This window comes from Sphaeramia orbicularis, chromosome 2 (genome assembly GCF_902148855.1).
Source record: "Sphaeramia orbicularis chromosome 2, fSphaOr1.1, whole genome shotgun sequence".
NCBI classification, from domain to species: domain Eukaryota; kingdom Metazoa; phylum Chordata; class Actinopteri; order Kurtiformes; family Apogonidae; genus Sphaeramia; species Sphaeramia orbicularis.
The window spans coordinates 1,321,838-1,384,337 of NC_043958.1; the positions used below are offsets into that span (position 1 = coordinate 1,321,838).

Sequence of the window (62,500 nt, forward strand, 5' to 3'; positions counted from 1 at the left end):
TTTTTAAAACTATGACGTGATTCTTTTCGTTTTTTAACCGCAGAACTCTGAACTGATTCTGTTGAAATGAAAAAAAAAAAAAAAAATCAGGTGGAAAAGCAGAACGACGGTTTTCAGAAACCACATCCTCTGAACTTCACACCTCGGCTCCAGGTCAAGGTCAGTGATGAAGACGACGTGGGCTGGTTCTTCAGCGACGGTCACAACTCGGACCTGAACCATCTTCCATGTCTGGAAACAATACAAACATTATTTTTGGCACATGACAGGATGTGTGCATCGACTTCCTGGACAGAAACTGTCTAAAAAAATGCTGCTGGTTTGTGTGTTTTTGGTTTTTTTTTTGTTTTTTAACCAGATGCTGAATCAGAAATGAACCAAGATCTTTAAATAATAATAATAATAATAATAATAAATTAAATACATGCAAAAATGAAGACCATGCCACAGTTTTAAGGCTTAAACAAATGACAATAAACCACACACTGGAAAAAATGCCCCTCTAAAAAAAGTAAAACAAAAACAATAATAATACAAGATATTTTTACTTGAATTAAGCAAAAGAAAAATCTTGAATTAAACAGTGACTCACCAGTGAAACCCATGGAGTTGGATCAATGACAGTGGATAAATGAACACAAATTATTTATTTATTTAGAACACGCAAAGAACAAAATAAAACAAAATGAAGTAAATTAAGACAAAAACAAATAATTTATGAGAATCTATCTTCCAGTTCATACAAATCTGAATTCTGCAGAAGGAGGAGGAAGTCTAAACGTCTTTAATCCAACCCCTCAGTGCTTTTACACCTTTATCATTAACTTAATACAACAATCAAACAATACATTTGTCCTGATTTTAACATTCAACCACAACTAATGCATAATGCACTAAGTGAATTCTACACAACAGTCTGTTCATGGAAGTACAGTCGTACAAACAGACCGAGGTTATTATCGTTAACGAAAACTAACGAAATGACGAAAACTAGAATTGTAAAAACTTTTGTTAACTGAAATAATAAAAACTATAATTAAAGAAAAAAAAAACGATAACTGAAACTGTATTGTGTGTTTATAAAACTAACTGAAACGTAGAAAACTTATGGATAAATTCCCTCTGTTTTCGTCACCATATGACATGTTTTGGTCACTTGTGGTTTCCAGTCGTCTGCTGGTCCCCTCTGCCTGGAAACATACAGACTAAAGCAGCAGAGTCCTGTCTGGGATTTCTGTGGATACGACGACAGAAGAAGAGAGAAGAGACGACGAAACTAAAACTAAACTAACACAAGAAAACACTGGGAGACAGGACAGATCTGCCTCCTGTGTGTTTGTTTGTTTGTTTGCTTGTTTGTTTGTTTGTGTGCAAGATAACTCAAAAAGTTATGGATGGATTGGATGAAATTTTCAGAAAATGTTGATACTGGCACAAAAGAAAGAATGATTACATTTGGGTGGTGATGGGGGGGGGGGGGGCACTGAAATGAAGTATCTGAATTTTTTTTTTGCAGTGAAAGTAAGTAGGATGAGGAGCGTCATCCTCCTTTACATGATAATTTAGAAAATAAACTGAAATACCAAATTTTCCAAAGGAAATTTGATTAGATTTGATTGATTTGATGAGGTGTTTTTTTTCTTTTTTTTTTTTTTTTTTTTAAATTAAGTCTTTTTTCTGGCTTATATTTACCAACTAAATATTTCACTTTGATTAAAATGTTTGATGAGGTGAGTTAGAAAAAAAAGTGCCCCATTTTCACTTTATAAAAGCGTTCATGTCACAGCATATGACAGTTGAAGGCAAGACAGCAAATTAATGAAAAACAAACAAACAAACAAACAAACAAAACAAACAAAAACATATTTCAATACAAAATTTAAAAGAAAACATTCATATTTAGAAAGTTAAAAGTAAAAAAAAAAAAACAAAACGCAAAAAATAATTTTCAAGGATAATATTTATTTATTTATTTATTTATTTTGATGAAGTCTTTTTTCTGGCTTACATGTCAACCACACATAAATATTTCAGTTTGTGTTCTATTTTTTTTCCCTCATTATTATTATTATTATTATTATTATTATTATATTTATTTATTTATTTATTTATCTATCCTTTTTTTTTTTTTTAATTCATTTGTTGTATTTCTTCTCTGTCCTGTTCCGCTGTTGTGTGCAGTTCCATTTTCAGCCACTGGGAGGCGCCGTCCTTCCATAAACGGAGCTGGTTTTGGGTCAGATGAGGATTCGGGACCGGGTTTCCTCTGTGGGAGGTTTCACACACGGTTTGATGTAGTTTTTGTGTTAAATAATGAAATAATGAGCTGAAATCAATCAGAAAAAACACAAATTCAACTCAAAATAAAATAATAATTAAAAAATAATAATAATAATAAATAAATAACAAACAGAAATTGTAGAAAAACCAAACAAATATTTCCTTAAAAAATAAACAAAACAAAAGATACACAAATAAAAAACAAACAGATGCATCCGGATGAACTGAATATTTACAGCATGTTATTACACTGATATATGTCATCTATTTTGTATTAAAACTAAAATGTCAGATATTTTTCAAAGTCAATCAGGAAAAAAAAAACAAAATCCAACATGTGAACGTTCAAATCGTCTTTAGTTTTGTCCGTAAAAGTGAAAACATTCAGATGGAAATCAGCAGAAAGTCCAAGTGTTGAAGGTTGTTTGTGAAAAGCTGAGTTCCATCAAGTTCACGTCATTTAAACCTGATTCACAGGAACAAGAACGGTGGGATTTTCAAAATAAAAGCACCTGTTTTGAACACAACACTGGGCGCTTAACAAAGGTTTGGGAAAAGTCGGAAAATGAAACGAGAAAACTATAAAAATCACGACAATACGAAAACATCGTAAAAGACGGAACTGGACGAAAACATTGTGAAAAATGCAAAAAGATCAAAATGACGTGAAAATTGAGATTAAATGTCAAAAAAGTCGCAGCAAGATGAAAACATTGTAAAAGATGCAATGACATTAAAAGATTGTAAAACATGCAACGACGCCATAAAACAAAACATGAAAACAACATCAAAAGATGTAAATGTCGCAAAAGTCACAAGATGAAAACATCGTAAAAGATGCAACAAGACAAACTGACGTAAAAAGACGCGGACGATATAAAAGTAAGAACAATACTAAAACATCGTAAACACGTTATTTTATCTGAATTGTTTGCTTCTTTTGTTTTGTTAGTTTCACGTTACCATGAGTCGAGTCATTCAACAAAACATTTTTGTCACATCAGTGATTTTTCTGAAAACAAACAAAACGTGTCGCGATTATTAACGAAAACAAAATCACTCAATAAAAAATACGACCTGATAACGATATTCAAGTTTTTGTTTTTCTCCAACTTTATTGAAAATGTTTGAGTAACAATACAAAAATTTGAACAAACAAACAAACAAGACGTCAAAAAGGAAAAACATTTGAACAGATAAGTTGAAGAAAAATGCGTAGATTTAAAGACACAAACAGAAGATACAAAATAGTATAAAAAAGTAAATAAATAAATAAAAATAACAAATCTAACAAACAAACAAATAAATAAATGCAACAGAGAGTTCAGTCAATATTAAAGAACTGTTTATGAACAGCCACAGTGTCAGAGCTTTATTTTTTTAATAGATAATTCTAAAGATTTAATATATTTGTCAAATTCCAACAGGAAGATTTTAAAATGTGGGTGTTTGAGTATATTTACTTTTATGTAAATGAAATGTTCCAAATAAAATGAACACTTTTCCTTTTACATGTGTTTATTTTTCAGTTTTGGATCAGAAATGACAAGAGTGTTAATGATGATGAATTCCAGTTGGTTTGTTTATGATGATCTTCAGCTCAGTTCACTGAGGGGAATCTGATGACGACACGTGGATGCGTCACTGACACGTCTCGCTCGTGCGTCCGGACCACGCGCCGTTTTCTTGTGAAGGCGCGCGGCGGAAGCGGCTCTGTTTTCCGTGCGTCGGTTGACGCGGTGGCAGAAAGCGGCAGAACGGGAGGAGAAGCAGCCCAGAGACAGACGGACGGACGGACGGACGCACGGCGGCACCGGAAAGAAAGGAAAGACATGTGGAATAATGCACGAGCCATGCGCGCGACCCCCCCAGGACCGTGCGGAGTGGCGGAGGGATATTTAACGGCGGACGTTTTGTGATTTGTTCTTTTTCCTTCTCGGGGCTTTTCTCCGCCGCCGCCGCTTCCTGCCGGGACTCCGCGGACGGAAAACACGCACACTCACGCGCGGAGAGTTCATCCCCCGTGCGAGGCGCGTGGCAGAGCGCGCGCGCCCAGGGTGTGTGCGCGCGTGCGCGTCCGGTCCCGGTCCCGGAGTTTGGGACTCCTCGGTTGTGACCCCGTGCGCGTGCGAAGGAATAATCAGCGAAACACCTCCGTCCTCACGTGCTCCTGAGCGGGCGCGCGTGCGTGTGAGTGTGTTTCCGATTGTATGTGCGAGTGGGATGTGCGCGTGCACGTCCGTCCTGCGTTCGCGCGCGGCGAATCGATGAGGATGGATTTATTTAGTTTGACACGAGGACGGATCAGCCCGGACCCCGACGGTCACGTGATGGATATTAAATAAAACCACAGAAGAAGAAAAAAGGTGCGTTTGAAGCTTTTTTTAGTCAAACTGTTCGTGAATGTGTCGGATCTGAAATCGAACAAACTCTCATGTTTTACTTTTTAATTCTATTTGTCATAAAGTCGTGGACTGTTCGGACTTTGACTCCAGTTTTTCCACCTTCGTATACGAAACCTCGATAGTTTTTACCAGAAATGACAATTCCGGTTGTTTGACTTTAGTTTAAAATTATTCGTAAAAGGCACAACCAAAAACAAAATTGCACCACAAATGCGACCATAGAGTAGACTTAGTGTAAAAAATTGAAGAAATGAAGAAAATTGGATTTGACTGCTCAGAAGAGACGAAATGAGACTACTAAAGCCTCCAAAAGAGTTGTAGCCGCTCCAGTCCACTAGGCAGCGCTAGTGCATCTCTGAGCTAGTTTGAAAAACACTGATTAACAGTAAATAAGGAGAAAAATCAACAGTAAAGCTGCATTTTAACAGGTACTTTTTTTTAACATTTTATTCTAGTCCATCAGTTCTTTAATTTTTGAAATTTTTATTGTACGTTGAGATTTTGTAAATGAAAAGTGCTTTAGCAATTAAATATATTATCATTATTGTTATTATTACTACTATGTCGGGGCGAGGGTACATTTGTCCACTTTTATGAGGAAAACATAAAAACATCGTCAAAGATGCAACAGGATGCAAACTTAAAAGGCACGAAAAGATAAAAATCACTTAAATTTAGCAACTTTTATGTCACAACATTTGACAAAGAAAACCCAATTTCCTCTTCTTCTTTTAAACTTTTAAACGAGTTTATTTCATTAAATAAGAACAGAAAACATTCCAGTAAAAGGCTAACGAAGCTGCACCTGAAACTCTGAATCCAGTGTTAAAAGCCCTCCCCCTTACCCTTTGGTCCTCCCTTTTACCCTCCCCCTTGGCCCTTGCACTTGGCCCCTCCCCCTTGGCCCTTACACTTGGCCCTTGCACTTGGCCCCTCCCCCTTGGCCATTACACTTGGCCCTTGCACTTGGCCCCTCCCCCTTGGCCCTTACACTTGGCCCTTGCATTTGGCCCTCCCCCTTGGCCCTTACACTTGGCACTACCCCTTGCAACTCCGTTTCAAAGGCTCGGGTTTCAAACGTTCCCCTGTGAAATGGGACAACCCTTCCAGACCTGTTACGTCATCGATGCACTATAAACAGTTACAATAACTTTGTTTCCGAAAGAATTCCCCATGCCGCCAACAGCTGTAACCGTCTCTGTTCCATGGGCGTTGGTCGTCTTTTTGCGGCTATCCACAGAAATGCGATCTATAATAGTACATTGAAACGACATTAAACTGTTGATCAAATGACTAAGTCGTTTACGAAGAAAATGCGTCTAATATTTGAGGTTTATATCCGTGAACCTGGACATTTTAAGCACATTTTCTTCTTCTTCTTCTTCTTCTCACTCGAAACAGATTCAGACAAAAATCAACTTCAGCGTGATAAATTTATTTCTATTTTTCTGTTTTCTGTGCTTTTCTTTGACCTTTCGTTTTCATTTTTCTCTCTTTCAGGGTTTATCTTTGGATTGTTTTTCGATCTTTCCCTCTCTGACCTCTGACCCCTGACGGTTTGGATACTCCACTGTGGACGTCCCCCTGGTGGGCGGAGCCGACAGGTGTTTGATCCAGGTGAGGCGTGGTTTCATTCTCTTTTTCTTACGGTTTGACTTTGATAAGACGCCGGTAAAACCTCGTTAGGAAAAATTCTACTGTTTGTTTTTGAAAGATGACTCCGCCCCCTGACAAAGGTCAAAGTTCACAGATGAGGACCCATTTGCTCAAGGGCACTTTAGATGTTAATGTTGAGGTTCTTCATTGGTTCTCCATTGGCTCTCTACTGTTTTTTTTCTTTGGTTCTCCATTAGTTCTCTACTGGTTTTTTGGTTCTCCATTGGTTCCCTACTCTTTTTTTCTTTGGGTTCTCCATTGGTTCTCTACAGTTTTTTTCTCTTGGTTCTCCATTGGTTCTCTGCCGGTTTTCTGTTAGTTCACCACTGCTTTTCTTTTGGTTCTCCATTGGTTCTCTACTGTTTTATCTTTTGGTTCTCCACTGGTGCTCTGCTGTTTTTTTCTGTTGGTTCTCAGTTGGTTCTCCACTGCTTCTCTGTTGGTTCTCCATTGGTTCTCTACTGGTTTTCTGTTGGTTCTCCATTGGTTCTCTGCTGTTTTTTTCCTGTTGGTTCTGCATTGGTTCTCTACTGTTTTCTCCGTTGGTTCTCCATTGGTTCTCTTTTGTTTTTTCTGTTGGTTCTCCATTGGTTCTCTGCTATTTTCTGTTCGTTCTCCATTGGTTCTCTGTTGCTTTTCTTTAGGTTTCCCATTGGTTCGCTACTGTTTTATTTTCTTTTGGTTCTCCATTGGTTCTCTACTGGTTTTCTGTTGGTTCTCCATTGGTTCTCTGCTGTTTTTTTCTGTTGGTTCTCCATTGGTTCTCTTTTGTTTTATTCTGTTGGTTCTCTGTTCATTCTCTTTTGTTTTTTCTGTTGGTTCTCCGTTGGTTCTCTGCTATTCTCTGTTCGTTCTCCATTGGTTCTCTGCTGCTTTTCTTTTGGTTCTCCATTGCTTCTCTACTGCTTTTCTGTTGGTTCTCTATTGGTTCTGTTCTGCTTTTGTTTTGGTTCTCCACTGGTTCTCTGCTGCTTTTCTTTTGGTTCTTTGTTGGTTCTTTACTGTTGGGACTCCATTGGTTCTCTACTGTTTTTTTTCTGTTAGTTCTCCATTGGTTCTCTACTGTTTTTCTATTTGTTCTCCATTGATTCTCTACTAGTTTTTTCCTGTTGGTTCTCCACGGTTTTCTACTGGTTTTCTTTTGGTTCTCCATTGGTTCTCTACAGTTTTTTTTTTTGGTTCTCCATTACTTCTCTACTCTTTTTTTCTTTTGGTTCTCCATTGGTTCTCTACTGCTTCTCTGTTGGTTCTCTATTGGTTCTCTACAGTTTTTTTTGGTTCTCCATTGGTTCTCTACAGTTTTTTTTCTTTTGGTTCTCCGTTGGTTCTCTACAGTTTTTTTTCTTTTGGTTCTCCATTGCTTCACTACTGTTTTTCTTTTGGTTCTCTACTCTTTTTTCTTTGGTTCTCCATTGATTCTCTACTCTTTTTTTGTGGGTTCTCCATTGGTTCTCTACTGCTTTTTATTTGATTCTCCATTGGTTCTCTACTGCTTTTCTTTTGGTTCTCCATTGGTTCTCTACTGTTTTTCTTTTGGTTCTCTATAGGTTCTCTGCAGTTTTTTTTCTTTTGGTTCTCCATTGTTTCTTTACTGTTTTTTTCCTGTTGGTTCTCCATTGGTTCTCTACTGCTTTTCTTTTGGTTCTCCATTGGTTCTCTACTGGTGTTCTACAAGCTGAGAACCCTCTGTTCTCGCCCGGCTGTAAACACACCTCCATGTCCTGTATTGGACTGATCACCCCCACCTGGTCTTCACATGTTTTACCGCAATTTTAACGATGTTCTTCTTGTCGTGGTTCTGCTCTGCTTGTTGGTTCTCCGTTCTCCATCTTACCGTGTTTTTTTTTTTTCTGACGTTGAGCCTCGATAGTCAGTTAAAGGCAGGTAGTCGTGGATTTTTGTGTTCTCCAGTCATCTGTTCTTCGTTTGTTCTCCTCTTGTTCAGTTTCTCTTTGTTTTTTCGTGGTTCTCTTCCTTGGTTCTTTGTTCTCTATCACTTGTATTTTTGTTTCTGTTCTGTTCTTCGTGTTTTTTTTTTATGTAATAAAACTTGTCGGTTGATGTTTTGTTCCAGTCGTTGCTTTGGTTCTCCTACTGTTCTGTCTTCGGGTTCCTTTAATGTTCTCCCATGGTTCTGTTTTTTTTTTTTTATATATAGCTAATTTTTGTTCTTTGTTTATTTGTCGTTCTTGTTTAATTCCAGTTCCACTCCTTAATTTCCTGTTTGTTCTCTTCATTATCAGTTTCTTTATGTTCTCTTACGGTTCTTTTCCAGTTTGTTTCCATTTGTTCCAGTTCTCTTCGTCATCTCATTCCGTCGGTTCTTGCGCTCAGATTCCTCGTATGTTTTGCTTTAATTTCATGAGATGAAACTTTAATGATCCCTGCAGGAGGAAACGGAATGCGGCGCCGTTTTGAACCTGCATTTATCAGGGTTTTGTCCCAATGCCTGCTGGGAAATGTGGCTTTAACGAGGCGTCGCTGCCGATAACGAGGACGTTCATCGTCCATTAATCTCTCGAGTGTTTTCGCAGCGAATCCATCCGACGTTTACTCCATGAAATGCACAAAAAATGGTCGGAAAACGGGATTAACGTGATGTCCTCGAACGTGCCGTCTGGTTTAAATCACAGAGGTTTAGTCTGAGCAGAGCGAAGAAAACAACACAACCATTAAAATCATCCACAAAAACAAACAAAAAATACACAAAACTGAATAAAACTGAACAAAATAATCCACAGAAGAGAAAAAAAGAATAAAAATGAACAAAAATTATCCCAAAAAATCCAAAAATGATTCAAAGTCATGAAAGTATTGAACAAAATAGGAAAAAACTCTTCTTGTTTGTTTGTTTGTTTGTTTGTTTTCTGTTTTGTTTGTGTGTGTGTATGTGTGACTGTGTGTGTTTGTGTGGCTGTGTGTGTTTGTGTGACTGTGTGTGTGTGTGTGTTTTTGTTTTTGTCTGTGTGTGACTCTGTGTGTGTTTGTGTCTGTGTGTAACTGTGTGTCAGTTTGTGTGTGTTTGTTGTGTCTGTGTGGTTTGTGTGACTGTGTGCTTGTGTCACTGTTTGTGTGTCTGTGTGTTTGTTTCTTTGTGTCTGTATGTGTGTGTCAGTGTGTGTGTATGTGCATGTGTGTGTGTTTGTTTCTGTGTCTGTGTATTTGTATCTGTGTGACTGTTTGTGTGTGTACATGTGTTTGTGTGTGTTTCTTTGTGTGTGTGTGTGTGTCTGTATGTGTGCATGTGTTTGTGTGAGTGTTTGTCTTTATGTGTGCATGTGTTTGTGTGTGTGTTTGTTTGTGTGTGTTCATGTGTTTGTGTGTGTTTGTATGTGTTTGTGTGTGTGTTTGTATGTGTGTATGTGTTGTGTGTGTTTGTCTGTGTGTGTGTGCATGTGTGTGTGTGTTCATGTGTTTGTGTGTCTCTGTGTGTGTGTTTGTGTGTGTCCATCTTCGTATCATCAGTGCTGTTTCACTTCCTACAGGATTCTAACGCAGACTCTCAGATCAGTTTAAACAGATGAGGATGAACGTCGGAGTCACATCTGTACGATTAATGAACGAAAAAACAACAAATGGAAACAAAAATGACAGAACACGTCAAATAAACAACATGACAACAAGATTTAAACAGCATAAAACGCATAAACAAAAGGAAAATGACATAAAAGACACAACAAAATAAAAAAACCAAAAACACAAAATTTGCAACGAGAGGAAAACAACATAAAAACACAAAATTCGCAACAAGAAGAAAATAACATAAAAGACTCAAAATTCGTTAAAAAGAAAAACAAAATAAAAAACCCAAAATTCGCAACAAAAGGAAAACAACATAGAAGACTCAAAATTCGCAAAAAAAGGAAAACTACATAGAAAACCCAAAATTTGCAACAAGAGGAAAACAACATGAAAGTCCCAAAATTCGCAACAAGAGGAGAACATGAAAGACCCAAAATTTCCAATAAGAGGAAAATAACATATAAGACCCAAAATTCGCAACAAGAGGAAAACAACATAAAAAACAAAAAATTGCAACGAGAGGAAAACAACATAAAAAACCCAAAATTCGCAACATGAAGAAAACAACATAAAATCCCCCAAATTCGCAACAAGAGGAAAACAACATAAAAGACCCAAAATTCGCAACAAGAAAACATAATCAAAAAATTCGCAACAAGAGGAAACATATAAAAGACCCAAAATTCGCAACATGAGGAAAACAACATAAAATCCCCCAAATTCGCAACTAGAGGAAAACAACATAAAAACCCAAAATTAGCAACAAGAGGAAAACAACATGCAAAACAAAAAATTCGCAACGAGAGGAAAACAACATAAAAGACCCAAAATTCGCAACATGAGGAAAACAACATAAAATCCCCCAAATTTGCAACAAGAGGAAAACAACTTAAGACCCAAAATTCGCCACAAGAGAAACAACATAACACATAAAATTCACAACAAGAGGAAAACAACATAAAGGACTCAAATTCGCAAACAACATGAAAATGACATAAGGAATGTAACTGGATGAAATTCTGTTAAAGAACCAACGAGAAAAACAATATAAAATTCTTAAACAAAACAAAAATAACGTAAAAGACGAAACACGATAATGATTTAACCAGAAATGACTTGAAAACACAAGACATTATAATGATGTAAAAATGTGAATGTGACGTAAACACACAGATCTGTACCATGTTACGCAGATGACGCTGTTGTATTTGTCTACATATTTTTACGCAGATGACGCTGTTGTATTAATGAACATCATGTTAAGCAGATGATAATGTGTAGTTATTGACGTCATTTTACACAGATGACACTGTAGTATTTATCTATTTTTTACGCAGTTGACGCTGTTGTATTTATCTACATCACGTTACACAAATGAAGCTGCAGTATTTATCTACATTGTTTTACACAGATGACACTATTGTATTTATCTACATCGTTTTACGCAGATGACACTGTTGTATTTATCACTATCATTTTACACAGATGACACTGTTGTATTTATCCACATCATATTACGCAGATGATGCTGTTGTATTTATCTACATCATGTTACGCAGATGACACTGTTGTATTTATCTACATCATTTCTAATTTTTGTGATAATAAGTGTTTTTTTGTGGTTTTAAAAGATGCAACAAGACAAAACTAATTTTATAATGCGATAACATGAAAATAGCATCATGATATAGATAATGAAGATGACTATGTATTTAGCAAAAAACACATCTTAGGTGTCCAGGTGACTTCTGTTATGTGTCAAATGTTGAAATCTTTGTCTTTTCTTTTAATCTGGTTTCTTTATCTTTCTTTTTGTATTCGTGTCCTTATTTTTGCTTGTGAAAGGAGATTCCAACAGGTTCTGTAGGATTGTGTTAATTATTGTGTTTTGTTTGTTTTTGCAGACATGACGAGCTGAGAAGTATTAAATCTATCTGACGGAGAATCCGACGACTTCAGGCTCACAGCATGGTAAAAGAAATTACAATAAAAATTATTATATCTATAGTAGCACTCACTCCCAGCAAGAAAAATCAGAAATTAAATCATTTGTTCAATGAAAAGGAACAGGGAGAAAATGTTTATTACCCTGTTAGGTTTGTGTTGCTTAAAACAAGTCAGTTTTATTATATTTATCAAAATTTCCTTTGGTGTTTTACTAAAAAAATGCGAGCACTTGTAATTTAATTATATAAATGAAACAGGATTTAACTCTCTGGAGTTAATGAATATGCTATTTTTTATATGAAAATGTTTAAATGTTTTTTTTTATTTTTTTTATTTTATGTGTTTTTCTTACTTGCTGTTTTTAATGACCTTTTTCATGTTTCTTTTATAATGTTTTAAATGTGTTTCTTTTTGTTTCTTTTATTTCAATGTCCTGTGTGAAGCACCTTGAATTGCCTTGTTGCTGAAATGTGCTATACAAATAAACTTGCCTTGCCTTTAATTTAATTACCATTTGCTGCTAATACTACAGTATCATCTGCATATCATAGGATGTTAATTATATGATGCCATCAATGAGTTTGCACTATTTCTATGTTTCTAAATATGTAGAAATGGAAATTTACTCACATTTGAATTTACTCTGGAGATGATGGATATGCTGGTATGGTTTTATTTTGATTTTAGGAATATTTTTGTCATTTTTCATCAAAGAAAAGTGGTTTAAATTGTTTTACGGCATGACATCAATTTAAAAAAAGATGATAATGAATGGAAATATTGCAAATATTAGTAGCTTAGTAAATATAATATAATATAATTTAATGTAATATAATTAGTGGTCCTTACTCATTTACACACATCGAATGAATGTAAAGTAAATAAAGTAAAGTATGTAAAATTTGAGAAAATATCCTTTGATTTCAGAGTTAATTGATTAGTCACCAAGTATAAGTGTCTGATTCCCTTTGCTTACATTTTGTAGTTTTCTGGTGTCTTTACTCATGTACAACAGTATAAAGTTTATTTAAATTAATTGCCCTGATCATATGGTGGGTTTACATCCAGTGTGGCAGCTGGAAAATGAAATGACAAATGTTATCAATCTGCATCAAATAATGTCCATATTTAAGGAAAAAAAAAGTTGTTTTTACTTGTTTTCAGCAGAAATACCTATTCAACATGTTTAGTTTTAACTCTGGGTTTAACTCTGACCTGAGATGTTATTGAAGAGTCCATTGATTTAACTTCTTTACGTTTAGCATTTGATTCTGTTTTTCCGTAAATCTGCAAAAATGAAAATAAAAGCACTTAAATGAAAAATTAACATTATAATCAACAAAATGATGAAGAAATAATTTTCTACATTATAAACTAAAGGGTAAAATGAACAAAATAAATGCAAAAAAAGGAACAAAAGAGAGAAAAAAATTACATAATAATCAACAAAACAAACTTATCAAAGGAATCAATAAAAATGATTGAGGAATTCTTAGAAATGATAAACCAAATTTTTGAAATTATTGACAAAAGGCAACAAACAAACAAAATAAACCAAAATGAAAAAAACCCCAAACCCAAATCACCCCCAAAAAACTGAACAATATTATCAACGAAATAAAAACTTAACAGAATAATGGACAAAATGTTTTCAACTGAAATACTTATTTAACCCTTTAAGCACCAAAGTCACAATATTGCAACAAACAGCATAATGAATAAAACAGATGGCTTTTTGAAGTCTTCATATCAAAATTGAATATTTAAAAAAAAAAAAAAAACTTAGGCGTTCGAAGGGTTAACATGTTTAGTTTTAACTCTGGCTTTAACTCTGAACTCAGGCGACATATTGAAGCGTTTTCATTCATTTATCTTCGTTAAGTTTGGGATTTTATTCAGTTTTTCTGTGGCGTTGCCTTTACAAAACGAATGGAAGATGTTGGACAGTTTCAGTTTTAGTTTTAGTTCAACATTATAACCCTGCTCTGATTGGCTGAAGTAAAATCAAGGAAGTGATTCATAGTAAAAATAATGTATCAAACACTTGTTGTTTTCTTGTCTTTTATGTCTTGTTGTGTCTTTTCCATCGCTTTCAATTCGTTTTTTTTTTTTTTTTTTTTATCTCACTGCGTCTTCCGTGACCCTTCATTGTGAAACCGCCCTCATCAGGACTGAAAGAGTCCGGTCATTGCGTTAAAAAGGGCCGACCGTTGAGCGTCAAAGCGGCGGTCGGAGTGTTTTTCTGGGCGTTGGGTTTCAGATCGGTGGGTTTCAGTCGCTGCTGCAGGCGTCCACGCAGCTGTCTGGATAATTTCCTAATGGCCCTGAGGCCGATAGCCAATCAGAGGTGGCTCGCTGTGCCGTGTGACAGGAAATTCAATTAGCCTGTTATATTTTTCTTTAATATCGCGCCGGCCGTCTCCCTGGCCGTTGGTCTTTGTTTATCTGGGGCTTCCTCCCTCTCTCTCTGCCCTCTCGCCCTCTCTTTTCCATCTCTGTTTCCTGGATCTGTCGACACTGAGTGAAAGAGTAGCTCCAGGCATCGTATGTCATCCAGGAATACAAAAAAAAGAAAGAAAAAAAGAAAAAAAAAAGGGGAAAAAAAAGGAAAAAGGCTGCTCTTATTTTCTCCATGAAAGGAAAAATGAAATCACAGGCTTCACGTCCTGTACTGGAGGTTTTTCCTCCTCCCTTTATTAACGTTTGTCCTTGAAAGGTGAATTTCAATGCGTGGTATTTAACAGTGTTTACTGTGAGGAAAGGGTGAATCTGTGCAACAAGTTCTGCCGTTGAGCTTGAAAATGAAGGATGGACGATGACGAACAGGAATCACATGTTGGTGTTTTTACTGCGGGTGGGGACAGGCTGTGGATGTCAACAGATGTTCCACTTATCCAGGACGATACGGACGAAAAAAAAGAGGAAAAACTACGAGAAATTATGAATTAGTTTTAGTCTTATTGTCATTATAGTGTTTAATGAATAATGATATTTACTTTATATTTATCATCTACTGTGTCCATCCATCCATTTCATATTTTGTGGCTTGTACATCTCGTTTTTTCTGTTGTCTCTTTAATCGTTTGAAGAAAATCTGTCCCAACTTTAACTGCAGATTCTGACAAATATTGAACTCGGTTTAACTGCTAACATTTTAAGCCAATAGTTTGTCACATTTCAGGGAGGGTTACGGTTTCAGGAAGTCCCACAGATGATGGTCAAAGGTCAAGGTTGCTATGGCCAAACAAAGAATTACATTTATTTTTCATATATTCTTTATCATCTAGACAAAAATAAAATACATTTTAATTGTTATTTATAATAATATTCATTTTTCTAGTGCCTGCAGTGAAAACAATAGTTATTTCAAAGGCATCACCTGATTATTCTATGTTTAAAAATGAAAAATAATTAAATATAAAGTGAAGCACTGCTAGCAATGACTGAGAGATAATCACAGTGAATATATAACAAATGGGATTAAAGATCTACAAAGTTTTAACTGTTTTCTTGTCTTGTATGTCATTTTTACCTTGTTGCCATGTTTCTGTGTACATCAGATAATTATGATATATGGGTTCTTCAACTTAAAACAGCTTTGAATCTAATGATTTGACATTTATTGGGATGATTTTTGTTACTGTCTGCACGAACTGATATGATGAACGAGCAACAACCAAAGAACAGGAAGTTCTTTATAAAATATTATCCAAAGTTTTTTGTAAAATACCACAAATTCTTCCATTACTTGGTTAAAATTTGTTCAAGTATTAAAGAACCATCTTTCATTTTAGAATTACGTCGAGTAGTAGCAGTGGAAGGTTCCATTAAAAAAAAAAAAGGAAAGGTTTAGGTCTAAAATGTTTAACATGATGCCTAAATCTTGAGAAAACTCTGTTGGAGGTTGTCTGTAAATTATCTATGATTAGCATAAGGTGATTCAGATTGGGCGTCATTATTCTATCTTAAGTCATCATTTAATATTTTTGGTCAGATCGACCATCCCTAATATAAATACTAATTTCATCACAGAGTCTGGTACTGAGAAACTTACTGTTGTTACATTTGGTCTTTTTTGTTTATGTTGCAGGTGGATGCCAGTACAGCATTCAGGATGAACCCGCTAGCCGCACTTAGCATTGACCGCAACGCTTTGATTGGGGAAAACCTCCGCCCTCCTGGAGGAATCTTCTATCCTGGCATCAATCCCCTCTCTGTTGAAAAGCCACAAGAGCCGGGGACTTCCATCCCTATTGGATACAACCTTCTGTACAAACCTGATGTATCTTTGCTTGAAGGACAGAAACCCACAAATGGGTTTGTTGGACTTTATAAAACCCACCCCCAGGGCTCCAGAAGCCCCTGGTTGTCCCTGTCGATGGGCTTGGGCTAGAACGCCGGGCCGGTGATAAGCCGTCAGAGTTGGGCAGCAGTTTCCTGAGGTTGCCATGGTTCACTCCTTATGCCGATGCATCTATGTACCCCTTCTTGGACATGGCGTACAAGGCCTCCTTTCTATCCCAACCGTCCCCGTTTCTGCACCAGCAGCTGGCTTATCAGTCTCTATGTGTAGCTGGAGCTGGAGGCAGCACACCTGGGGAAGAAAGACTTTTCTACCTGCCCCCTTACGCTGCAGCCCATATCTCATCCCCAATGGGCCCACCAATTGGGATCCCAACAGCAACCCCAGCTCTGCTGTCCTTTCACCTCTGGCCCACTGTCAGGAAAAAGCTTTGCAGGGTCTTGGTCCTCAGGTACATCAAGAACCCTCTGCCTTCAGCACCAGTCCTCATATCCATCAAACAGTTCACCACAGTGAGCGCAGTCAGCACACTTCAACCAAAAATAGTATTAGCAGCAGCGGCAGCAACAGCAGTAGTGGAGGGAGCAGCAATGTCCCTGTTAACAGTTCAGCTAGCACAGCTGCTTTAGAGTCAGTTACCAAACCAAGCACTCCCAGCAATACCTCTGACCTCCAGAAGTCTCTTTATAGAAGCACTTCTTCATCCTCAACCTCACTCTCAGCATCACATCCCTTCTATGTGGGCAGCGCAAGCTCTGAGCGCTGCAACAAAACCAAAGACATCAGCTCGGACCGCTGTAATTCAGAGAAGTGCTTATCACCTGCAAAAACAACTGTAGAAAGAGCCGTACCTCAAATGCCTGCCAAAAAAACTGGGGACAAACCTTTGGATCTATCTGCCAAAGAGCTGGAAGGATTCCCATCCAAGCTAGAGGTCTTGGCCAAGTTGGGGTATTTGCCGCCGTCGCGTTATGGGCTGCTATCCAGTCAAGAACACCATTTGAAAGAAGGTCTTTCCCCACCTGCTAGCATGTCCGCTAAGATTCCAGATCGTCCTGAAATGATTAGCACTGCGCCCTCTCCTTGGATAGTACCAGGTCCTTCTCAAATTGACCCTAGCAAAGTCTCCCAAGTGGTCAAAAACAAAAGTGTAGAAAGTGTTTCAGTGCAGCAGCAGTCCTCTAGTGCCTCCAGCGTTCAGAGTCCTGCCTCAGGAAAAAGGCCACCTGAGTCATCCCCTTCCTCACAGTCCAAAGTTGAAAGGCCTGTGGATTCTGAGAAAGTACTTCAAAGCAGTAAAGCAGAACCTCGTACATGTTTGGTTAAACAGACTCCTGCTAAGTCAGATGCTCAAGACAACCAACCTCAGACCAGTTGGATAATGGAAACCAATCAGCTCAAATTTACTGTGACTCCTACCTCCCTCCTGGCTTAGGGTACACTAATCGTTATGTCCCATACTCAGTTGCAGAAAGTATGTCACTACAATGCATGACAATACAAGGCAAAGGGCCTGTCTACCCACACCCAGTTTTGTTTGGCAGCGGCAGCTTTTACCCACCTCGACTTGCACCGAAACATGGCCTTCCGTACGGAGTCCATCCAAACCAGGGTGACTACTTGGCATACCAAAAGTCCCAAGAAATGGCACCTACATCTGTTGCATCTCAACCTGGTCTTGACACGAAAGACCAGCTTGAGGACAGGTCTAAGTGCCAGGATAAACCCTGGAATGTAGAACGTAACAAGAAAATGCTCAATGCTGACTGTGACAACGAGCAAGACAATTCCACAAACCAGATAGTGAAGGTTTCAGGAAAAAGTCACCCATCTGCCAGAGATGATGTAGTTTGTATTGACCTTGTGCGGGATGAGGCGGAGTTCACTGGGGATGTATCCACCAACAAACCCAGTACCACCAGAAGAGAGGATTCCTCTAAACATGGCACCAGTGACAATACACATCCAAGGAGAGCAGTCCACTGGCCTACTTAACCACACCTCTGAACCTCATAATCACAACTCTTGTCCGTCAGGTGAGGAAATACCAGAGGAAACCCCTGATGAGGAGGAGGAACAACTAAGTCCACTTCCAGACATCCCAGAAGAGCAGACAATGCAATGTGCCCGCACTACTCCCCATCAATTTTTGAGAAAAAATAAAACCGGTGCTTCCCTGGGCTTGACTGAAGTTGGTGTTAGTGGCAGGAATAACGGCGCTGTTGGAACAAACATTGGCAATGAGGCTAATGTACAGAGTTCAGCCTCAGGAAACACAGAGCAAGACACCTCTGGAAGTAGAAACTCACCAGAAAGCCAGAGTGATTCTGAGAAGACCACTGGGGTGAAATGTGGAGTAACAAGCCCAAAGAGTCCAGCTAAAGGTGAATCTGGAAACCCAGTTTGCAGTGGTAATGGACCAGATTTCCAGGTCCCACAAAACAGGAGCATTAACCCCCGAGTTCCTGTTGGTGGAGTCTTGAACACTCGACCCTCGATGTGCATCAGTACCAACCCTAACAGTGGAGATTTAAATGTAATAAACAGAAATTTCATGGGCTCACATTGCAGAAACCTTCCTGTGAGGTCTTCAGCTGGTGAACCCTTTAGATCTACCGTCCTCATGACTCAAAACTGCAACAGATTGAACCGCAACGCTGTTTGCCTGAATCGTGGAAACCTTCAGGTTCTCGCATGTGGAAGGAACAACTTCGGTAATCTCTCAGTTGACCAGACTTTTGGAAGTAACCCAAATGGTGTTAACTCTAGGGTTTCCACTTTTGGAGGCAGTATTCCTACCTTCCAGCACCTTTCACTCGGGAATGCCGCACCTAATTTTAGCAACACGCCGACAGATTCACCTCCAGAAGGTGATAAAAATTGCGACAGCCTCTCCTGTGATGACAAAATGGAGACCCTCAAACCAGATTCTAGGACCCAGGTCGGATTGGACGTCCTACTGGATGAGGACGAAGGTCCCGGTTGCAGCAAGAGTCGGCGGTCTGGTTTGGCTAAGCGCATCGCAAACTCATCGGGCTATGTTGGCGACCGGTTGAAATGCGTGACGACGGAGCTGTACGCCGATGCCAGCCAACTGAGCCGAGAGCAGAGGGCGCTTCAGGTAGGATCACATGAACACGAACATCCCCTTGGTTTCCTCATCCTTACATTATTTAACGGAGTCTGCCGAGACAGAGAAGGCAAATTTAATTTTCTCCGGTGGTCTGGAGTGTAATCATCGCACCGCCGCTGCCTGTTCGGGTTGGTTTTCTGATATTGATTTTTCCGCTCACTGTTCATTAAGGCGATTTAAGTCATATTCACTGAGAGGAAACAGGCCTTTCCTTCACAGATCAGAGTTTTACAGGAAAAAAAAACCTCCAAATACACCAGATTTATTTAATGCAATGAAACACATAAAACATGGATGACAACAATAACCTAATAGAGCAAAAAAGTCAAATTACAGGATGAAAATGATGAAAAACGTCTACAAACTATCCTTTAACAGTAAAACATGAATAATCTGTAAAATAAGTTTCACGTTATTATTTACACATGTTCATTAAACGTACAGATCACAGTGGATCTACACAAAATACACAAAACATTTAGTAACAGGCAGAATATTGGTCCAAATACACTGACTTTTCTTGTTTTTTTAAAAGGATAGATGAAAACATGAACATTTTCATCTTTTAATTGTACTTTTTCACATTAAACCAAGAATTACATTTGAAGTTGTTGTTATTTAAAGGTTAACGTTGTCATAAAGTATTTTTTTTCCTTGTGGCAATGTGGTTTATTGTTGATAAAGTGTAATTGGACCCAACTGAATAGGAATAAAATTAAAATTAAATGATTCCACAAACCGTGTATCATTCATTCTTTTCATATTCAATTTAGAATCCACAATTGGAAAACAAAAAAATTACTTATTTCATTATTCATGTACAAATCAAAAAACAAGTTGTTTTTCATTCTATTGATTGTACGCACAAATTAAAAATTCGAAATAAGCAAATGGACCAAATGTGGGGTTTCATGATGACATTTTTGATGTCTGATTTGGTTTGACCTGGAAGTTACTGACTTCGAGTGTTTTGCGAAGTGTCTTTTACTTAGATCGTCTACCATGGACGCACTGTATTAGACAAAACAACAATACCTGTAAGATCCTGACCATTTTTTCAGTTGTCATGTCGTCCTCCTTCAGAGTAATGCGTTTGCTGCCTCTGAATAACACCAAATTCTCCATTATCGCAGAATGCATTAGACAGAATACTAGCAAACCCACGACTGTCCAGAACAACACACCAAGAAGTCAGTAACGGTCAGTACATCTTTTGGTAATTGGACTTTCTTTTCAGAAACTAAAGAAAAACTTATGGTTAATTGATTTTCGTCTTAAAAGAAGAAGATTTAAAATTGAATTTCAAGGCGTTTTTTTTTTTCCCAGTATCAGCGCAGGTAAACTAAATTTTAAAAAACGGATTGATTTATGTTTTCTCTTTCTAATAACAAAAAAGACAGTTACTACCTGACAGAAATGGAAAAACGGACCAAAAACAGCTGTTATTTTCATTTTCTCAGACCAGATGTTGTCATTTTCAAGGAAAGAGCGATAATGCCATCGAGGTCACAAAGATTCTTACGAACGATGGGTTTGAACGAACCTTCGAGTTTGTATGAAATCTGGACATCAATAGACTTCGTGGAAGGGAGCATGTCTACAATGTCTAGACTTCATACAAACCCTCGTTCGTAGAAGAATCTTTGTGACTCAAATGGCATTAGCGCTCTTTCCTTGAAAAGGACATCTGGGTCCTCAGAAAATTAAAAAAAAAAACAGCTGTTTCGGTCCATTTTTCCATTTCTGTCAGGTAGTAACTTTCTTTGAGAAGAGAAGAGAAGAGAAGAGACACCCAAAATCAATCCATTTTTTCTGTTTTGACACTGAAAAGAAACAACACCTTGACAATTCAATGTATATTCTTCTATTTTAAAACGAAAATAAATTAACCGCTAGTTTTTCTTTCGTTTCTGAAAAGAAAATCCAATTATGGACAGATCCACGGACCTTCCGGATCAAACCAAATCAGATATCAAAAATGTCAACATGAAACCCACATTTGGTCCATTTCATTATTTACAATTTTTAATTTGTGCGAACAATCAAAATAATTAAAAACAACTTGTTTTTTGATTTTTGATTTGTACACGAATAATGAAATAACCACTGATATTTTCGTTTTCCAATCGTGGATTCTAAATTGAATATGAAAAGAACCAATGATTTACATCTTATCCCCGTCTATGGGCGACAGTATTTGTATTTCTTATTTTCTGTTTGTGACCTTTGAACTTAAATGAGTCAAACATCTTGACCCTTCGTAAGTCCATCCCATCGGAGGAATCGGACCCTTTGGTGGCCACTTTTTGGACAGCGGGTCGTTTGTTTGACAGCCCTGATGTAGGTGCTTTTCATTTGATCCCATCAGTAAACAGGAACAGTGTTGGTACTGCTGGGAAAATTCCATTAATTTTATATTATATATGATATTTATTTGAGTTTTGCGTTTCTTTTGCTTTTCCTTCGTGTTACATATTTTTTGTGTTTTAAACCAACAACCGACAAAATCTCCTGTTTATTTTGTAAAGGCAGCATTACAGAAAAACAGAATAAAATATAAAAGTAAAGAAAATAAATCATTGAGTTAAAACTAAACACGATCAATAAGTATTTGTGCTGAAAACAAACTATTCTGCCTTAAATGTGGATTTTTTCACATCCATTATCTGTTCATTTTATTACTGTTTTGATAGTATTATCCAGTTTGTTTTTGTCTTTATTTTTTCATTGTTTTTTTTCTTGTTTAGTTTCATTTTTGTTGCCTTTGTCAATTATTTCTATATTTTAGTTCCTTATTTTTGAGAATTCCTTGTTAATTATTTGTTTTTTATTCCTTTAATATTTTGTTTACTCATTCATTTCATTGATTCTGTTTATTTTTTTTTCTTATTTATTCCTTGTTTACAATTATTTAGTTCATTTTTCAGTCTTCAGTTTATATCATAATGTTAATTTTGCAGATTTTTTTTATTTTTTTCTGCCTCTTTCAATTATTTTGATATTTCAGGTCATACATTTGACAATTTCAACTATTTTCAATTCTTCTTTAAATAATTTTCTATTTTCATTATTATTCTGTTCATTTTATTATTTTGTTGATAATATTGTTCAGTTTCTTTTCATCTTTTTTGATGATTCTATAAATTTTGGTTTTATTTAAATTTCTTTCCTTTTGTTATTCATTTTGATGATGTAGCTTCTTGTTTTTGAGAATTTCTTATTCATTTTCATTTATTTTCTTTGTGTGTTCATTTTGTTTATCATTTATTAATTTTTTTTTCCATTTTGCTGTTATTTTTTGTATTCAGAGTCCTGCTTCCCGGTGGTTTTTATTCCATCTCGAGCACCGTTTCTTTCCTCAGTCGTCGTGGCGGCAGTGGAGGGGGAGGGGGAGGGTTTACAGCTCAGATTAACTCACATTTGGCTCGTACGCCCTTGGTGCTGCTGCTCCGGGCGGGCGGTGGCGGCGGCGTAGGGATGGATTTGTAGATCGTTTCACGGGCCATTAATTTTTAAAATGGGGTTTGTGGTCGGGGCAGAGGGAGGTGAGACAGAAATACAGGTCGTCAGGGCGGCGGACGGGGAGTGGTTACCAACGGATACCGGCGGTTACCGACGGTTACGAGGTGCACGCCTGAGCAGGATGCGTTCAGGTGTGACTAGGACACGAATAAACCAGGAGAAACCTTGTTATTGTTCTGTTTTTTACATCAGTTTCATCATGTTGCATCTTTTGCATGACAGGAAAAAACAAAGTCCTAACTGCCTATGATCTCACATCATCATCATCATCATCAGGGCTCCTTGAGTCCGTTTATATGCAAAACTAAATCCAATCATTATCTGATTTCTGTAGTTATCACATTATTGAAGTGATCATGTAAACAGGATAATCGGATCTGTTTGATCAGATAACAGCAGTAATCTGATTATGAGGAATCTGATTAACACACCTGGATTTGGCCCCAATATTCCGATGTCTTCATGGTCAGTGTATCTTTTGATAATTGGATTTTCTTTCAAAAACAAAGAAAAACTAGTGGTTCGTTGATTTTCATTTTAAAAAAGAATTAAAATTGAATTTCAAGGCATTTTTCTTTTCAGTGTCAAAACAACTAAACCAAACTTTAAAAAACGGATTGATTTTGGTTTTCTCTTTCTAATAAAAAAGAAAGTTACTACCTGACAGAAATGGAAAAATGGACCAAAAATGGTTGGTTTTTTTTCATTTTCCGAGACTGGATGTTGTCATTTTCAAGGGAAGCGCTTATGCCATCAAGGTCATAAAGATTCTTACAAACGATGGGTTTGTACAAAACCTGGACATGGTAGACATGCTCCTTCCATGAATGTCTACGAACTCCAGATTTTGTACGAAACCTATCGTTTGTAAGAATCTTTGTGACCTAAGCATTAGGGTCAGTGTATCTTTTGGTAACTGGATTTTCTTTTCTGAAACGAAAGGAAAAACTAGCGGTTAATTGATTTTGATTTTGTTTTTCTTTTTCAGTGTCAAAACACATAAACCAAATTTTAAAAACAGATTGATTTTAATTTTTTTTTTCTAATAATAATAAAGACATGACAGAAATGGAAAAATGGGCCAAAAACGCCTGTTATTTTCATTTTCTGAGACCAGATGTTATTTTCAAGAAACGAAATCTGGAGTTCGTAGACATTTGTGGAGGGAGCATGTCTACGATACCCAAATTTCGTATGAACCGGAAGATTCATACGAACCCATCGTTCGTAAGAATCTTTGTGACCAAGGTATTAACGCTCTTTCCTTGAAAATGACAACATCCGGTCATTTTTAGGGTCATGTAAACGGGGTCAGTTTTTTCTTTCTGATATTCGTTTAATTTCTTGTTCAGACTGTCTCTATTACGAGCTGTCGTAGATATGGGAACTTTTCACTACATTCCCATCAACTGGAATGTTTAGTGACATTACGTCATCCTTCCTGGTATTTTCATTTTCTTTTGTTGGTTTTCTTGACGTTCTTTTTCAGCCCATATTGCTTGCTTTTATGTTTGACAGTAAACAAGTTTTTTAAGGTCATCTTCATTTTCTGCAGGGTCGTCTGCATATTGTTGGATGTTAATTATTTGACGTCAACAGAGACTTTGCACTATTTCTATGTTTCTAAATATGTAGACACTGAAGTTAACTCTGGAGTTACAGATTCGACATGTTTTCAGTGTTTTACTGGATAACATAAATAAAAATAAATAACATCCAGTTTGAAAATTCTGTAAATAGTTTGCTTAGTAATATTTGGTTTCCTTTGTCATTACACACATTTAATGAATATTGAGCTGTAATATTACTCATTATTCAGCTTAATTTATTCACATTTGAGACATTTGTTGAAAACAGAACAGGCAACATTTATGATCAGAAAACGGTTTTACCAAAATGTCATTTTATGTTTTCACCACTTCCCCATTATTTAGGTTTTTCTTCCACTACTTTTGCGAAGCTCAGACTTTGTTAAACCTGTTTCAACACCAAACCCCTTTGTCAACATGAGTGAAGGTGTGTTTTCACAACAGATTTGAACATTTTCACTAATCTGACTTCAAACTTCCAGAATGATCCCTTTATACAATGAACTAGGACAGAAGTCGGCCTCAGTCACATACCAGCTGAGCCTGAACTGAACATTTTAATATAAAACACTTTGGTTTTGTGTTAAAGGGCGGTTCGGTCCCTGTTTGACTGAAGTAGGAGCCTGGTTCGTATTGCCGGCAGGAAGTCAGACCTGTTCCAGGTGCATGTTGGACTTGTGCAGGGCTGCCCTGTGTCACCGGTTTCTGTTCATATTTTTTATGGACCGAATTTCTAGGCGCAGCCAGGGCAACCTGGACCTTCAGCGTGCCCTGGGGCGGTTTACAGCCGAGTGTGAAGGGAGGTGGGATGAGGATCAGCACCTCCAAATCTGAGGCCATGGTTCTCGACCAGAAAAGGTGGTTTGCCCTCTGCGGGTCAGTGGGGAGTTTTCTACCCCAAGGTGGAGAAGTTTAAGTATGTCAGGGTCGTGTTCATGAGTGATGGAAGGATGGAACGTGGATCGGTGCAGTGGCTGCAGTGATGCGGACGTATCGGTCTGTTGTGGTAAAGAAGGAGCTGAGCCAAAAGGCGAATTTCTTGATTTACTGGTCCGTCTTCATTCCTACTCTCACCTGTTTTCATGAGCTTTGGGTCATGACCGAAAGGACAAGATTCCAGATACAAGCGGTCAAATTAGTTTCCTCCGTAGGGTGGCATGTCCTGCTGGGAGGAGGCCTCGGGGAAGACCTAGGACACGCTGGAGAGACTATGTCTCTGGGCTGGTCTGGGAACTCCTCAGGTTCCCCTGGAAGAGCTAGAGGGGGAGTTCTGGAGAGAGGGAGCGTCTGGGCATCCCTGCTTAGACGTGTTACCCTCCATGACCCTAACCCTGGAGAAGGGGAAGAAAATGGATGGATGAATGAATGGATGGTTTTGTGTTTACTTGCTAGTAGTTCAGTTTGTGAGAATCCAGAAAACTCAGTTGGGACTCCACAGAGTTCATACCCACCAACTCTGAGCATTAACTCCAGAGTTAAAACAAACTGATGAGTGTTCTAAACTACAGAGGCTCCTGTGAGGTAAAACTATGAAGCTGTTGAAATGTTTTCTGGATTGAATCCAAGCTGCTGTGGTTTTTCTGGTTTGTTTGTTTGTTGAAACGCCAGCAGGAGTTTTTCTTTTCCTTCAGAGTTCGAGGTCACAGGTTGGAAGTTGGTGTTTTATGGTTTGTTTTTGGTGAAAATCTAAAGCCGTTGGTTCATTGTGTTAGCTTAGGCATTTTTACAGAACAGCTGGATAATGTTCAGAGATGCCGTAGTTGCCGAAGGAAATCTCTAAAATACCAATAAAAGAAAAACACCACACATAACAGTAAACATTTCAGGTGTATTTAGTCAAAAATAAACCTTTAATGGCCCATATTTGCACATATACAGGGTGGGAAGCAAAATTTACAATACTTTGAGGCAGGGATTGAAAGACAGTGTATGACCAATTAGTTTATTGAAAGTCATGAGAATTTATTTGCCACAAGAAAATGTCCATAATAGAAAATGTTTTTATTCTATGTGTCCTCCTTCTTTCTCAATAACTGCCTTCACAAGCTTCCTGAAACTTGTGCAAGTGTTCCTCAAATATTCGGGTGACAACTTCTCCCATTCTTCTTTAATAGTATCTTCCAGACTTTCTGGTAATAGTTTGCTCATAGTCATTCTCTTCTTCCATTATAAACAGTCCTTTATGGACACTCCACTATTTTGAAATCTCCTTTGGTGTGACGAGTGCATTCAGCAATCACCACTCTTTGACGTTTGCTTTCCTGATTACTCATATGGGCAAAAGTTTCTGAAAAGGTATGGATAATAGTGTTAGGTATGATTATGACACAGTATATGTTTGGGTTCAAAACAACTGACGTAGTGTCTGCTGAGAAAAAACAACTAAATGTTCATTGTAAATTTTGCTTCCCCACCCTGTACAGCATCTGGAGTCTTTAAATTAGAGGTCGTTATTGGCATAGTTGGCACTTGAGGGAAAATATTAGCTTAAAAATGACAAAAACGTACTCTGAGTTCATTGATTACTTTGAGTCTAATAGATGTCTTTATTTTGGCATTTATTACATCGTCTTAGATGTTCAGTGAATTTATTAGGACGGAGGTGGGTTTGGTATTCGATGATAATTGTCATCAGTTTTTTTATTATACGTGTGTCTTTGTTGCCCGTTTCATTGACATCTCAAATCCATTTCACATCTTGTTAAATTGATTCCACTCTTAACTCTTAAAAATTTCTGACATCTGATTGTGTTTAGGTAGGTCTTCTTAGCATCAGTGCTAGGGGTTCCACAGGGGTCTATCCTTGTATCACTTATTTTATGTAATAGTAATATACTCAAACCAGATGTTTCGCATTTTGCGTCTCAGCTGAAACACAAACTCCATTTTCGACCATGTTTTAACCCGTGTAGATGTAAAAAAAAAAAAAAAAAGTCCTAAAACCTGAAAAAAAACAGCTTGAAAATTTCCACTCAAATTTAATGTTTGACTTGTTAAATGGAAAATAAATTGGGCTAAACTTTGGAATGTGTGTGATGTAGAGTCGACAGTATTAAAATAAGCAACCAGTATATATATAACCAGTAAATATATATAAAATATATAATGAGATGAAAGTGATACAGATGGTGTTCAGCCTGGGATTCCACAGGGGTCCGTCCTAGTATCACATACTCTTTAAATTAATAATCTAATCATAGCTAATGAATACTTAACTATCTCAAACCACAGAAACGTATTTTAAGTGTCTATATAATTTAATTTTTGAGATGCAAGATGGGAAAAATGCCAAATAAAGTAATAAGATTCAAACGATGAAAAATGATTAAAAAAAGAAGCAATTAAGAAAAAAAAAACATGCGAAAAAACATAAGAAAAAAATGAAAATGATGAAAAAATATAAGGAAATTAAATTTATGCAAAAAAAACATAACAAAATGATTGATAATTTTCTTATTTTTTCATTATTCTGTACGTTCTTTCTTTGTTGATAATATTGTCCAGTTTTTTTTTTTTTTAGATTTTGTCGATGATTTTGTTAAATTTCATTCGTTCCATGACGGTTTTGTCCTTTTTTCACTTTCTCAGCGAGCGATGCTTCGTTTCTCTGAGCTGGAGCTGAAGGAAAAAGAGGGAGGAGGAAGAGAAGAGGAAGAAGAGGAAGAGGAGGGGGAGGGAGGGGGAGGAGGAGCTGCAGACGGCCAGCAGAGGAGACGAGAGAGGAGGGAGGAGGGGGGAGGGGAGGGGGAGGGGAGAAGAAAGAGGCAGGAGGAGGAAGAACTCCCTCCGCTGCCGCCCGCCGCCGAGGCTGCGATAGGTAAGAGGATTTCCGGAGAGTTCTGCGAGGACGGCACGCACAAACTCACACACACACACATACACACACACACACACACACACATGCATCGCACACAGAAACGCAAACAGCGGCATGAAAAGACACACATACAAACGCACACGCTTCTGTGTTTTCAGCCGATCTCACTTCAAGTTGCTTGTCTTTGTCGTCGCTTTTTTCTTTTCTTTTGTGAGTCTGTGCGTGAGTGTACAACACCGGCAGACACACAACACAGACACACAGACACAACACAGACACACAACAGCACATCTGAACTCTCACTGCCCTCATTTTCTCAAGGAAGCCAAGTGTGCACAATCAGACCCACAACAGAGACGCACAACAGACACACAAAACCTCAGCGGTAACCGTCGTTTCACACCTGAAACACAAACTCTATTTAAGACGGTGATTTAACCCGAAAAGACGTTTAGATAAAAAATCTGGACGCGCTCGTAACAAAAATGATGGAAAAAAAAAATTTAAACAATGAAAATTATACAAAAAAATAAAAAGAAAACCAAGAAACAAATGTAACAAGATAAAAATGATGCAAAAGGTAATAAAAAAATAATGCAAAGAACATAAGAAAATAAAATGATGCAAAAAAAAAAAACAGAAAATGAAAATGATGAAAAAAATCATAAGAAAATGATGTAAAAAAACATAAGATAATGAAAATAATGCGGAAGAAACATAATAAAAATGATACAAAAAACTTAAGAAAATGAAAATGATGCAAAAAAAAAAAAAAGTAATAAAAACGAATCAAAAAACATAAGAAAATAAAAATGATGCAAAAAATTTTATAAAAACGATGCAAAAACATAAGAAAATAAAAATGATGCAGAAACATAACAAAAAAATGATGCAAAAACATAAGAAAATGAATATAATGCCAAAAAAAGTAATAAAAATGATGCCAAAAGCTTAAGAAAATGAAAACGATGCAAAAATAACCGTAATAAAATGATCCAAAAAATAAGAAAATGAAAATGATGCAAAAATGTTAAGAAAATGATGCAAAAGCATAAGAAAAATGCAAAAAATTTTTGTATAAGAAAACTATGCAAAACATAAGAAAATGAAAATGGTGCCAAAAAACGTAAAAGAAAACAATGCAAAAATAACAAACTGAAAATGATGCAACAATATTGAATAAGAAAACAATGCAAAAACATAAGAAAATATGCAAAAAACATAAGAAAAAAAATGATGCAGAGAGATGTAACAAAACGAAAATGAACAAAAAAAAAACATAAAAATGCAACAACAAAAGAAATGTAACAAGTAAATGAAAATGAATCCACAATGTGAACGAATAAGAACAGCACTGATTGGAACAGTTTATTTGCTTAAAGATGTGTTTTTTTCTCCTCATCCAGTGTTTTCTGTGTTTACTGAAGATGATTAAATCCATGCATCTTCCATTAATTAAAGTCTTAAAGTCCGTTTAAAACCAATCAGCTCATCCCTCCGCTCGCCTCTGTCGAGGCAGCAGCCTCTAGCGCACGCGCTCAGACCGCCGCGTTACCATGGCGATGGGCTTTGGATGGCTGGTTGCCATGGCGCGTAATGTGTCCTGGAGCCACGGGACGCGGCGACGAGCGTAGAAGGATCCGGACAAAAGAGAGAAAAGAGGAAAAGCGGTGGTTTGATGTGGCGTCGAAGGATCGATTTCCTTTAATGAGACGCCGGCGTGGGTCAGAAGGTCAAAGGTCACAGTAAACAAACGCAGCCTGTTGAGGTTTTCATTCAACTTTATTTAGTGATCAATACAGCTGTGACCTCAATATATTCACTTTAACTCTGTAGCACTGTTAACTCTGCGACATGGAAGAGGATTCCACAAGTCTTCCACAAAAAAAACACAAAACCCAAGTAAAATACACAAGTGTTTTAGTGTTGAAAGAGAAAAACACTGACAACAAGATGCAGCAGCGATAACTCTCTATCGCATTTATTGATTTCATAGAGTGCAGATACATTTTTGTAATTTCCGATGAATTTACTCATTGCCTTGAATATTTTATTCATTTTGGGGGTTTTTTGTTGTTTATTTTTTGTTTATTTTGTCAATTTATTGATTATTTTTGTCGATTTTCATGATTATTTTGTTCATTTGCTCATTGTCGTAAATGCTTTAGTTGTTTGTTTTTTTGGCCATTTTCTTTTGTTTATTTTTGTCTTTTTTTATTTATTGTATTTTTTTTGTCCACTTCTTGATTGTTGTTTATTTTGTTGTTCATTTTTATAGTAATGTAGTACTTCATTTGTGGTTAGGTTTTTTAAATATTTTGCTCATTGTCTTAAATAAGTATAGTCTTAAATACTTTTCTTGATTCTTTTATTTTGTCAATTTTTTTTGTTACTTTTTCCACTTTCTTGATTCTTGTTTATTTTTGCTCATTTTTATAGTATCGTACTTCATTGTGTAAGTTTTCTAAATTACTTTGCTCATTGTCTTAAATATTCTGTTTGTTTGTGTTAATTTTCTTCACTATTTTATTTTTGCTAATTTTTAAAATTATGTTCATTTTTGTAATTTTTTTTTCCATTTTCTAGATTATTTTGGTCATTTTTGTCCATTTTCATTATTATTTTGACTATTTTTGTCCATTTTTGATTCTTATTTTCCAGTGTCTTGATTATTTTGTTGATTTTTGTTGATTTTCTTGAATATTTTTGGTTATTTTATTGATTATCTTGAGAAATAACCACCTGGATTTCTCCCTATTACTCTGATTGTCTTCAGCATATATACACGTTAATCAGATTTATTTCTGTTTTTTTATCTCTGCGTATGTGTATAAAACAAGATATCGTAGAAAACTGAGAGGGATGTAGTCAAACATGAGCTCAAGACAAAACAGGAAGTTTAATTGTACCATCACTACTTATGTACAAACTTGTAAAGAAAGCCAACAGTGGACTGAAAGGTCTAAACCAGGGTTTACTGATGACTATTTCTAAAGTGCATGTAAACGCATCAGATCTGATTATTATAATAATCTGATCAGACAGGTTTTTCATGGTCATATAAACAGGGTCGGTGTTTTTCAAACCAGTTCTTTGTTTCTGACCCTCGTCTTAATTTCTTGTTCAGATAACTGTCTTCAATTACAAGCTGTCGTAGATTTTTGTGGTAGTTTTTTACTAAATTAAGATTACAATTATCTGATTAATGACAGTTTTTGGATGTATATGGTCGTGGAAACTAACTCATTTTAAATCTAAGTTTTCAACTCAATCGACTGATGGATCCGTAAACTAAAGTGAAACCGAAAAAAGACACACAAGAATAAGTAGTGAACGCTGTTTTCATCCTGCAGGGTTATCATCCTTCCTGTCCTCGCAGTCGACTCCCCATCACACCGATGTTCGGCAACCCGAGACAGACAAGAACAACGAAGACGTGGCGGCCGGTGTTCCTCAGGACGACGTGAAGAACACCTCGGTGCCGGAGCCACAGCAGAGGTTTGTGTCTGCAGCCAGAGGGCTGTTCCAGGGGAAGGCGTCGACGGCCGGACTCGGCGGCCTGAACCCCAGCGTCGCCTTAAACCGGAGGCGGATCTTCAGCCTGGAGCCGTTTCACCAGAGCAGCATCATCAGCAGTAAACTGAAGAGAGGGAGGGAGGACGAGACGGAGGAAGACGACCGGACGGACAACCACAACAAGAAACTAAACACTGGTAGGATTCACAAAAACTACAGCTGAAAACCCTCTGCGAGTTAGAGGACAGTAATGGTATTATTATGCCATGTAGAGTTATTTAAAATGTCTTAAAAGTTACTTATTTCACTTTGAATGTGCTTTTCTGCGGTCATGTTAAGCAGATGATACTCTACTGTACATCTGTTGATTTAGTCAAAACTTTCATTTGATTTTCTGTTTTCTGTTGCTGTTATTGTCAAATTCCTCTTTTTATTTCTGATTGGCTGTGCTTCAGTCTCTCCTGACTGCTCAGTGGCTCTGAGAACCACAACAAAAACAAACTAAACAGTGGCAGGATTCACAAAACAAACAGCTGAAAGCCCCTTTATGAGTAAGAGGACAGTAATGGTGTTATTATGCCATGTAGAGTTATTTAAAATGTCTTAAAAGTTACTTTTTTTCACCCTGAAAGTGTTTCTGCCGTCATGTTACGCAGATATACTCTACTGTACATCTGTGATTCAGTCAAACTTTAATTTGATTATCCGTTTTCTGTAACTATTATTGTCGATTTCCACCTTTATTTCTGTTTGGCTGTGCTTCAGTCTCTCCTGACTGCTCATTGGCTCTGAGAAACCACAAAAAGAAAAAAACTAAACAGTGTTGGATTCACAAAAACCAACACTTGAAGACCCTCTATGAGTTAGAGGACAGTAACGGTATTATTTTGCCTTTCAGAGTTATTTAAAATGTCCTTCAAAGTTACTTATTTCCCTCATAAAAATGTGCTGAATAACACTGATGTGACATTACGCAGGTGATACTCTACTGTACATCTGTAATTTAGTTACTTTGTTTATTCCTTCACTGGTGCTGTTTTTTGTTAAAACACCGTCTTAACTTCTGATTGGCTGTGGTTTGACCTCTCCTGACCTCTCATTGGCTCATCCAGACTCAACCCTCGATGACGTGAAGAAGCTGAAGGTTTGCATCGAACTGAACGGCCTCCGGCTCACAAGCCCCGCCTCCCCGGGGAGATCGGCCATTGGCTGCCCTCTGGCCAGAGGTCAGCGGAGTTAGGGAGGGGGAGGTCAGAGGTCAACGGCGGCTGGTGTGACCCCACGTTCATGAGGAGGGACGGAGTTTACACCCTCAGGACCAGGTAGAGTTTGTTTTCATTGATATTTTATCTTAGTTTAAGGGCATTTGGTTGATTTGTACACTTAAATTCATCTTTTTAATGTTCTTGTAAGAAACACAAAACCCAAGTGTTTTATACGTGAATGTTCAGTTCAGTCTCAGCTTTAGATTCATGAAAATGTTCTAATCTGTTGTGAAAACTCGTGGACAAAGTGTTTTGGTGTTGAAGTAGGTTTATTAAAGTCTGAGATTCACTAACGTGGAATATATGAATAAAATTATCAGTAAAAGTAGAAAATTTGTCTAAAATAAAATGTTGTTATTCTGTCTTTTGATCATAAATGTTTTTAATTCTATTTTCACCAAATGTCTCTAATGTGAATAAATGAGGCTGATTTCATATATTATATTATATTATATTACTATGCACACAATATTTATTACTGTATATAATTTTTTTTATTTGGTGCCATGTAGTAAAACTATTTGAACCACTTTTCTACAGAAGAAAAATATTGATAAAAATATGGTGAAAACATGTCGTGTCCGTCAACTCCAGAGTTAACTTCGCGACGCTAACTCTTTACTTTACTCCGCATTAATGCTTTAATTTTGACAGCCCTAATATTTACAAACATAGAAATAGTCCAAAGTCTCTGTTGGTGTCATATATTTAACAACCTACGATATGCAGATGACACTGAACTATTAGCAGAAAATGAAATATAAAAAATGTAAATATATATATATTATAAGAAGACAAAAATGAAAATGTAAATCAAAATCTGAAAACAACAAACAAAAACATAAAAAATATGAAAACGATGAAGAAAATGTCAAAAATTAAAAGAAAACGAAGAAAAGGGTAAAAAAAAAAAAAAAAGTTTAAAAACGACAAAGAAAACAGGCAAAAAATGCACAAAAATCTTGAGAGAAAGAAAAGGGAGATGCAGAAGAATCTGAGGACGGGACGGTAAACCATAAAAAAGCATGAAAACGACAAAGAAAATGTAAAAAAAAAAAAAAAAAAAAATTAAAAAAATGTAATGTCACGCACATGTTTTCCGACACCGTCAGGTTTGAGGCTGTTTTTAGTCGACGCTTGCGTCTTAATGAGTGGAACCAGGCCTGTGTGATGTCATCGCTTCTATAAATCAAGTCCTTCCTCATAAAAAAACAAGCCTGAAAACGTCTGCAGAATAAAAGCTAAATCCTCACATCCTTCACTTTTACATCCGCCTTCGTTGCGTCGTGTTAAACCAAACCGCCTTTATTTGGGTTGATTTAAAGTGAGCGTGACTGAAGCGACGTCCTGAAGGAGGAGGAGGAGGAGGAAGGGGGGGAGGGGGGGGGGGGGGGGGGGGGGCTGCTAACACATTCCCCATGCATTACCGTGTGTGTGTGACAGCTCCATCTGGGAGATGTTAGACGGCTATTAGCACGCCACGAGGCCGCAACGGGTTCATACACACACGCCAAAAACACACACACACGGCGGCGGCGGCGGTTTACACTCGTGTGCTCTGACGATGAAGAGGAGGAGGAGGAGGAGGAGGAAGAGGAGGGATGACGGAAAAGAGACCGAACGATGGTTAGGCAGCAGAGAGATGAAGAAGAAGAATCTGAAGACAAAGACGAAGAAAACGTAATGAAAATAAAGAAAAAGAAGAAAATGTTTAAAAAATAACTTGATGATGATGATGACCAACAAAAAATATGAAGAAGAAAACAAAAAAAATATAAAAACAACAAAGAACACATTTAAATCTGAAGGCGTCAAAGACAAACCAGAAGAAGAAAACAAGAAGAAAACATAAAAAATATGAAAAAGAGGGAAGAGATGAAGAAGAATCTGAGGACAGACGAAGAAAACGTAGAAATATAAAGAGAAAGAAGAAAATGTAAATCAGAAATATGGTGATGATGATGATGACCAAAAAAAAATATGACGAGAAAGAAGAAGAAAAAATGTATATATAAAAACAACAACGAACACATTTAAAATCTGAAGGCGTCAAAAACTTAAAAAAAGAAGAAAACATAAAAAATAGGAAGAGAAAGAAGAAATTTAAAAATATGGTGATGATGATGAGATGACCAACAAAAAAATGACGAGAAAGAAGAAAACATAAAAAATATGAAAATGAGGGAAGAGATGAAGAAGAATCTGAGGACACAGATGAAGATAACATAAAAATATGAAGAGAAAGAAGAAATTTAAAAAATATGGTGATGATGATGATGAAGATGACCAACAAAAAAATATGATGAGAAAGAAGAAGAAAACATAAAAAATATAAAAACAACAAAGAACACATTTAAAAATCTGAAGGCGTCAAAGACAAAAAACAGAAGACGAAAAAAGAAGAAAACATAAAAAATATGAAAAGAGGGAAGGATGAAGAAGAATCTGATGCCAAGGATGAAGAAAACAGGAATATAAGAGAAAGAAGAAAATGTAAACAAAAATATGGTGATGATGATGAAGATGACCAACAAGAAATATTAAGAGAAAGAAGAAGAAAACAAAAAATATGAAAAGAAGAAAACATGAAAATTTTGAAAAAGTGGGAAGAGATGAAGAATCTGAGGACAGACCACGAAAACGGAAAAATACAGAGAGAGAAGAAAATGTAAAACAAAAAAAACAAAAATAATGAAGTGAATGTAAAACATGACGAAAAAAGAACAAAACAAAAAAATATGAAGGAAATGAAACAGAGAAAGAACAAACAGATGAGGACGCAGGAAAGTAAAACCTAAATTTAAAAAAAAAAATGAACGAAGATAACAGAAAAATATGAAAACGAACAAAGAAAAAATATGAAGAGAAAGAAGAAAGTGTAAAAAAAAAGAGGAAGAAGAAAACCCATCAAGACAAAATGAAAATGTAAAAAATCAGAAGATGCAGAAGAAAACCTGACAATTGAAAACTTTCACTTTTTTCACTTTTCATGTCATTTCCTTTTACCGTAAAACTCCACATTTTGACGTTAAAACAGAAAATTATTCATGTTTATTGCATCGCATCTGAGATGAACAGTCACATCTGCAGAAAACCTGAATGCACCGGGGGGCGGGGCTACGACCACATGACCCACGGATATCCTGTCACTTAGCTCCATTTTCACGACTCGTAATAAATAATTCAACAAACAGCCGGTCTGTGTTCGTACCTCATTTGCCGTCGCTTTGTTTTTTATGACATTTTTGTCTTTTATGTTTTCATCTTCTATCTTTAACAATATTTTTTGTCTTTTATGTCATTTTTAATCTTTTGTTTTCATCTTGTATCTTTAACAATATTTTTATCTTTTACAACATTTTATCTTTTGTTTTCGTCTTGTATCTTTAACAATATTTTTCCTTTACGACATTTTTCTTTTATGTTTTCATCTTTTATCTTTAACAATTTTTTTTTCTTTTACGTCATTTTTGTCTTGTTTTCCGTCTTGTATCTTTAACAATGTTTGTCTTGTACAACATTTTTATCTTTTATGTTTTCGTCTTGTATTTTCAACAATATTTTTGTCTTTTATGACATTTTTGTCTTATGTTTTCATCTTGTATCTTTAACAATATTTTTGTCTTGTTGCGTCTTTTACAGTGTTTTCCATCTTGTTACGTCTTTTACCTCATGTTTTTGTATTGTACGACGTTTTTGTCTTTTATGAGGAACTCATTTTCTTCTTGTTTCTTCTTTTACGTAGTTTTAGTCTAGATTAATTCTTTAAAGCATTTTCTTTTACGATTTTGACTTGTATATTTCTGATCTTTTTGCGTCTTTTTCGGTTTCTCTTGTCGTGTGTTTTACGTCATTCTCTTTTCACTACATATGATGATTAATCAAACCTCGTAATAACTAAATTCAAATAATTTTCTTAAGATAAAAATGTTACTAGTTACGAAAACTAAGTTGAAATCAAAACACAAACTGAAAGACTAATAATATGACTAAGGCCTCATGCTAAGTCCAGTTAAAGTTATTTTAACTTTTTCTAAAGTTGTATTTGTGAAATATTTTGACTTTGTTTGCGACGTGGCATTTTTCCGAATTTTTGCTAGCTCATCTTTCACCTCCTCCACATCATTAGAGGATATTTCATGACAATGGGGAGAAAAGGTTATGATCTGACGTCTTCTTGTGTTTGTTTTCAGTTTTCCACATGACTCCACCCTCTTCTCCTGCCCCATCTCCCCCGGCAACAGTGCAGCCCCGCCCCCCCGACATCCAGGCCCAGCCTCCTTCAGCTCCTTGGCTTCGTCGCGGCTCCTGGACAAACACCAGAGGCTGAGGGAGAACCGCCGAGTGTCCGGCCTCCTCCCGTCCTTCCCTCCCCTTGCTCCCTCCTCCTCCTCCTCCTCCCCCCCCCCCCTTCATGACCCCCATCAGTTCCGCTGCCATGGCGACGACCCGGACAAGCCCAAGGGCAAGCGTCCCTGCAAGATGAAGCACACGGGAGGAGGCGAGGAGGCGAGGGGAAGTGAGAAGAGGAGGATGAAGAGGACATGGTGAGTCTCATAATCCTTAAAGGGGCAGTTCATCCAAAAATACAAAGCCTCCAAATACTTCACAGTAAAAGCCTCCAATACTTCACAGTAAAAGCCTCCAGATTTCTCATATTAAAGCCTCCAGCTTTTTCACACGTCACCAAACTCTTCCCTAAAATGGCTCCAAATCCTTCACACTAAAAGTCTCAAAATCTTTCATAGTAAAAGCCTCTGAATTTTTCGCAATAGAACCCTCCAAATCCTTTTAAAAGCCTTGAAATACTTAACAATAAAAGCTTCCAAATCCATCTAAAAACCTTGAAATACTTCACAATAAAAGCCTCAAAATCATTTTAAAACCCTTGAAATACTTCACAATAAGAGCCTTAGTATTGTGTAAATTTATTGTGGTTGCTCTGGTTGTTCTGGTGGTGCTGTTTCTGTGTATGTGTTTTTGTGTATGTGCTTATGTGTTTACGATCCCTGCTGCACACCAAATTATCTTTCCTAAGGATAAATAAAGTTGAAAGTTGAAGTTGAAAGTCAAAATCCTTTTAAAAACCTTAAAATACTTCACAATAAAAGCCTCAAAATCCTTTTAAAAGCCTTGAAATACTTCACAATAAAAGCCTCAAAATCCTTTTAAAAGCCTTGAAATACTTCACAATAAAAGCCTCAAAATCTTTTTAAAACACTTGAAATACTTAACAATAAAAGTTTCTAAATCTTTTTCAAACCCCTGAAATACCTCACAATAAAAGCCTCAAAATCCTTTGAAATACTTAAAATTAAAAGCATCCAAATCTTTCACAGTAAAATCCTCTAATCCTACACAGTAAAGGCCTCCATTTTTTTCTGAAATCCTTTTAAATCCTCCAGTTATTTCACCATAAAAATCCTCCAAAAATTTTTTTACAGTAAAACCCTTAAATTTTTTCCACAAAAAAATCCCTAAATTCTGTTCAGTAAACAAATCCAAATCTATCATAGTAAAAGCCTCTAAATTTTTCACAATAAAAACCTCCGAATCCTTTTAAAAGCTTTGAAATCCTTCACAATAAAAGCCTCAAAATGCTAAGTCTCCAAATGCTTCAAATTAAAAGCCTCCAGATCTTTCACAGTAAAATCCTCCTACACAGTCAAGGCCTCCAAAATTTTTCAGCTATTTCACAATAAAAAGCCTCCAATCCTTCGCATTAAAAGCCTCCAGCTGCTCAATAAACCCAGCTGTTTTGTTTCGTAAAATATTGTGCGACAACAAACGGTTAAACCGGTGACCCGAGCGCCTCCTGTTCCCTCCATCCCTCATTTCTTTCTTCGTTCTCCGTTAATCGTTGCAATTATCGTCCTGATTGGAGCTCGCTGGGAAAACTCAGCAGGGAATGTGTGTCTGTGTGCGTCTGTGTGCGTCTGTGTGCGTCTGTGTGCGTCGTTGTGCGTCTGTGTGTGTCTGTGTGCGTCGTTGTGCGTCTGTGTGTGTAATTCAATTCACTGCAGATTAAAGGAAGGAGAGAGCGAGCGAACGAGCGAACGAGGGAAGGAGGGAGGGAGTGATTGAAGGTTATGGAGGAAGAATAATATTCTCCACATGTACAGCGTTTGTGTGTCTGTGTGTGTGCGTCTGCGTGTTTGTGTGTGGCGGTGGCGGCGGCGGCGGCGGCGACTTGTGCCGTTTTGACAGCTGCTGCACCGGAGATTTCCTCAGGGCAGAAAGGACGCACACGCCAAAACACACGCTAACAACACGCACACACTCTCTCTCTCTCTCTCGCTCGACCCTCCTCCATGTTCGAGTCGGCAAACGCACACACACACACACACACACAGACACAAACGCACACACACACACAGAGACTCAAACGCACACACACACAGAGACACACAGACACAAACGCACACACACACACACAGACACAAACGCACACACACACAGACACACACACACACACAGAAATGCACACACACAGAGACAGAAACGCACACACACACACACACACACACACACACAGACAGAAACGCACACACACACACAGACACACAGCCACAGAAACGCACACACACACACACACACAGACAGAAACGCACACACACACACACACACACACACAGAAACGCACACACACACACACAGACACACAGCCACAGAAATGCACACACAGACACACACAAATGCTCACACACACACACACAGAAACACACACAGACGCACACACAGACACACACACACCTCCAGGGCAAAGCTCGCATCCTGTTTGCCGATGCGTGGCGGCGAGCGGCTTCGTTTGACAGACGCCCGCGCACACACATTACACACAAACACGCACACACATTATCGCGCACACGCCGTCTGGCTGCTAAGCAGCGGAGACGGTTGCTGTGGCGTCAGCAGCTCAGCGATGCAGATTTTCATCCATCTCAACCTGCAGCCGATTATTCTCGTACTTAAACTGCGTGGAAGAAAAACGGGGAGGTGAAATTCATTTATTCTGTCGTCGAGAAAAAAAAAATGCCGTCATATGAAAAATGTTTTTTATGTAGAATACGCTCATAAAAATAGGATGAAACGCCCACATTAAAACGCATTTAACTTCAGATTCGGAGAAACAACGCGATACTCATTTATCATCTGTAACGACACGTACGATGTCAACAACCGGCGGGAAAAACAGGAAGAAAACGCAGCGCAGCGGGAGTTCAATAAAAATTAACAAACAAAAAAAGTATCCAAATTCTTTTTAAAATCTCCAAATCCTTCACAATAAAACCTTCTGATTTTTTCACAGTAAAAGCCTCAGAATAATTTTAAAAGCCTTGAAATATTTAACAATAAAAACTTCAACATGCTAAAAGCCTCCAAGCTGTTCCCCAGTAAAGTCTCCAAATTCTTCACAATAAAAGCCTCCAAACCCTTCACAGTAAAAGTCTCCAAATAATTTTAAAAGCCTTGAAATATTTCATGAAAAAGCTTCAAAATATTAAAAGCCTTCAGAATTTTCCACAGTAAAAGCTTCCAATTTTTTCACAATATAAGCCTTCAAATTCTTCACAATAAAAGCCTCCAAACCCTTCACAGTAAAAGCATCCAAATAATTTTAAAAGCCTTGAAATACTTCACAATAAAAGCTTCAACATGCTAAAAGCCTCCAAGTTTTTCCCAGTAATGGCCTCCAAATTCTTCACAATAAAAGCCTCCAAATAAATATAAAAGCCTTGAAATACTTCACAGTAAAAATTTCAACATGCTAAAAGCCTCCAAGCTTTTCCCAGTAACAGCCTCCAAATTCTTCACAATAAAAGCCTACAAATCCTTCAGAGTAAAATCCTCCAAATAATTTTAAAAGCCTTGAAATACTTCATAATAAAAGCTTTAACTTTCTAAAAGCCTCCAAGTACTTCATAATAAAAGCCTCAAAATACTTCACAATAAAAGCCTCCATAATTTTCACAATGAAAGCTTCCAAATCATTTTAAATGCCTTGAAATACTTCGCAGCAAAAGCTTCAAAGAGCTAAAAGCCTCCAAATTTTTCACAGCAAAAGTCTCCAAATTCTTCACAATAAAAGCCTCCAGATCCTTTTAAAGGCCTTTAAATACTTCACAATAAAAGCCTCAAAATGCTAAAAGCTTCCAAATTCTTCACATTGAAAGCTGGCGCTCCATATCACCCTGTGTCTGAAAAACTAATAAATTCTTGTCATGGGGCTTGTTTTCAGTGGATTTTTGAGGCTTCAACTTCACTGAAATTACTCATTTTTGTGCTCCTATTGGTCAACATCAAAAAATTTAATCAAAATGAGGTTCTGTAGTTTTCCAAAAGAAACGCAGCTAGCTCTGTCACATAAGAAAAGTGACTATTTTAAATCTTTCTCACAAGAAAATCTACTAATCTGAGTCTGTCTTGTAAGAAACTGACCTGTCCTTTTCTTTCTCCCACATAAAGCTTGACTAGTTGTGATAGATTCCAAAACAAAAGTGACCAGTTCAGATTTTTCACATTAGAAAAGTGACAGTTCTAAATATTCTCCCGAGAAAAACGACCAGTTACAATATTTTGATTAACAAAAGTCATCAGTCCTGAATTTTCTTAAAAGAAAAGCAACTACTTCCAATGATTAGTGTGGAAAAAGCGACTAATTTAGATTTTTCTCATAAGAAAAGCCACTAGTTGTGACATGTCACAGAACAAAATAGAAGAATTTCAATCTTTCTTGTAAATAAAAGCAGCCAATTCCGATTTTTCACATTCGGAAATTGTCAAGTTATGCTATTTCTTGTCATAAAAGCAAACAGTATTTTGATTTCTTGTATAAAAAAGCAGCTAGTCACGATCTTTCCCATACGAAAAGCAATTATCTATGATATATTGCAGAACAAAAGCGAACAGTTCTGATTTTTTGCATAAGAAAATGGTCCAGTTCCAGACTTTCTCCTGAGAAAAGCAACAAGTTCTGATATTTCGATTGACCAAAGTGACCAGTCTCAATGTCTTCAAAGACAAGCATCTAGTTCCGCTGTCGTGCAAAAACAAACATGCAGCCAATTCCGATCTTTCACAGAAGAAACACGTTCGGTTCTGATCTTTCTTGCCGGAGCAGTGATTTGTCTAAACATGTAGCTCTGTTTCATTGTAAAAGTAATGGATCCTGTTTTTTCATAGAATCAAGAAACAAACATCAGTCATTTTTTTGTCAAAACCCACTGTTTTTTTTTCCTAAACAGACGAATCATTGTCATTGTTCTGGTGAGAAAAGCCGGTGTTGGTTTAGTTCTTATCTTAAAATGTGAAATCAGAGGGAGATAGAGTGTGGCTGGATGGAAGCACGGTGGTTTGTTTTCCCCTCCCCCTCCTCGTTTTCCCCTCCCCCTCCTCGGCGCTGTCATCAGCCCCCGGCTGAATGGCGGCGCTGGGAGCAGAGGTGATGACAGCGCTATTTCGCCCAAGCTGGAACCGGGGCTGTGTGTGCGCTACAGAGGAAGCGTCTGACAGTGATGGATGTAGGGAGGTAATAAAACCGGAGCTCAGGCGAATGCTAATCACGCTGAATGTCCCTCCTTCGCACAGGTCTCCTCGTCCGACCTGCCCCGACCGCCCCTGCAGAGCCCCCCCCCCTCAGCCACCCGACCCGCCCCCCCGGAGGTACGGCGCCTAATCGTCAACAAAAACGCCGGGGAGACGCTGCTGCAGCGCGCCGCCCGCCTAGGATACGAGGTACACGCCCCCCCACATCCGCAGGTGTACGGACAGGTGTGATGGGTGGAGTCAGTAGAATCCACTGAAGGCTGCCATAGCAACCACAGCAAATATATATATATATATATATATATATATATATATATATATAGTCGGCTTCCTGATACAACCTGCTAAGTGACATTTTTGGTTGGGAATAAAAAACCTGCTATCTCCCCTATTATAGCTTCAAATGTCAGTCTCCTGTGACAGTTGTTTACATTCCATCATAACTACCAACATTAAAGGAACAGATAATTTTTTGTCATATTTCACAGTTTCCTGTTATATAAACAGTTTTCTGTTTCTCCTGTAAAATTTGCCAAAAGTCACATAGCAGGTTTTTTCAGGAAGCCAACGATATACACACACTAGGGATGTAACGATTACCGGTATAACGATAAACCACGGTAAAATTGCAGATGGTTAGTATTACCGTTTAAATTCTAATTCTCATGATAGCCGTGTTTGATTACCGCACTTTTAGGGGAAAAAACACTTATGTAAAGATCTGCTTTTATGTCAAATATTTGAGTATAATTTTTATTTATTACAATTTTAATTTTCTATACCTAATATTTGGAACCAATATTCACTTTTAAAGTCTTTGAAAAGGTTCGTTAAGCCTCTGTGTGTTATTTATGTAATAAATTATAGACATTTTCAAATTGGATTTTTAATATTTTTTGTGTTTTTTGTCCTTTTACGTTTTTATAGTAGGTTAAAGTGAAAAAATAATAGACAGATGATATAGATGAAGTTGTGCTGAAAAAACAGATCCCAAACATAGGTAGAGTAAACATTTGTTTATATAGTATATAAAAGCAAAATCAAAAGCACTAAAAAACAGACAAAATAGGCTCAGACCACTAAGGCTTAATATTTGAAGGTTTCTGCAACAAAAGGTACATTGTGCCAATTATTTTATTTGCTTTTTTTGTTGTTGTTTTTTTTTTTCAAAATACAACTTGGTTAAATTATTTCAGTGTGTGTATCAGTACTTTTTGAACATTTTGAGCACAATTTCAACAATACTGTGATAATAATCAAACACGGTTATCATGAGAATTAGAATTTAAATGGTAATACTAACTGTCTGCAGTTTTACTGTGGCTTATCGTTATACCAGTAATCATTACATCCCTAGAATATACAAGAGAAGAGCTGCAGAGTAACTGTCCACTGTAGAGACCACAATGCATGAAAGGGTTAAAATCCTTGATTGTTAGTTTCTTCAGTGTAGTTTTTGCATTTCACAAATTCATCCCAGGGGCCAGACTGGACCCTTTGGTGGGCCGGATTTTTTTTTTTTTCTTAATTCAACATTTTTTTTACTTAATTGAAGATTTCTTTTGTCTTGATTGAAGATTTTTTTTTTTTACTTAATTGAAGATTTTTTTTGTTTTTGCATGTTTGAAACCTGTACATTAGACCTTCAATGATCGATCGATTAGTTGTCGATTCAGGTGAATTTTATTGATCGATGATCGGTTTCAGGGTCTGGTTTCGGATTTGTCGAGGGCCAATCGGATTGGGCGTGACCCTCTCCGCTGTTTGATGATGTGAGCAGAAGTTGAACTGTGACATCACCGTGACATCGGCGAGTCGCTCCGTTCAGGTCCCTTTATTGAAATTCAGTCGACGGATGAGGGTTTTGTCGGCGCACAAACACACACTCACCTTCACACTTTGCCGTGTCGGCGTGTTGTCAATGGTGCAGGCGACGCCTCGTCCTCCTCCACGGCGACACACAGTCTGAATATTTCATGCACAGTGTGACAGCGGCTGTCAGAGTGTCACCGCCGCCGCCGCCCGCTGCCGAGCAGCGGAGTTAACGAGCTCAGTGTGCAAATGAAGCCGTCAGATGCACGGCGACGCACGACAACGCACTGACACACAACGGCAACACAACGATGCGCACCGCCACGCACAGACACACACAAGGGTACGCGACAGTGCATGGACGACACACAATGACACAATGGACTACAGACACGCAACAAAAACAACACACACAGACACACAACAACACAACGGTACAAAAATAACACAAAAAATTGAAACAACATAGAAGTTCATCAGTAAAAGATCTGACTCATATTAAAGCGTGTAAACTGATCAAATGTGAATCTGAGGCTGTGATTGGGCGAATTGTCATGGTAACGCAACAATAACTACTTACAGATTGGTTGATGTCAGGTCAAAGGCTCGGCTCTCATTAGTCGCTCCTTTGTTCTTCCATGCAGGAGGTGGTCCTGTACTGTCTGGAGCGGCGGATCTGTGACGTCAACCACAGGGACAACGCCGGCTATTGTGCGCTACATGAGGCCTGCTCCCGCGGCTGGTTGAACATCGTACGCCACCTGGTGGAGCACGGAGCCGATGTCAACTGCAGCGCTCAGGACGGCACCAGGTACCAGTTTACCACGAGCGAGTGCTAAATCCTCAGGTTATGGTGAACATAAAGTCGACACATGCATCGTATGCGTATATAAACACATAAAACAGAAGAGGAGCGAACATGTAGCCCTGTGGGACACCGTTTACTTCATTATATGGTTGGTTATTGTTTTTTTTTGTCTGTGGTCAGGCCACTGCACGACGCGGTGGAGAATGACCACGTGGAGGTGGTGCGCTTCCTGTTGGCCTGTGGCGCCGATCCAACCCTCACCTCCTACTCTGGACGCGGACCCATCAACATGACCCACAGCGCTACCATGGAAACCTTTCTGGAAGGTAAGGGGCGGGGACTGATCCAATGAGTGTTGGCAACAAAGTCAGTGATTTTACAATAAATACACATACAAACACACAGGGATACACAAAACACACAGACACACAACAATGCACACACAGATGCGCGACACATAATAACGCACAACAGCACACACAGTGACACATACAGACACACACAGATGCACAACGACACATCCAATGACGCACAACACTACACGATACACACACAGACACACAGTGTTTGTGTTTAGATGGAACCGGCTCGACTGCAGCGCATAGTGTGTTTGTGTGTGCATGTGTGTTTGTGTGTGTCTGTGTGTTTGTGTGTGCATGTGTGTTTGTGTGTGTCTGTGTGTTTGTGTGTGTCTGTGTGTGTTTCTGTGTGTGTCTGTGTGTTTGTGTGTCTGTTTGTGTTTGTGTGTGTCTGTGTGCATGTTGCTCTATTGTTTTCATCTGGTCGCCTCCGTCTTCTCTGATTGGCTGGCTCTTTGATTGACCACTAAGCCGCCTCCCCCTCTGTCTGCAGACTATCTGTCCGACCTCCAGGGGCGGGCCGACGGCGACCCGGGAATCTACTGGGAGTTCCACGGCAGCTCAGTGTGTGGTGAGTTCACAACACACACACACACACACACACACACACACACACAGAAGCAAGGAGAGCATTAATAATCTTTTTGACAATTTGAATTTTTTATAGTTGAATTTTTTTTTGAATAGTTGAATTTTTACACATAGTTTCATAATCTCAATTCAGTTATTAATAAAAATTCAATATTCTCGGTACTTCATTGGTTTTGTCTGGTCAAGATGTTATATCGCATTTTTTTTAGATTGAATTTGAAACACCCTGTATTTGAGAATATTGACTTAAAAAACTTTTTTTTAATAATTGAATTCAGAATATGAAACTGTGTAAAAATCCAATAATTAAAAAAAAATCAACTATAAAAAAAATTCAAATTATGAAATACAACCATTCAAAAAAAATTATTGCAAAATACAACCATTCAGTGTCTGATGACTCACATTTGCTTCCATACTTAAATGATAACTAACAATTTTGCGTAACATGTCACATTTGTTAGAGCAGCAAGAATTAATGCTAACAAAAGGGTTGGGCTAAGTTTGGATTAAAATAATTAGTTTGGTTCAAACCTAAAAATCTGGGCCAAACCATCTGGATTTAAGCAATTAGAAGTAAAGAAATGAAAGGAACTAGAACTGACAAAAGAGCAATTTTGGACTAACGCCACAAGGGCCAATCATGTTCCAACTCATGCAAAACTGAAGTCGGAGTTGGTTACAAATGATACGAGAACCAGAAATGAACAACTGGGACTAAACACACAGGGCTAAATGAACGGGAAGTGAAATAAAACTGACCTGAACCAGAACTAAAGTGGAGTCGATGAGTTTGGACTAAAAATGTGTCAGTAAATGATGAGCGCAACAGGAGGACCAATTATTAACCCAGATCTAATTGGTGACTGTGCAGAGACGTCCAACGAAGGGGAGGTCTACAACATCTTGGCCGACCCTCCGGGGCCAGAGGAGGAGGAGGAGGACGAACATGAGGACGACGACGTGGAACAACGAGCCAGGAGGGAGGTGTTCGAGTTCGAGTTGTCCGACCGACCGCTGCTGCCGTGTTACAACATCCAGGTGTCGCTGTGTCAGGGGTGAGTCTACCAACAACTGTCTAAGAGTGATCGAACAGAAGGGCGGAGGCGTTGATCGGGACTCAAAAAGGCGGAGCCTCAACGGGGTTTGATAAGCCTTTCAAGATGATCGCAAACATCGTATTTGTGGATCCGTCATCATTCAAATGAGCAGAAGTCCTGAAGCGCTTGCACTATTGACAAATTCCAAAAGGCATCTGAAAGCAGAGGGTCAGAGCTTTTGTTTGTTATATCACACATTAGAGTAGAGGCCTGCACTGGCCAAGGGGGAGGGGTGGAAGTGGGTGGAGCAGAGAGCAGCAGAGTGCAGTCAGTGAGAGAGAGATGGAAGATTTTTAGTACTTTTAGCAGCATTGTTTTTGCAGTGAATTCTTCTAAATAATTGTACATCATAATGATAGTGCTGTTTTGGAGTGCTCTACTTGTGTGTTTTTGCCGAATTTTGCAGTTTTTTGTGGCTTTTTTTCCACTGTTTTTATCCATATTTTTCCAGTTTGTCTAGTTCATTGGTAGTTGTATTTTAGCTGTGACTATTATACAAATGTATTTATATATGTAAATATATAGGCAGAAAGCTAGGCAGAGCAGAAAAAGAAGCAGCGTCTGCAGAAGAAGCAGATCATGGATGTTTTCTCAGTGAAGTGAGGGGCTCTGTCTGGAACTAGACAGAAAATGAACAAAAAAAAAGACACAAGAAGACGAAAGAGGTGATCAAAAAGACGCAACAAGACAAAAAAGACACAAGACGAAAAAGACAAAGCCTGTTAAAAAGACTTACGACGCAATAAGAAAAAAAGAGATAAAATAAAAAAGATAAAAATTACATAAAGATGCAAAAAAGATAAGATGCAACAGGATGAAACGGACACGATTCGACAAAAATTACAAAAAAACTTGATAAGAAACCAATGAAAATGACGCAGTAGGATGCATCTTTTTTGCATGAATGTGTTCCACCAATCAGCACCAAGCTCCGCCCCTTAAGAAATTTCCTCAAAACTACCCTTTTCCTTGTTGGCGTTGAACAAACACACACACGCACGCACACACACACACACACACACACACACACACACACTTACACACACACACACTTGGTCTAATTAAGGCGGTGGAAGCAGCTTAGAAACGAAGGCGACGGCAGAGGAGGATGAAGGGTAATGTGAGAGACAGAAAAAAGATCCTCGGCGGAGAAGAAAAAGGGGAGGGGGGGTGATAAAGGCAGCGCAGACGGCGAGGTCGTTAACGAGGATTGCATCGCCGTGGCGACGCGGCTAATTGGCTTCCACTCGGTCTTCCTCCCCTGTCGCTTTTCTCCTCCTCTCTGTTTCTCGTCTCCCTTGTGTGTGATGTTGTATTAATGTGTCCTCCTGATACAAGGCCACACACACACACACACGCACATGCACACACACGCACACAGGCACACACACACACACACACACACACACACACATTGGCTTGTTTAACATTCCAACGGCAACATGTGGCCTTGTCCTCTGTGTGTGTGTGTGTGTGTGTGTGTGTGTGTGTGTGTGTGTGTGCATTACACTTCCCCTTAACCTTGACACACATCAACAGGCGCCGTGAATCAATAACATCAACACTGGCGGAAAGGCGTGGACAACACCGGGAGAGTTAAAGTCAGAATAAAAGACGTCTCACACTGGGGGTGGAGTCACATTTAACAATGAAATAAGGCAAAAAAAGACGCAACGAGATGAGAAACACAACATAAGACGAAAAAGATACAATGAAATAAAAAACACGGAATAAGACGAAAAAAGAGGCAACGAAATGAAAAACACGAAATAAGACAAAAAAAAGACAATGAAACGAAAACACGAAATGAGACAAAAAACGTGGAATTAGATGAAAAAGACAAAACGAAAAACCTGAAATAAGACAAAAAAAAAATGCAGAATAAGACGAAAAAGACGCAATGAAATGGAAAAACACGGAATAAGACAAAAAAGATGCAAGAAAAAAAAATGCAGAATAAGACAAAAAAAGGCAGAATAAGATGAAAAAGACGCAACAAGATGAAAAAGACGGAATAGGACAAAAAAGACGGAAGAGAGAACGAGACAAAAGAGACCCAACAAGATAAAAAAGAGATTAAGATGGAAAAGACGTAACAGGACAAAAAACTCGCAACAAGACAAAAAAGTTAGAATAAGACGGAAAAGATGCAACAATGGAATCATTCTCGTAGTTATCCGTAATGACCAATAATCTGTGACGTCCCAAAGACCTTTTACCTTTGGCCACTAAAATTTTTACAGTTTATCCAGTTGATCATCGGTGCCAAATTTTGCAGCATTCTGTGCAGATGTTGCATTTAACAGGGACAGCTACGGTATTTCTGGTCAAATCCCAGTTTATTTCTTAATTTAAATGAAAAGAAACTGAATTTTGTGATGAAAGTGATTCTTTTTTGCTTAATGAGCCGAATTCTTCAACATAACACTTCACATAACAATCTTTTGTCCTTCTGTCTTTCTTCCTTCAGTCCCAGGAACTGGCTCCTCCTTTCCGATGTCCTTGGTCGTCTTCGGATGACGTCCAAGTCTTTTCGGCGGCTTTTCCCGCAGCTCAACGTGCAGTCCATCCCAGAGGACGAGTTCTATCGGCAGGCGTCGCTGTCGCAGCTTCTGACCGGTCCAGACGAGCAGGAGCTGGCCTCCTTCCGGCCTGATGTGAAGGATCCTCTGGAGCTGGTGGAGGCCACCCCGGAGCTGGCCGGCATGCTCGGATCTTCCCTGGAATTTGTGGACAGTCGCTGGGATTCAATGGAAGCTTCTCCTCCAGCAACACCACCCCCACCGGCATCACCTGCACCGGTGCTACATATTCCGGTGTCATTACCGAACAGCCGAACAGCGGATCCTGGCACTAAAGTCGACAAAGGTTTGGAAGACAGAAGTGCGGCCTTGGTGCAAGGGCCTAAAAATCTGGGAAGTTCTACAGCAGAACCAGCGAAAACGGAAACCAAAATCGATGCTAGAACATGGGAATCACATCCGCAAGGAAATAAAAATATTCCTTCTCTTGCAAATCCTAGTGTTATACTGAACGCAAACATATGGGAACCACAGAAACTACGAAGCAAGACCACGGCACTGAATAATCCAGACTCTAAACTAGACTCTAGTGCTTGGGAGCCGCAACAACACAAAAACAAAACCTCCAGCAGCATTCCTGACACAACGACTGGTGCTAACATGTGGGAACCACAGCGATTACGAAGTCGGAACACCGTGACCACAAATACTGTGACCTCTGATGCCAAGGTGGACCCTGAACCACAGCGACTGCGAAGTAAAACCACTGGAAATCCTGTGAATTCTAACGGGAAAGTGAACGCTAACGTTTGGAAACAACAAAATCAGGGTGGAAAGAACGGAGCAGTTTTAGTCTCCACAAATGACGGCAGTGCTGTGGATGGTAACATTTGGGAACCTCAACGACTGAGAAGTAAGAACGCTGCAATCAGCTGCTCTTCGAAGTCGGACTCTACAGCGGATGCAAACATTTGGGAACGCAAGGGAGTGAAGCGGCAAGTTGAGAACAGCACGGAAACAAAAAGAGAAGCTAGTTCATTGGAAACCCAAACACTAGGACCTAAGACCTTTAAGTTGGATGCCTCATGGCCGAGGAACTTCGGCAACGTTCGCGTCCACATCAGAGACCTTGGGTTGAGTGTTGGGATAGGTAACATACGAAAGGATGTGAAGAAAGAGCAAGGCAAGGTTGTCGGGAAGACTTCCAGGATTAAGAGCAGGTCATGACCCAGTGGGATGATGTGTTGCACAGCTCAATCACCAGTAAAAGATGTAGCCATTGGACATTTCAGGAAACAAAACATACGCGTAACCTCAGCGTTACTCGCCTTTGAAGAATGTGATGCTGTTTTAAAATAGTTCAATCGGCAGGAGGTCGGAGTGCTGGATGGTAGGTTGACAAAAATCCAGAAATTTAATGCTAGAAACTGGATTGACTGGATTTGATGTTTTTTCACACCCGTTTGTAGGTTAGGTTATGACGTCCTACTTTATTTAGGTATTTAGGGTTAGCGGTCGCTCACATCATGATAAATGTTCAACAATTATTTTCTTTCAAGTTTCGTGGCTGATTTTTGGTGCTAACAATCCAGATTTGTGTTTATATTTACCAAACTTTCCTGGAAACAGTGCAATGTTTTAGGTTTTTAAACAGAATAAAATATAGCAAATATTGATAAAACGCTAATGATATTTACCACAATTCAAACCTGCGTTGCGGTAAATATAATTGCCAGTTAAGAGGGTTAGGGTTAGGAAAAGATCCAGATTGGTTTAAGCATTACTTCAGACATTTTCAGTCATGTTTTCTCAGACTTACGGTATCCCTTTAAACAAAAACATAAAAACCTATAACTTTTGTTACACATATGTGGATATACATGTACCCTGAATTGTATTGTTGGTTCAGAAATGTTAACATTAGATTATTGCGATATGTGCTTGCAGAAATGTACAATGGTATCATTTTATTCTGTCGACTGGGTTACGATAGGAAGTTGGAACGTATATGTACATATTGTAAATGCCGGTGTTTGGACGCTGAATTGGACAGTAAACCTGTAACAGTATCGTTGTGTGGTAAACTGTACATATGCTACTTTTTATTTACGAGTTTCTGTATCGGCTCTTTGTAAAAATAGTCCAATGTAAATACGCTGCTATGTGTTCAGTTTATTTGTTCTGGTCACCTTTGTCTGTAATTTTGTATCAGCATCCTGTTGGCCTTGTCACTGAACTATTTATTGTCCAATAAATATGAAGACGGAATCAGAAGTCGCTTGTTGTCTAAACTGAAATACAGAGTGGAAGTAAAGCTGCAAGTGGCAATGTCTGGGTGAGAGTTTTTACCCCTTATGTTATAACTGTAACTGTGTCATGTATAGGGCGGCAACTAAATTTGATCTAGATAATTATTTTATCCATTCATCCATAGTTTATTTCATTTATTTTTTGCGTCTGCAACCAATGAAAATACTTTACGATTCATTTTCTAGGTGGTAAATCAGTTAATATTTGCAGCTCTGATCATGTTGCGTGTTTCTTCCACCAGTGGGGGGGCGCTATGACTTTACCACCGTATTGTTGTGTAGATCTGTTCAGGTCCGGATTCTAATCAAACATGACAAATTTAGGCCAGATCAGATGATCTACGTCCAGGTTGCAACTACTTTCTGTTTCGTGAAAAAGCATCGAAATTCGCCACTGATAAAGTTTAAGGATTGGACAGTATTTGACGAGCGTCTGTTACGAATGTCTTTAGATCACGCTAATGCGATCCAACACCACGTGAGTTAATTCTATAGGAGGAGCCTGAAACCAACGAACCAACATGGTCGACTTCCTGTTGGTTCAGGGTTCGGTTCCGAGAGTCTTTTTTTTTTTTTGCGCATCTGTACCTGATAAATGTGTCAATCGCATCTGATTTATCTTCATCGACCTCATGTTGGGACTGGATTTTTAATATTTTGTAGGTGGAGGCGCTGTTGATGCACTTTCCAACATTATTTTTGGTGAACTCTGATGCAGGTTTTCCCCTGATGTGTTGAAAAATCAGACAATTTCAGATACGAAACATTACTGTTGCACTGGGTTCAGAATGTTGTCCTGTTCTGGTCTGATGGACATTCTAGAGCATATGTGTCGAACTCCTGTTAGTTCAGTTCCACATTCAGCCCAGTCTGATCTGCAGTGGGCCGGAGCAGGAAAATAATAACAGTGAAAAAAAGTAAAATTCTATTCTGATCAGGTTTCCATCTGCAAAGTTTCCTTAAGAATCTGAATAACATGAACAACTTGAATTGTCTTAAGAAAAACAAGTGCAATTTAAACACTATTCTGCCTCAGTTTATCAGTTTATCATTTACACATGTGCGTTACAACCACACTAAACATTTAGTAACAGGCAGAATATTGGTCAAATTGCATTAACTTTTCTAAAGACATTTCCATTTGTTCAGGTTATCCATGTTTTTTTTTATAAATGTATAGTTTGGTAATGTCAACATTTTCATGTAATTTTACTTTTTTACACCAAAAAAAAACAGAAAATTTGGGGTTGTCATTATTTATAGGTTATTCTGATCATATTTTGCTGGTTCTGACCCAGTTGAAATCTAATTGGACTGTATGTGTCTGTATGTGGAACCTGAATTAAAATGATTTCGATGCCATTGATTGTTAATATCTTCAGTGTAATTTTTGCATTTGACAAATTCACCCCGTGGACTGGATTGGACCCTTTGGTGGGCTGGATTTGGGCCCCGGGACGCATGTTTGACACCTGTGCTCTAAAGCATGTGTCAAACTCTAGGCCCACGGGTCACATTCAGCCCCGTGTACAATTATATCCGGCCTGCAAGATCATTTTATGTGTCTGTTATTATTATTATTATTACTATTATTATTATTATTACTAGCGGCATTGTACCCGTGGTGCCATTGTACAATAGTGCCCTCCCGTGCTGCAACAGCGGCATTGCACCCGTACACCCTCCCGTGCTGCAGCATTGGGACACGTGTCGGACAAAGACACGCCGGACACAGAACGTCCGTTATAGTAGGATTATTTATGGCTCGGTGATATGAAGCGCTGATAACACACAAACTACAGATCCCATAATGCAGTGCAACAGCTGCCTTACCGAATGATGGGAATTCATGTATCATTTGTTCTTTTCATATTTAATTGAGAATCCACAATCTGAAACTGAAAAAATGACACATTATTTTATTTTTCATGTACAAATCAAAAATAAAACAAACAGTTGTTTTTCATTCTTCCGTCTGTACGCGCAAATTAAAAATTGGAAATAATCAAATGGACCAAATGCAGGGTTTCATGTTGACATTTTTGATATGCGATTTGGTTTGAGCCAGAAGTTCCTGACTTCTTGGTGTGTTGTTCTGGACAGTCGTGGGTTTTGGTAGTATTCTGTCTAATGCATTCTGCGATAATGGAGAATTTCGTGTTATTCAGAGGCAGCAAACACGTTACTCTGAAGGAGGATGATATGACAACTGAAAAAATGAGCAGGGTGTTCCAGGTTTTGTTGTTTTGTCTAATAACAGTGCGTCCATGGTAGACGATCTACGGAGAAGACACTTCGCAAAACACACGAAGAAGTCCGGAACTTCCAGGTCAAACCAAATCAGATATCAAAAAAATTGGTCCATTTCCTTATTTTTAATTTGTGAATGAAAGAATGAAAAGAAAACTCTTTTTTTGATTTTTGATTTGTACATGAATAATGAAATAAGTCATTTCTTCATTTTCCGTTTGTGGATTCTTAGTTGAAAATGAAAAGAACAAATTCACAGATTGATGGGCTACCCAGGATCCTTCCTTCATCAGTCAGTCAAGCATCTGTTGGTGTTCAAACCTCATGTAAAGTCAAGTCGCCGCCTCGGTGTTCCCGAATGCGCATGTTGCTGGTAAACTGAGCGCACTGAGTTCGCACAGCGTTTTGCTGATTTTGAAGCACTTAAAAGTGATTTCGAGCTGCTTTGTAACCCATTTGCCGTTGACGTGGAAAGTGCACCGGTACAGATTCAGATGGCGCTGATAGAAGGTGAACAGGAAAGGCTGGAACCTTGTACATGTTTGGTCGCACGTATCTGTGTGAGAAGCTGTTGTTAGCGATGAAGACGAACAGAACGGCACACAGGAGTCGTCTCACTGATGAACAGCTGCAGTCCATCCTGAGAAACTCCACAAAACACAGCCTCACACCAAACCTAAACCAACTTGTTGCCAAGAGAAGTTGCCAAGCATCCAGCTCTGGCACAACAGCGAAGAAATTCAATGTTTTTATTTGTTGTTATTTTAACATTTGCTGAAAAACAGTTTTTATTTATATTTTCAGGGTTTTTTTGCAGCATGTTCATATTTTCAATTTGTATAATTTTGATGGGAAATATTTTTATGGAGAGCAAAAATATTTTATGATATTTAAAGTTTAAGTTTATTTATTTTGGAATCTGTTTCTGTTCATATTTATGTTCAAATAACGTTTAGTTTTAGTGTGTTCAGTAAATGTTTATCCTGTTCGGCCCACAACCTGAAGTGCACTTTAACTACGTGGAACCGGCTCAACTCAACTCGACTCTGGTACCAGGTCCTATTCCAGACCGTTTCCATTCCAGGATACTACCCACTTTACGGTACCTGGTCGTCATAGCGATGCGGCGCGTTACTTCTGTGTCGTCTGCTCAGAGTCGCTGATAAACTCGCTCGTTGCGTGTTGTCTCGTCAAACTCATGCTGAGTTTTTCCATCTGAAGCTCCTCGTCATGTGGATTCACCTACCGCTGTATTTACTGTCAACTTCTGCATCTGTTTTATGTAAAAGGGCGGGTCACAGAGACGACTCTGACCAATCAGTGGTCTGCAGTGTTTACGCGTCACCTTCTAGTATCTGGTCCCCAGTCCTGGAACCTCAGCAGAGGTGATACCAAAAAACTAGTTCTTTTTTGAAATGGAAACGCAAAAAGGTCGAGTCGAGTGGAGCCGATACCATGTAGTTGAAACGTGGCGTAAGTTTTGACCCCCCTGTTCTAGAGCAGGGGTCTCAAACATGTGGCCCGGGGGCCAGATGTGGCCCACCAAAGGGTCCAATCCGGCCCACGGGATGAATTTGCAAAAAGCAAAAATTACACTGAAGATATTAACAATCAAGGATGTCGAAGTCGTTTTTGTTCAGGTTCCACTCACAGACAAATGTGAGCTCAACTAAAATAATAATAGCATAAGAACCGATAAATAATGACTCCAAATTTTCTTAGTGTAATGTGAAAAACATAAGATTACATTACATCTATAAATAAGTAATGACAACTCCAAATTTTTCTCTTTTTTTAGTGTAAAAACGTACATGAAATGATGAAAATATTAACATTTACAAACTATCCTTTAACAATGAAATGCAAAAAACCTGAACTTTTGAAAGTGAAATTTTAACATTATTCTTCCTTTTATTAAATATTTTGTGCCTTTTGAAGATCCAGTCTGTTAATATGCATGTATAAATGTTAAGCTGAGGTGTAACACTGTTAAAATTGCACTTTTTTTTCTCAAGAAGTTTCAGTTTTTTTCAGGTTATTCACATCATTCTTGTTTGGATAGTTTGCAAATGTACATATTTTTATAATTTAATTTTGATTGCACTGAAACAAAGAGGAAACATTTGGAGTCATTATTATTTACAGGTTATTCTGCTCCTGTTTTACTGGTCCGGCCCACTGGGGATCAGTATGGGCTGAATGTGGGCCCTGAACTCAAATGACTTTGACCCCCCTGTTCTAGAGGATCCACAGTCGTGGTCTTTGGTCAGAGGTCTGGACTTCATCGGTCTGGTTCAGGACCAGGACTCTTCTACTATGAAGCCATGCTGCTGGAATAGATGCGTCTGTGGTGGAACATGTTGATCTAAACCTGTCCAGAACTTTCACGTCCAGATGTTCCAGACCATCACAGACGCCGGCTTCAGACCTGAGGGTTGACGATGACCCCCGATGGTCCCGGTCCTCTTTAGTCCAGAAGACGGCATCCACGGTTACAAACACAACCTCACATTCTGATTGGTCTGACCTCAGACCAGTTTTCCACTTGGCCTCAGTCCGTTTTAATGAGCTTCGGTCCAGAGAAGATGGTGTCGGTTCTGGATGGCGTTCACATATGGGTTCTTCTTTACGTGATGGAGCTTTAACCTGCATTTGTGGATCTGATGGTGGTTTACGGAGGTGTTTCTGAGATCCATCACAGAATCGTGTTTGGTTTTAATGCAGTGCTGCCTGAGGACCTGGACCATCCAGAACCAGGACTGATGTTCAGCCTCGGTCCTGGAGCTCCCAGGTTTATACACGTTCTCTGAGTCTTTTCCTTTGAAGAACATTATTCTGAAATAGTTCCAGAGTTTGTAGACTTTTTCTCTGAACCTCCAACTCTATTAGGTGTTTTTTTTATGTCCAGTCATGTTGATAATTAACCTCATTAACTGTAAAATGCTCCTCCAGTTGTTTCCTTTGGTCACATTGTTACTTCTTTTAAGTTCTCCAGCCTTTTATTGCCTCCATCCCAACTTTTTCAAGACTTGTTACTTTCATCAAACTGAAAATTCCCTTATTTGCTTAGAACGGTTCACTTTCTCAGTTTAATCACTATGTTTTTTTATGTTCGACTGTTAATAACGCAGCTTTATGCGATTTGTAAATCAGTGCTTCCTGGTGTTGTATACGTTTTCCACAGTGTCCCAAATTTGGGGGAGTTTGGGTTGTAGAATCAGCTCACACTTGGACTAAACTGGAGATCTGAGGCTGAACCTGGACACCGGCGATTCCACGTTTGCCGTATCAGGCGTTTGTTGGCGTGCGTTCACGTCCGGTCATGTAATTGGACGCTCATTTGCATTTAATTCCAGCCCTAACGTCAGCTGGCTGTGCCTGAATGTTAAACAGCCTCTAATTAAAGGCGGCGCAGTGAAACACGGCAACGTTTTATTTCTGCCTGACGGGAAATTAAATTCCACTGATTGGACCGCCGGCCGCTCTCCCGCTCGCCGCCTCCATCGGGAAAATAAAAAAGACGAGCTGAGAGGAAATGTGACACGGAGGAGGTTTTATTCCGACGGAGACGTTCGGCTGCAGAGGGGAAATAAATTAAAAAACAGGTTGGCGAGGAAAACGCTGTAGGACGCGTTATTAGTCAACACAATCAATCTGCTGCTTCAAGTGCAACGAGCAGAACTGCAGCCTTTTATCTGGACCAAACAAAAACAGAAACCAGGTTCTTACAGGTTTCAACTCTTCACTATTTTATATTTTCATAAAGCTGTCAGATTTCAGGTCAGTTCCTTAAATAGTTTTAGTCCAAAAACACCATCACTGTTATTTCCAGGTTATGTCGTAATAATGAAAATGCGACTTAATCCAACTATCTAAACACATTTACAGACAATAGTCTCTTCTCCACTGACCCTCAAACTGCACAAATATAACTTGCGCATAAAAATTTACCAAATGGAAAAACAACAATTTTGAAAAAAGTCTTGTTTTTTGATTAAAATTTTTTGCACGGGCAAGAAGTGTTTTTTCGGGCGTAGCGCAAATGGTATATCACACAAAACTGCAATGGAAAGACCTTTTTCCACAACTAGAGTCACATGATTTAAAAAAATAGATGTTGACGGACGTTACAACAAGAGAAGAAGAAGAGTTTTAAAACGTGTGGATGCATTTTTAATTTAGTACAGGACAGAAGGGTACACTGTTAAAAAAAAAAAAAAAAGTAAAAAAACCCGTAATATTCCGGCAGCTGGGGTACCAAAAAAATACTGTTAAAAAAGGGAAAATAACCATCTCATAAAAATACGGTAATTTTCCATAATTCAAATACAGTTTTTTTGCCCTAACTTTACATGAGATTTTGCATATTTTTTTTTACTTTTTAATGTTTAATAAAGAATATTTACATGTATTAAAACGATCCAATTCCCAATAAATATATATATAAATAATTTTCAGTCAGACTCAGTTGTCCAATCCACTGATAAAAACTGTATTTGGACAGTTTATCAGTGCTTATACATGTTATACATTCACAAAAATACATTTATTCAACATTTTTGTTGTGAAACCTCCTGTAATTACACAAGATATTTGTCAATTAACAAACAAGTCTGGTTCAACTGACAGAACTAATACTTTGATGGTTAATTGTCAGTAATTTTATCTCGTTTATTATATATATATATATATATATATATTTTTTTTTTTTTACAGTATTAAACTTTAAATTAACAGTTTAATCTCATAAATGGAAAAGAAATATTTGTGAAATTACGATACATTTGCAAATGTATTTTAACTGTATTTTTCTGTGAAAAAAGAAAAAAATTCTTTTAAAAAATGGAAATTTTTTGGTTATTTACAGTTACAGTTTTTTCATGTTATTTTACATTTGACATGTAAAATCACAGTTTGTTTTTGTCATTTCATTGGTATTTTCCTGTATCTTAAAAATACAGGAAAAATCTGTAAAATAAACAGTGAAAATTCTGTTAAATTACAGATTTTTTTTTTACAGTGTAATATATAATAATAATAATGACTCTATCTGTAAATCAACACCATATTTACATTCTTTGTCATGTTTATGGAATGACGTTTCGTGTCATCTCGCGATAATAAATAAATCATTGCATTTGTGATTTAATGGAAAAATCGAAATTTCGCACTTTTGTTTTTTTCAACATTTAGTAAATATCGGTAAAGTTTTGCGCAGATGTCCAATGGAAAGGCGACTACAGATGAACTTTATTGATCCCCGGGGGAATTCAGTTTCTTAATTAGCTCAACAAAATAAAATAGCTAGTTTTCCAGACGTCCTCCACCTTACCCAGAGTGCACCTCTTCCCCACAGTCCCCAGTGTCCCTCTGTGTCCACTCCACCTAAGTTGATGGGCTGAAGACGGGGCTTCAACTTTCTGAATCCCACCACCGTTTTGGTCTTGGAGGTCTTCAACAGGGGGTGCTTTTATGACTCCAGGACCCTGAACTTCCCATTGTGTCCATTCCTGATATGCGACACAAAAGCTGCGTCATCAGCATATTTTGCGATGTGAAAATTGTGCTTAAATTCAGATGTGCAATGTGAACGTAAAGGGAGCCAAGACAGTGCCCTGTGGAACCCCAGTGCTGCTGATTACTGTCTGAGATACACCGTTCCCCAGTTTAATGACTGGTGCTCTTTCCGGCAGGTGGTCTGCGATCCTGGAAACAAAGGAGAGATCCACGCCCAATGTTTGGAGCTGCTCTCTGAGTATTATGGGATGGATTGTATTGGATGCACTTGAAAAATCAAGGTTGCTTCAGTTTCCGTTGCAGCGGTTCGGTCATTTTAGGATGTGTTTTCCTGAGCATGGCCTCATTTTACCGAACAGCAGCAGAAAAAATTTGAAACCAACATTCTTCATTCTTTCGGGACTAAACTGTAACTCAGAGCTCGGTGACGATAAACATGTTCACATCAGATATTGATTAAATAATTTTTTCTACACAACGTAAAGGTTTCATTTTGTCTCAGTGTTGAAGAGTGTTTATTCGTACACTCATGAAAGTTGTTACTTTGATAGTTTTCATCTATTTGCGTCATTTTAGTCATTTTACTTTCATCTTATTTGTCTCGTTGCATCTTTTTCATATTTTTTGTTCTCATTTTGTCCTTTTTTCTGCCGTTTGTGTTTCGTCTTGTTGCATGTTTTGTCTTTTTTGTTTTGTCGTTTTTATTCTTATCTTGTCTTTTTTCTGTCTTTATCGAAAAATGTTTGGCTTTTCCGTCCTGTTGGATTGTTTTGTCATTTTTGTAAAAAAAAAAGAAAAAACATTTTTAGTCTTGCTTCTTTTTGTATCTTAAGCCTTTTTTTGTTGTTGCATTTTTTGGTCCTATTCGTCTTGTCTTTTTTTTTTTTGTCTTCTTGCACCTTTTGTGTGTTTTGTTTTCTTTCTCTTGTGTCTTCACACATCTCTAACTGTTTTTGTCTTTTTTATTCTTGTTGTCTTTTATATGCTGTCTGTTTCATTTTGCTTTTTTTGTAAAATCTTTTATTGTTTTTTTTTTGTCACATTGTTTTGTTTTTTATTTTATTATTCTTGCCTTTTTTGGTCATATACAATTTTTTTTTGTCTTGTTGCATCTTTATGTGTTTTTTGTCTATTTTGTTTTGTCGCATTTTTTGTCCTTTTTGTCTTTTTGATGTTTTTTGTCTTTTTTGTTCAATTTTCTTTTGTCGTCTGTCAATTTCTGTCTTTTGTATTTTTTTTCTGTTGTGTCTCATTACATTTCTGCGTTTTTATTGTCGTCTTGTTGTCATCTGTTTTATTCAGTTTTGTTTTAATCTTTTTGCAACTTCTGTCTTTTTTGTGTTATTTTTTCTCATCTTGTCTTTTTTCTGCTGTTTTTGTTTTGTCTTCTGTCTTTATCAAAAAATGTTTGACTTTTCCATTTTGTTGGATTGTTTTGTCATTTTTGTAAAGAAAAAGAAAATTTTTAGTCTTGTTTCTTTTTGTATCTTGAGCCTTGTTTTGTTGTTGCATTTTTTTGTCCTATTCATCTTGTCTTTTTTTTGTCTAATTGCATCTTTTGTGTGTTTTCTTTCTCTTGTGTCTTGATACATCTCTAAATGTTTTTGTTCTTTTTATTCTTGGTGTCTTTTATATGCTGTCTGTTTCATTTTGCTTCTTTTGTAAAATCTTGTGTTTTTGTTTTTTTGTCAGATCGTTTGGTTTTTATTTTTTATTTTGTCATTCTTGGCTTTTTTTTGTCATATATTTTTTTTTGTCTTTTTTTTGTCTTGTTGCATCTTTATGTGTTTTTTGTCTATTTTGTTTTGTTGCATTTTTGGTCCTTTTTGTCTTTTAATGTTTTTTTTTTGTCTTTTTTGTTCAATTTTCTTTTGCCTTTGCATCAGTTTTTGTCTTTTGTATTTTTTTCCCTGTTGTGTCTCATCACATTTCTGTATTTTTATTCTCCTCTTGTTGTCATCTGTTTTATTCGGTTTTGTTGTAATCTTTTTGCGGCTTTTTTGGGGGGTTTTGTTTTTTGGTCTTTTGTCTTTTTTTTGTAAATTTTTTTGTCCTTTTTATCTTTTCTTTCATCTATTTTGTCTATTTCTGTTTTAGCCGATATATACGAGGGATAAACTAATAGACAAATCGACGCCTTCACAGTTGTTGCCATTAGCTGCTCCGCTAATGTTTGCGGCTTCGTGTTTTTGTCGTTTCCGTGGCGACACTGACTCTGAGAAACGAAACAGAGAAACGAGAGCCTGTCCCTTTAAGTGGTGATAAATGAGGCGTCCGGCGGTGTCGGGTTTCATCGCCATCACACACACAGACACGCTCAGACACACACACACACACACACACACAGACACGCTCAGACACACACACACACACACACACACACAGACACGCTCAGACACACACACACACACACACACACACAGTTCCGTTCGCTGCAGTCTCCTTTTGTCTTCACCCTGTGTGTATTTTTCAATGAGTGTCTGTGTAGAATAAGTGTGTAACTGTGGTTGTGTGTCTGTATAACTGCTTTAATGTGTGTGTGTGTGTGTGTGTGTGTCTACAGAGCGCCAAAGCCGAGGGCGGCAGATTGAATTGCTAATGCACCGCAGGGAGTGTGTGCGTTTGTGTGTTTGTGTGTGCTGTGTGTGTGCTGTGTGTGCGTCTGTGTGTGCGTCTGTGCTGTGCGTCTGTTGCGTATTAAGGGTGTGTGTGTGTGTTGTGTGTCTCTATT

General features: G+C 38.0%; 1 protein-coding gene across 1 annotated transcript; it reads left to right on the top strand.

The window, feature by feature from the left end:
* Nucleotides 1-4,029: 4,029 nt before the first annotated feature.
* Nucleotides 4,030-51,961, top strand: LOC115436180 (BCL-6 corepressor-like). The gene is given in 20 exon segments (XM_030158947.1): nt 4,030-4,646; nt 6,186-6,302; nt 11,768-11,834; nt 15,901-16,159; nt 16,162-16,488; nt 16,491-17,487; nt 17,490-18,072; nt 18,074-19,234; nt 27,946-28,057; nt 31,528-31,887; nt 32,803-32,916; nt 36,598-36,640; nt 37,149-37,502; nt 42,366-42,459; nt 42,544-42,690; nt 44,958-45,124; nt 45,302-45,447; nt 45,974-46,051; nt 46,946-47,129; nt 49,642-51,961. Coding segments are annotated over 18 exon segments (6,408 nt in total). The 5' UTR covers nt 4,030-4,646; nt 6,186-6,302; nt 11,768-11,831; the 3' UTR covers nt 50,921-51,961.
* The last annotated feature ends 10,539 nt before the right edge of the window (nt 51,962-62,500 follow it).